A 72,089-nucleotide genomic window follows, 5' to 3' on the forward strand; every position below is an offset into this window, starting at 1 on the left:
GATATCATAAGTGCCCAGCCGTCTATTTATAGACGGGGTGATATTCAACTACTTGGTGTACGGCACAAGAAACAAAATATATTCTTGACATCTTATGGATTAAATTTATGAAATGGATACATTCTTTTAGTTTTTTAAATACAAATAATTTGGGCTTTAATAGGTTAATTAAATACAAAATTCTATAGAAGAGGTCCCTTGAGACTCCAAAATAACTTTTGAATTTTGTTTCACTATCAATCAGATGGCGGTTTACAAGAATATTTTAAGCACCCTCGCTTTTCCTATTCTTGAAGATATCACTGGCTTCACCAAAAAGAATGCAGGATCATTTCCTCTTCATCATTATCTTCATCTTTCAGCATTAGCAAACAGGTGACGAGATCCGCCATGCGCTCAGCGAATGATCCACGCGATATAGCAGCCTGAGAAACCACAGGCCTCGCAGCGTCATTGCGAAGATGGTTCGCAGCGGCGGCCTCGCATCTCGCACGTCGCATGCGTCGGTTCAGAGAAACCAAGGCTTTACAGTCTGCCGGGATAGCGCAGTCGGTATAGCGCTGGCCTTCTGTGTGGGTTTGATCCCGGCTCAGGTGGATGGCATTTAAATGTGCTTAAATGTGACAGGCTCATGTCAGTAGATTTAGTGGCATGTAAAAGAACTCCTGCGGGACAAAATTCCGATATGCTGTCGACGTTGATGTAACCTCGGCAGTTTCGAGCGTCGTTAGATAAACTACAATTTTAATTTTTTAGTTACACTCTATTATTTACTTTACATCTCTCTATATTACCTCTTTGTCCCTACTGATACTTATCTAGGCTAATCCTACTTTTAACTCATCCACTCTTACCAACTTTATAGTATGTACTACTGTTTTCTCACTATTTAAATAAATTCATCGTGGCCTACTCTTAATATTTAATCACTATTCATCCATATTTCACTGCACACTTCTTAACTAATCCTTCAATCCACTAACACACCATTTTCTTAGATTATGAGATGGTTTATCATTGCTACTCCCCGCCCGATTTTCACTATGTGCTCTATTTACCTTATCTGTACTTCCTCTTCTTACCCCTAAACCTCCTTTTTTCTCCTATCGTCTTTCTTGTGCTCCTTAACCTTTACCAACAGTCACTTGACACACTTTACTACTACCGTGACCTTGTGGTGACGTCACTACAGACTTCCTCCATACGTCCATATCACTTCTACCCTCTCGACTACTCACGGCCTTCTCTCTTTTTTGTCCTGTCGTCAGCAAAAAGTCCGGGGTCTTCGCACTGCTGCCTGCTGCTCGATCGGAATTTGGTGTATTCAACAAAACTCCACTCTCTTGCATTTCTGACTTCTTGCTTTTGACGACTTCGTTCTCAATACTAATTGAGTTTTTTTACTATTTGCCTTACTTTATCATTGTTCACTTTTTTTTCCTTCATCTATATTCTCTCCTATCTCAGATTTATTTAGACCAGTAGTGTCAGAGTTGTAAGCTCCGAAACCGGTTGTGGTGCTAGAGACATCCAATCGGAGCGTGAACTTGCTTATGTCTGTGGAAGGATCGGAGCACGCAACGAGTTATAGTGGAGCGCTCCGCTCCGTTTAGGCTGTGTCTGACAACACTGATTTAGACTATCCAAACATAATTCTACGTCGAATATCAAATAATTTATTTTTAATTTCTCCTTCACTAGTCTCGCGTAGTGACCATTGGACCTTACTGCTTTCAAAAAAGGCACTATCACTTTCCTTCTGTACCTCACATCGTAATCAAAGGCATTATCAATGCTAATATTTGAATCTTTCAACTCTTTCCTTTTCTCACAATCTCTTCTCCTTTATCATTGCGTTCGCCAATTTGACTACTATAGGCCGGTTGGCCCCACAAGTGAAGTAAGTAATTAATAAGTAATTACGTTAACTTATTGTGCATAAGGGTGATATTTACAATTTATATTCTTTTCTGTAACTGATCCCTCTTGTGTTTGATTCAGTAGCATTTCTCCTATTGAATGAAGAGAGTCTGACGATTTTGGTTTAGATGATTCTAAGTACAGAACTAAATTTCTCCAAATATATAAAAGATTTTCTAAATGCTGTGGTTAAACTAAATCTTTTACTATATTTATAGAAGAATTATGCTTCTCCTCAAAGGCGTTTATTGAATGAACAATTACGTTACAATTTTGAGCATCCACCGACTTAAAATTGGTCATAGAGGCAAAGGAATTCCAGGTGCCATTTCTACAAATTTCTTGATTTTGGAAGGCACTTCAGAAAAATCTCTTTTACACTGGCAATAAAATTATCGACGCCACTAAAGCAGACTCTAATTTCTTCCGCAATTCGTGGAGACCACGTGCTAGGCAGGTTAGATATATTAACGTCGGATAAGGTCTCTGTATTTATTTTTAATTTTCCATTACACGAAAAGTGTTCATTACCGAATTTCTTTATAAATGATACCAATTTTGACTGCTGACTCTTCTTTACCTTAGGCATGATGATACAGTTTAACCACCGACTTAATGTAGACTAATACTTAGCGAACTATACGGAATTGTGTAAAATGTGAAGCGACGTGTCCTGCTCAGGCTTGCACAACATGTGATAGCTTCAATCTGACTACTTTCCTTACGTAGGCCTACTAAACTCTCTCTCCCTAATTATCAGACAGTAGGCTACATTTCACTTGACGATATAATGTCAGAGGATGAACAATTTATTGTTTATATACATCTGAAGTCTGATTAGTGTAATATGTTACTAATCAGCGATGTATGCAGCGGAGGGGGAAAAGAACCCCATTATCTCTTGGCTTAGTTTCCTAATGAGTGATGCCTTATTGCTGTCATTTATGATTTTTCAATTAGCCTGCGGATTGCTGAGTGAACATAATACGCACACAGTGCACATTATTATGGTGTGAAGTAAATAATTATAATATTGATTGTTTTATCGCTTCTTTTTAACCATGGTATCCGAAGAGTAACCGATATGACACTGCAATAATGGAACAGTGATGGAAAGAAAATGCGAAGAGAAATCAAAGTTACTCTCTATTCTACATATTATTGCCTCGTAGCTATTTTTCGCTATAATGCCCACAGACATGATGTAATAAGTAAGGCTAACCAAAAACAGGAAATATATTTATATTTCTTACAAAATTCTTGTTTCAAATTGAAACAATCCGTTTCCAATATGGAATATGAACTCTAACCCATCGAACTCCAACCTAAAATCCCACGCTTTCACGGCCAAACTTATCACGGTCGGCATTGTTAAACTGATGGAAAATTTCACCTGAAGCCGTAGTGAATGTTACGCAAACTTACTGGGTGTAGAACTCCACACCCTTATTTAGCCTCCTATTTGCCATGAATTTTCGTGAGTGGACGCTAAATTAGCGACTTATTGTAATGTTAGTCATCCTTCGGGTTCGTCTGCTGTTACGGTTAGGTCAGAGGGCGGTGTTGCGGTTGCTGTTGTACTTTTGCTGAGTCACTGCTTCGGAGAATGTTGTCCAGACATTCCCATCGGTCCTGCAGCAGTCGAATACTTTTTTCTCGTTTTGTATGTTCAGAAACTGATGTTACAAAACTAATTTAAGTTCTCCTGCAACAATGGGTAATAGTGATTATTACACTTAGTCCTTAGATAACTTTCCGTGTAGTTACAGTATGCGAAAATATTACATTGCATTTTTAGGCTGTAAAAAACTTTATTTGAGGCACCTAAAATAGGTCACAAAAACATTAAAATAGGTACAATTACTATTTTTGTTACTAAAATACATATACTCACTTACCTATGGCTTTTAAGAAAACCGAAGGTTCATTACCGCCCTCACATAGGCCCGCCATCGGCCCCTATCCTGAGCAAGATTAATCCAGTCTTTATCATCACATCCCACCTCCCTCAAATACATTTTAATATTATCCTCCAATCTACGTCTCGGCTTCCCCAAAGGTCTTTTTCCCTCCGGTCTCCCACCTAACACACACACACACACACACACACATATATATATATATATATATATATATATATATATATATATATATACACACACAAACAGTAGTGCTCAGGTTTCCTACAGTATTCGATTAAATGGAACTCATCTCAAAGAATCTATAAGCACAAAGTTTCTTGGTTTAGAATTGGATAATCACTTGAACTGGAAAACGCATATAGAATGTATTACTCGTAAATTGAGCTCTGCCTGTTATGCATTAAGATCCTTATCTACTATTGGTGATATAAACTTATTTAAAATGTCATACTTTGCATATTTTCACTCTGTAATGAAATATGGATTAATATTCTGGGGTAACTCGTCTGAAGCTAAACACGTTTTTGTTTTACAAAAGAAAGCTTTAAGAATAATGGCCGGTGTGCATAAAAGGACCTCATGTAAAAATATTTTCCGAAACTTAGAAATCTTGACTTTACCTTGTGAATACATTCTTTCCCTAATGATGCTGTATATTAAGAACCAAGATAAATTCAGTACTAATCAAGACATTCATCATTTTAATACAAGACATAAATCAGATCTTCATCTACCCTCTGTTAGTCTGAGGTGTTTTAAAAAAGGAGTTCGCTATTCATGCATAACAGTCTTCAATGCACTGTCTAATTATCTTAAAGATTTGAAGAACCACGAGAAAAGGTTCAGAAAAGAATTAACCAAATCTCTACATACTCATACCTTCTACACAATTGATGAATTGTTTATGCTTGTGAATTGAATTATTCTACTTAAATGACATGTACAATTTTATATAGCTCAACTAAAATTGTTTTTATATTGACTTATCTGTTTACAATGTATTGTATTTTTTTTATTTAGCATAACTGATGAATTGTATGTACTGTAAATTGAATAGTATACTGTATAGGTCAACTGATGAATTGTTTAAGCTTATAAATTGAATTAATCTACTTCATATGAATTGTATAGCTTAACGAAAATAAGTTTGTAAATTGAACTAATTTGATTGTATATGTTTGTATAGTTTGGCTGATGAATTGTATATGTTCTTAAAATGATTACTAGTCTGTGTAGCTCTACTGATGAATTGTATATAGACCTACTGTAAATTGAATGGTAATATGTATAGCTCAACTGATGAATTGTTTATGATTATAAATTGAATGCATCTACTTGATATGAATTGCACAAATTTGTATAGCTTAATGAAAGTATGCTACTTTGTATTGTATATATTTGTATAGTTTTGGCCGATGAATTGTATATGCTTTAAATTGAATAGTAATCTATATAGCTCTACTGATAAATTGTTTGTGTTTGTAATTTGAAGTAGTTTGCATGATATGTATTATCAATTTCTGTATATCACAACTGGTTGAATTGTTTATGCCTTAAATTTTTTGTATTATACATATAGCTCAACTTATGAATGATCGTTTGCATTTGTAAATTTAATAATCTGATTGGCTATGTATTGTATACTTTTAGTAGAGCCATCGATGTAGCTCAGTCGGCAGACTCGCTGGGCTGCTGATCCGGAGCTGCGTTCGGGCTTGTGTTGGATCCCCCTTTGGTCATTGGTTTCTTCTGAGGTTTTCCAGCCGTGGGACTGAAGCCGGATGGTCTATGGCGAGTCCTTGGCATCAACCCCTTTGATTTGATTACCCCCCTTTGATTTGATTACCTGGTTGGGTTTTTCCGAGGTTTCCCCCACCAAAAGGCAAATGCCGGGTAATATTTTGGCGAATCCTCGGACCTCATCGCATCTCACTACATCTCGCCAAAATGTAAAAAAAAAAATAAAATAAATGTAAAAAATTGCACAAAATTGTAAAAAATTGTAGAAAATTGCTAAATTGTAAAACTATAAAAATTTGTAAAAATTGTAATTGTAATATTGTAAAATGTTGACTTGTTCCACATCTTAAAGCTTCATTGCTCATGTAAGATCTATGGAATAAAATGAATGAATGAATATATATATATATATATATATATATATATATATATGCATTTCTGGATTCTCCCATACGTGCTACATGCCTTGCCAATAATAATAATAATAATAATTTATTTATTCATTTATTCATTTATTCATTCATTCATTCATTCTGGCAGAGTTAAGGCCATAGGACCTTCTCTTACACTGTAGACCTACCAAGTCACAAAGTATACAAGCAGTGAAAATTAAACAGAAAGTTAAAGAACAGAATAGTACTAACATATTACGAAAAAAAAATTATAATAGCATAACAAAATCGATACTAAACAACATGAAAATAATACTATAATAGAAAAAATAAAGTAAAATACATTGGTAGCCTATACCTATAATAAAAAGCGACTCATTTAGCACAAGTAGTTAATATGGAAAACGTAAGGAAAAATATAACAAAATGGAATGTAATAAAATAACAATAAAAAGAAGAAAAGAAATACGAAAATTAAATAAAATCCACAATAAAAAAGGTATGATAATAAATTCATCTGGTGATCAAGAGAACAAAAAGAGAAAGGAAGGAAAAGAAATATATATATTTTTACAAAACCATCAAAGAGAAAAGGGCATATAATTGAATGAAATCTGAATTGAAAAAGTGCACTTTTAGTTTATTTTTGAAACTAGACAATGTCCGGCAGCCTCTGAGATGTGGTAGAGAGTTCCAGAGATGAGCTGCAGAGACGGTGAAAGATAAAAAGTGGAAGGATATTCTGTGTTTAAGAATGGAGAGTGTGATATGGTGTTGTGAGCGAGTATCTTTTTCGTGATATTAGGACAAGTGAAAACGAGAAGCTAAGTAGCTAGGGTTAGAGTTCTGAAGAATATTGAAGAGTAAAGTGAGAGAATGATTAGTTCTTCGCTCTTTGAGACGGATCCAGGACAGCATATTTAGCGAAGGTGTAATACGATCAGATCTACGGACGTTGCAAATAAATCGAACACATGCATTATGAATACGCTATAGTCTGTCAGTCTCATGTTAAGATCAGTGTAGAGAGTGTCACAGTAATCAAAATAAGGCCCATCTCAAACGTCTGGATTTAATGTTCCTAATTTTATTATGTCAGGTGAAGAATATAATGCGTCCAGTTCTGTGTTGTGTAACTCTCCATTCTCCTGTGACTTAATCCCTCTTAGTCTCAAATATTTTCTTAAACACCTTACTCTCAAACACCCTTAACCTTTGTTCCTCTCTCAAAGTGAGAGTCCAAGTTTCACAACCATATAGAACAACCGGTAATATAACTGTTTTATAAATTCTAATTTTCAGCTTTTTTGAGAGCATACTGGATGACAAAAGCTTCTCAGCCAATAATAACAGGCATTTCCCATATTTACTCTGTGTTTAATATCCTCCCAAGTGTCATTTATATTTGTTACTCTTGCTCCAAGATATTTGAATTTTTCCATCTCTTGAAAGGATAAATTTCCAATTTTTATATTTCCATTTCGTACAGTATTCTGGTTACGATACATAATCATATACTTCGTCTTTTAGAGATGTACTTCCAAACGTATCTATCCACTTCAGTGGTCCTTAACTCAGAGCACTGTGTCATCAAGCCTTGCCCGCTCGGCAAGAGAAGGTCGTAACAGGGCAGGTAAGACGTTCAGCGACGGGGCCACAATGAGCGTATTCCGAATCTCACCGGTGAGCAATCCGATGGCATCGCGGTGTTCCGAATTTCACCGATGACGTCATTGATGCTCCACCGGTGTCGCACCGGTGCCATCAACTTGCAGAGGTGGTGGCAGTCTCCATCAGCCGCCATCAATGAATCTGATTGGTTCTTGTATAGGGCGGGAATTAGCAGACGAATAACATCGTGCACTGTTGTGTCATGGCGGTGTGTTCTGCTTTAGTTCTGCTGTATTGTTTGTAATGAGCACAACGTAAAAACAATATGTTAATGGCTTATGAGCGAACATGTCAACGGACCAGTTATTACTACTGGTTCAAGAAATAAATTGTTTATGCTATCTTTTCTTTGAACGAGATGGGAGTACGAAAATTTCGCAAAATGTTGCTAGCGTAGCACAGAAAACAACTTGTACAGTCGCCATGACAGTATCGATCCTTCCAGCAGTTTTGTTCCTTATTTCGCTGAAACGTGACGTCATTGATGCCACCGGACCGGTGGGATTCGGAATACGCTGAATATGAATTTACTGCATAGGTTAATGATTGTTTTCTGATGCAAAAAGATACATGCTAAATAGGAATAACTAATAAACTATCCTAAGCAATTTTAAAAACATTGTAGTCTATATTCAACAAATTTATAATTACTTTCAGAAATGTAATACACATTTTATGTTAATTAATCGGATAATGCAGGACAATTACTGCAAATGTGTAAACTGCTTCTGTTAGGGATAAAGTTGAACAAAACACATAAAAACCCTAGGAACAGTAATGCAGAAATTATCTACATTCAGTTCACTCAATACTGGCATTAGCACTGATTTTTCTGGATTTGTTTAATTCACTTTTCCCTCAGCAATTTCTCAACGTTTGGATCTATTCTTTGTATAGTGCATAATCTGAGAGCACTTGGCTTCCATGACATGACTTGTTTATCTTCATCATAGGAAAAAAAAAATAGGCTACTGTTCGCACAGATATGGGGATCCGAACATGGGGGAAATCTAACATATAGAAAGTTCGTATAAAAGTCAGATAACTTCTTTTGTTTTGATATTTGTCCTTCAGTTCATTATAGTAAAGTAAATCAATAAGTTCCAATTACAAATAATAATCGAAAATCAAATTGAAAATTTTCCTAGTCTTTAAATCTCGAATCACATTCCTGGCGCAGATCACAAGATGTGTGAATATATTCTTCGAAATCCAAAATCTTAAGAAACTAGTAGGCCTATATCGTTGTTAATTTTGAAAAATGTGCTGTAAGATATCCTTGTAGTTAAAATATCACTTATGATACAGACTTTTCTTTTTTTCTCCGCGAACGATGATGATTCCTCCCTCAGTTCAAAGAACCTATCCAATAATTTGGCACGACTTAGTCACCGCTCTTTACTATAATATGACAGATCTCCATACTCACTATTGCATTCGTCAAGATATACTTAAATTAACAATGAGTGAAACCTTTCGATCTAATTCTGTTGGTGGTTTTTCCAACTAGGCTACTTCCATAACATCATTTTTTTTATCTGTTTCGCACATGAATTCTGTTAGTGTACAATGCAGTGAATAGAAATAACTTCATGTATAAATGAACGCTTTTCATTTTGTCCCTTATACTCCTTATTACACCCGTTTTACTTCCAACTATGGAAGGAGCAGCATTAATTGCCAAAGATATAAGTTCATTCCAAGGAAGTCCAAAATAATTTCTACAGCCTCTACATGAAAATATCAGAACCAGTAGTAGCATTCTTTATGAGAATAATATATAAGAGCTCTCCTTAATCTGAAGGTTTTCAATAACGTCTCTTACGAAAGTCACCAATTGAGGAGTATCGCTAGCATTATATACTGTCAAAGAATAACAAATGAAAGACTGACAGATAATTACTAGTTGCACCTGAACTTCCTCGGCTAGACCTCGGATCGGACGCATCACGGTGGAAGGAGACAAACTGATAGATTCTAACTCCTACACTTGTTGTAAGGAAAGTTCTTCAGTTGTAATGAAACATCCTTCGAAAAATTCTCTATCTTGGAAAGGTCTCAAATATCTTACTATTAAAAGTGAAAGCCGATTCACTAGCATTGTGATCTTAAACAACTTCTAGCTCATTTTCCTTCAATTGTTGAATTAATGCTGAACGCTCTTCATCTTCGTATCTGCCATATTCGTTACTGAGTTGTATAATGTATCAGTAAGTTGTATTTCTTCAGTATGGCCCACGTTTTGAAGTGTTTTCTGCGCCTCGCATCTCTTGTTTGAATGGATGGTAAGCGCCGCCTCTGTTTATTACAATGCAACGTCACAAACCGTCTGCCCGGTACAGTAGGCTAAGCATGCATCAGCCAAGCACTGCCCTTACCCGTTCATACGCGAGGTGATGATCACTGCTCTACTTGCTTCAAGTAAAATTCCCGTGTTTTTCCCTAATCGTTTATAGATTTTCTCCTAATATATTCACGACATCCGCATCGACAAAAAGGTGATGTAACTCGTTCAATTCCAAACCCTGTCTGTTATCCTGGACTTTCCTAATGACATATTCTAGAGTAGAGTTAAAAAGTAAAGGTGATAGTGAATCTCCTTGCTTTAGCCCACAGTGAATTGGAAAAGCATCAGGCAGAAACTGGTTGCTAAATCCCCCCCCCAAAAAAAGCTTTTGTCAAATGTCATTGAGGTTGCAAATAAATTTCCATCACATATTTTTAATTTCAGCAGAGATGCTCTCAAATTTTACACCTCTAGTTGGTTAATTTTAAATCTGTTTTATAATCTTGACGATTTTTTTATTGTACAATTTCTTTGTAATTGTTCCATTTTAAGTAACCTTATCTACACTTATTGTTTTTAGACCTGTAATTTAAACTATTAAACCTTCTCTCTTATTTGACCCAAAATACAATGCAAAATCTGGGTAACTAAATTCTTCGCGTTATGGACCGAGATTACACAATACGTTTATTTGAATTAATCCAGAGTTATTAATCTTAATGAACAAAATTTCAGTAAGAAAATTAAATACAGTATTTCTTTACATTGAAAGTGTCCACTATGAAGCAGTAATTAGGAGAGGGAGAGACCGATTTATTAGCGAAATGATATCTCCATAATTTTGTTACATGTATTCGCGGGGATGTTCTGGCGACTTGATTAGAATTAGCTTCCCACACAGGTGTTTCGTCACTTGTCAGCATCGGACAGATTTAGGGCCACCTTGGGCAGGGTTCTGCATTGACACTCGTCGAGGCGTAAAATCAGAGAGTTAGACTGGACCCGTGGGAAAGCAACTGCAAGCTTGGGATTTTCCAAAGAACGGGGTTCTCCAAAATCGAAAAACTAATTAGATGTTATGGGAAATCCAAAGTTTAAATTTAGAGATGACGTATTTCGCGCCCAATAAGGAGAGATCTTGGTTTAGCTTATGAGGTCACTTTGGACCAATAGAGAATAGATTTTAGGCCGGTTAAGTGACGTAGTTTTTAACAAATAGGATAGTTAGTTTTAGCGTAGGATAGGTTTTTATAAATAAGGGTGGCGGGGAGCGGAGATGATGACAACATCTCATCGTGTCGGCGGCCCTACATACAGGGCACAATCACTACTCCTTTTCGTGTCGGCGGCCCTACATACAGGGCAGAATAACTACTTCGTTTCGTGTCGACAGGATAACTACTTTTCTTCGTGTAGACATCGCGACATCTTTTTTTCGTGTCGGCGGCCCAACTTAATAGTCTTTCTTCCGGCGAAGACTCGATAGATAGAACTTTGTCATCGGCGAGACCACTCGTCAACGTTTAGGAGCTTCGATCATAGTGTACTGGACAGAGTATTGAATTTGTAGTATCGGATAGAGCTTATTCAGAGCCGCCATAGAATCGATACAGAAGTGCGACCAACGATTGAAATTTTGCCAGCCGGAAATACATACTCTAGGGTTTAGCAAGTAAATACGACAATAAACTTATAGTTTTGGAGTTCACACTGCCTTTTATATAAGTAGCCGGCTTGGTATTATTCCCGACATCATCCTACACCACAACCGTACCTCGGCTACCCTGAGTGAATCTCACGCAACACCGAGACGCAACCCACCCTCAACTATTTAACTTCTGGCGTACATATATTTTTTTCTTTTGTTATTTTTTAAACTGGTGTCATTTTTCGGTTTCTACTTAAAATTTTATTTAACTTCTAACATTATGTTATATAACTGAAACTACCCCAGACACGAGCATTAGCTCTTTTAATTGCAAATATATTTTAAATATGTCGTATATAAATTGTAATTTAAATAATTTCAATTTCAATATGTTGCTGTGCGGTGGACGATACAACTGTTTAGCTTTCTACTAGATTAAACAGCAATATTGTTTTAGGCGCCTTGGAAACTTGAATGTTGTAAGTGTAACAATAGAGAATAATTAAGTTCTTTCAAGTTTTAAACTAAGAATCATAATATGAGTTCAGTAAAAAAAAAAAATGTTTCTTACATCTTTATGCGTGTTTCTGGCTTAAGGGGAAAGTAGGGAAAGGGACACCATTGGTCTCTAAAAATTTAACGAAATTCATTTTTTCTATATCTCAGCTCAGTACTATAGAAGCTAAATGGACTAATCTTTTCATACTTAATGTGCATACATTGCACTTTATAAAACACTATTCAGAATATTAAAATAACTAATATTACCTGTTAAAATAATATCAAATTTGCATATTTTTTTTACAATCGTACAGCATTTACATAATAAAATGTACAATCAATTTAATATCTGTATAATTCTTTTACTGGAATGTTTTAGAGACCTACATCAACAACGTAGTCCAGGATCTTTTTTCTATTCCTTCAAGAAATATTTTTTTTCTTAATCGTTACCTTCAATATTTAATTTTCTAAAAAAATTTATTAAGAAAATATTTTCTGAAGGAAAGGAATAGACTATGTTGTTGATATAGGTCTTTGAAACATTCCAGTAAAGGAATCATGCAGATATTTAATTAATTGTATATTTTATTATGTAAATGCTTCACGGTTCTAAAAAAATATGCAAATTTGATATTAATTTTTACGGGCAATTATTATATATTATAATATTCTGAATAGTGTTTTATAAAGTGTAATGTATGTACTCGTATATTAAGCATGAAAAGTTTTGTTCGTTTAGTTTTTATAGTAGCTTAGATATGAAAAAAGTAATTTCACTAAATTTTTGCTGGTCATTGGTGTACCTCACCCCTTAAGTCCACTACACGAAATCTGTGGTGTCGAGAGACAAACAAAACGGTGAAATCACACAATCTGCGATACTACTTACAGTATCGCGTGAATTCTCACTTTTTCTATCCATTTCCTACCAGATATCGTTGTCGTACTCGGTTAGATATGACATATCTAGACTTATGTTACGTACTGTAGGCTATGTGGGCAATTAGAAGGCCGCCATAGTGATTTTGTTGTCACATTCGATTAATGTGTTGATATCTTTTATATACTGCAAATTAAGCGACAAGGAAGCCACAGCTTTATTTTCTCCCAGAAGTAATTGCACAATCTATAGATTTTTCTTGGCCGAAAAATTCATCTCCCTACACCGGATTGAAATAGAGAACCATGGATTTAAAAGCCAGTACGATAATCTTAAGGGACCTGGCGTCGTGCTGATCATATGACCAGGGACTGTGTACCATACCACTCCCACTGTTAAATGACCCAACAAACGACAGACAGTGAATATGTTCATGAAGGCAATGAGAATGTTGGTGGTGGTGATAGTGAATTTGGTAAAGATAGTGATGATGATAATGATGATGATTGTTATTATTATTAATGTTATTATTTTCACGGAAAACTACTTCCCGGAAATTTAATTATCTTAATAATGTGATAATTACCAGGAAAGATTGTATTAGAGATCTTGGTATCTTACTAGATTCTAAATTCTATTTTCATGATCATGTGCAATATATTTATATCCATTCATTAATTATATCTATAACTTATTCTTTTTCTACTCCTATGTGTCTATTAATTTTATGCTCTACGTTGGCTAGATCCAAGCTTGAATATGTATTTGTTGTATGGAACTTCATTACTTCCACTGACTTGGCTAAATTGGAGAATATTCAAAGAAAATTTATTTCCTTGTGTTGTTATAGATTTTTACCTAATTACGATGATTATAATTATGAGATTAACTGAAAAAGTTTTGATTGCTGTAGTTTATTTGCCAGATGTCAAGATCTTGATTATTTATTTTTTGTGCTGTCATTAAGGGTGATATTGATTGTGAATCCTTTTTAAGTGATATCAGTCATCGTATTCCTGATAAAGGTTTAAGATTTCATACAATTTTTTACAATAGAAATTCTGAATCTCTCTCTCCGGTTTGCAGGTATATAAAATATGCTTATTTATATGGATTGAACTTGTATCCATTTAATGTGTAGTATATACTTTTTGGAGCTTTATGTTAGTTGTTATTAATTTATGTCTTTTGTTTAAATACGTATTATAATATTATTCTCATTATCATTTATATCATATTCATTTATAAGATTCCATCCTTTCATTTTCAATTCTCATTATTTTTAATTGTCTTTATTTTAATAATGATTCTTATGTACATTTATTGTAATTTATATCATTGTTAATGTTTTGCAATTAAATTGTCATGTGCTGAACTGTTACTGTCTGTTGTATAGCACATTAAATATTAGTGAATAAATAAAATAAATTGTTATTATTTGTTATGGCAACTATTATTATTATTATTATTATTATTATTATTATTATTATTATTAATGTTATTATTATTATTATTATTATTATTATTATTATTATTATTATTATTATTATTATTGTAATAGTGTGGTGAATTTGAAAATGGTAATAATGGTAGGAGATACAAGTTATTAGTGAAGATGAAGATGATGAAGTTCTGATGATAGTGATGACCACAAAGTAAAGAAAGATGTTTGTGGTGGTAGTGAAGATAAATGTGATGGGTGTAGAGAAGTAGAAAATGATGGCTTTGAAGTTCAGGATGATGCTCGTGAAGACACTAAAGTTAAACCCCCTAATAGATGGATCATTGACTGTTAGGATATGTTGTGGGAATAACAAATTTCTAGTGAATAAAAACATTTGTTTTTCGTTCAATAAAAAATTGAGCTTTATTATAAAACAAATTATTTTATACATTGTTTTACTATAATTGGCTTAGCATGTACAAAAATAAATAGATCTCTATTAGAGGATAGATTAGAAATATCTTGTGTGTTACATATGTACATAAAAGCTTTGCTTGGTCGTCATCATATTGAGATAATACACTATTCTAAATGAGCGATATAATAGGTGCATTAAATCGAGTTAGAAAATAAACTCATAAACATATGCACCAATATTATGATATTGTAGGCCGTTAAGTTACTGTATTCAGAAACGTCCATCCTTCGATATGATTTCTTCAAGTTACACAAAATAATTCACACTTACATTAAAAACTATAAAACAACGTGCTGCATAAGTACAGCGGATGTGGATAAAACTTGTACATTACCTAGAGATTAACGAAAGAAATGCCCTTATCTAGGAAAAATAGCTTGTGACTAGCCAAATTAAATATTTAAATGAAACAGTTTTTCCTAAGACATGACTCAAGTAACATTAAAATCGACTGCATCTTAAAGCCCCTTTCTAAAATTTAGTTTCCTTTGCAGTCAAATTTTATCATATAAAACGAAAGAAAAGTGAAGAATGTTGGTAATTCGTTGTTACCATAGCAACTAACACTAATTTATAGAGATCTGATTTCCTCTCTTTAAAGCCATATAGTGTGTCAAATAAATGAAGATTCCTGTCGAAAGATGGTCCAATTTCTGAGAGTCTGTATCCGTAAGATCTATTTTCCGGGTCTTGGATATGAATATCCTCCTTGTGGTGAGAAGCTCGGGGTACCAGGTCGTCTGCCTCCAGATCCACCGCCGAAACCACCAGGACGACCGCCAGCACCGGCGCCAGCAGAAGGTCCGAAGCCACCGCTAGGACCTGTAAATTGATAATAACATGTGATTTATTTATTAATTATTTTGTTTAAATATACTTCCGAAATAAATCTCTATAAATGTACATATTTAGACGTTCTTTGTATTTTGTGTCATGGAGTCAATAGAATGAGAAGCATCTATTCATTTGTTACGCGCAGTAGAGTCTGGAAAGATATTTGATCATGTTCGTGCCACTTTATCCCTAAAGAAAGAAAGAAAGAAAGAAAGAAAGAAAGAGAAATATTCTTTTGATAGTATACATTATATCATTTTCTCGTCTGTAGCATTTAGCTCACTGAGATAACTTTGCTTCCGCAATTTATTTATATCTGTTGTTGGTTTAGGTGTATTAATTTAAGTAAAGTTAATAGAAGATTTTAACTTCTTTCTTATGCTTTCAAAACATATGCTTTTCTCTAAACCTTTAATTTATAACTTTAATTTTTTTTTTTTTGTTGATTGATAGTGTCGATCTTTTGACAATAAACTCATTGATTGTTATCGACTAACTGTACTCCCATTTTGAAATTGTGTATCTCGCATTAGTACTTTTGTGTGTGCATTAACGAGATTTTGATTCAACACGTTCTCGCTCACTTTTATGAGAGTCCTCCGAAAACTTTATCGTGCTGAGGTACAATCATGTCTTTATTCTTTATTCATGAACAAAGGGATGTCCTACAAGAAGTAAGCCTATTACTTTCACATTCGAAGAGAGTTGTATAAAAATTACCTCCATCGTTTGGGATCAAAGTCTCTTTTCTTGAATCCGAAGATTAGTGCGGTAACCATTAGTTCACAGCGACCAGCTTTTCGGTTCTCTTATCCTGTGAATTGGTATAGCCTGCACGTCTCATTTTTTAGCTTAGAATTATTTTTGTCCCTAACTTTTAAACACTTGTCCCCCCCCCCCAAATCCCACTTCTACCATGACGTTTGTAATTTAGCGATGATATCTAGCGACAATAGCTCATGATAGTATGATACTGAGAATAAACTTATAATACTAAAGCAGTACTAAATTGAGGTTTTATAGGAAATCCAAATTCACTATGGAAATTTACTTCAGACTTAGAATCAAACGAAGTTCCCGGGGATCAGATTCTAGTCATATAATTCAAATATTCTCAAACCGAACACTTTGACAACAATTCGAGTATATCTCTCGAACAAATAATATGTTAGTTTGTGTACTTACCTCCGAATCCACCACCTGGACGGCTTCCGGCACCACCGCTAGGAAAACCACCAGCGCCTCCGAATCCACCGCCACCACCGCTAGGGAATCCACCGGCACCGCCGCCGCCACCGCTGGGGTAGCCACCGGCACCGCCGCCGCCTCCGCTGGGATAGCCACCTGCACCGCCTCCTGCTCCGAAACCTCCAGCAGCGGCTGCTGCCTCCTCAGCGGCGTTCTGTTCCAGGGACTTGAGAATGGCCTCGGGGATGGGTGGGGGTGTGGGCAGGTGATCTCCCTGAGGTACGAATCCGTTCTCGTCGGCGGTGTAGGTCAAGCTAATTGTAACACCATCAGGACCAGTGTACGAGTAGGATCCCTGAACAGTCTCGGCTTCTGCGTCGGGTCCTGCTCCGGCATTCTTCAAATAGCCTTGTTCCTGGGCGCTGATTCCATTACCGGTCTCGTAGCTGAAATTCAAGAAATCCTATAATACTGACGTCTGAATTATTAAAGACATTTAAAATTCTTGGAGTACAATTTTCCCTCTCAGCTAAGTTTGTGAAGTGATATCGCTCACATTGACATGTTACCACATAACTGGAATATTACTTTGACAACTCTGCTCGAAGTCCACCGCTGCGAAGTAACGGTTACCATGCCTGACCGTGAAACGAGCAGATCTGTGTTCAAATCCTGGTTGGGACAGGTTACCTGGTTGAGGTTTTTCCTAGGTTTTCCCTCAACCCATTAACAGGAAATGCTGGTAACTTTCGGCGCTGGAACGTAGACTATTTCGTCGGCATTAACACCTTCATATCATTCAGACGCTAGATAACAACAGCAGTTGATAAAGCGTCATAATATAACCCACAAAAACTCTGCTTGAAGCACTTTTACAGTATAGACATTCTTTGCTCAGAGTAGCAGTACGATCGCGTAGCTGTAACAATTTAGAAGAAATGTGTTTATGTCTTGTTTAAATTACGGTACTTCAGAATTAATGTTTAGTAAATAGTTATGGTTTCCTATTTAGCGTTCCTCTCTAACTAGAATCCATTACTCACATGGAAAAGTATAAGTTGTTTTATTTCTATGATGTTATGGAATTAGGAGAGATTGATATTTGTTTTTCGACTATTACCAATATCGACCATTACTTGTAATTTTTAATTTTATGTAATGTTCTTCCTCTTCTAAATACAGCTTGCTTTATAAAAGAGGCAAGGCTGAGGACTCTGTGAGACGTAGACGGAAGATTAAAATTACATGAAATAATTTTATAAATAACTGAGAGGAATCTAGGTAAAAAAAACTGACAAACTATTTCTCTCCCTATCAAATTCTCTACTCCATCTAAGAAGAGAAATGTTTCGATTGCAAATGCAGAACAACGTCTCTTTAGATAAAAGAAGCCTTTGTAGGAAAAACGTGGAAAATATCATGGCTGATACAATAGGCTATTCGAAAAACTCTAAATAAAATGTCTCTTGTTAATTACAAATACTATTCACAGACGATATAGTGGTAACACAATGGAGGAATGGAAATAATATTGGAACCGAAGTACACAAAGAAAACTTGCCTCACAGTTTCTGATCATTATAAATCCTAAAGAAGCTATTTGGTGTATAATCTTGGTGCCTTCAATGAGAATTTGTCAACTGATTGAGTAGCGGCTTGTACCTGATTCCTTTACGAATATCAACAAAGCTGATTGTGACACACGCAAGCTACATTTTCTTTCTGAAGTTTCCAGAATGAAGCCAAATGCAATGACTTTCCTGGCACTTGCTCGCAATTTCAGCACTTCCTCAGGAAATAAATCGATCTTCTAATATTTCATGTAAGCGTTGGTCTTTTAAATGATTCTTTTTCTCTATGAAACATTAAGATACATTTTCTTTTTTAAATTTCTCAGTGTCAAAATTATCTCGGCACTAGTTTCGTCGGATGAATTTATCTAGGCCTAACTAGAGACCCGAATTTTGCATTGGAACTATTTTAGAGATATTTCATTAACGTTTCTTTTTTAAGAGTTACATTTAAGATATTGAAGATTGTAATAATTATTATAATCTAAAAGCTATCGTCTCCATCTGTTTAGATTGAGATCTTTTGCCTGTACGTCTTCGTTACTGTGAAGATTATTAATTTACATTGACTAACATTAGACATTCACAAGAAGCTAGACTCCTTGGTCAGTTGGACAGTTTAAAACCACGGAGGGTGATACAAGTCAGCAAACACACTCGGTTATCATGATGGCGAGATAATTTCTACATCTCTGATGGGAATCGAATCCTAAAGGTCGAATTTGTTGCCACGGAAGCTATCGCTGCAGCTACAGCAAAGAATAGAATAAAGAATTGGTATTATTTTAATATTATTTAAATAATTGTAATTATGAGTTGTTTTTGCGAATAGTTTGTTTAGCTACAGAAGAATAAACAATTAAAGAATTTTAAGCAGTTTTATGTATACAAATTAAACTTACAACACCGATGATATGCATAATCGAGATTTTTTAATTCTACGCCTATGTATTCTGGGCGCATTTTCTCGATATTCATATTATTAGAAAGGCTTACTATGCTTTCCTCCTAAGACAATACAGAACGTCACATTGAGAACGGACAGTCTTTCCTAGGTGGGATTCAAACTCACGACAGTGACGTTCACGCGTCGTCAGAATTACACACATACTTCGTGTTCATCACGATGGCTGACAATAAATTATGAAAATTTCTTTCTGTCCGATGCCGAGATGAATGGTATATGGTTTTGTGCCTAATAAGAATTGAACTTCTTGAGCTCAGTTTCATGCAAGTTCGCCATCAGTTCTTATCTTGCTATATAACAATCTTAGTCTGAGACAACTTTAATATCTGCCTCCCAGTCTTCTAGAGTGATTTATTTACCTCTTCATAAGAAGGCTAAATAAGTGTCATTAGTGGAAGTAGTGCAGACGTAAAACAAACATCGCTGCTGGCAAGAACTTGAAACGCACTCGTAGAACTTGTTCTCCAAGTAGCATTGCTTGTTATACGAGCACTTCATACTCTTTAATTGCTCCGCAAATTAAGGATTTTACACCTTCTCTGGGAGGTTTGCTTTGTTGGTACACAGATTACTCTTCGTTCGTAATGAACTGTTGAACTATAAATTGCATACAAGCTTAACAACGTACACTCAGATAAATTGTACGTTATAAATTGTGCTATTTATTGTAAAATATACTTTCCACGTTAAAGTCAGCTATTAATTCTTTAAGCTGAATTTGAATTCCTTATCTTACCGGGTAGGAAGAGAAGATACATATCTGCCAAAATATTTGGAATAATTTAGGAATCAATTCATGTGAAAGTAGCCATAGAAAAATAATAAATTTTACTAAAACTTAACAAGTGATTGTTTTGAAAAATTCACAAGATTTATTTCCTTTGGCAATAAAATAATGAAGTGTTGCGATTTCAAAATAACAATGACTTGTCTTGTTTTATGTTTATGACACTCGATTAATGATGAACTGTTTCACGAGATTCATTTAAAAATAATAGATTTGAAAAATAGTTATAAATAACGGTATATTTATTTCAACTTGTGTGAATTCAAAATTTTGCTCTCAATTTTGGTAAAGTTCTTCGATATTTAAACTATGTAGAAGTAGAAATTCTATCTTCAATTTTTGAATTTCCATCTTCATCTTTAAACCAATAAGGATTCCCAAAATTGTCGGAAAGAGTCCGTTCTTTTATACGCTTTAAATACTCAAAGTTAAACGCAAAATAATTAATGCATGTACTGTAGATATTTGTGGGTCGATTTCAATTTAAGTTATTGGCAAATCTTATGATGGACTACAGAAGTAATACTTTATCAGGATATTTCTGATTATTGTCTTTATCATCGCCACTTTCTGGGGAAGTTTCAAGATACTAAATAATATTTCTGACTCATGGTTGTACTTGCAGTTTCATACCTGTCATCTTTCAGGTAATTAGAGATTACGAGAAATTAAAGAAGACAAAGAGATTGGACCCAAATTAATAAATATGTAGGATATTTTCATTTACTGCGTAATAAACAATATTTTAAATATGGGAAAACAATTAGTGAAAAGTCATCATAAAATAAAAATTTGGGAATATAGTTTTATCATTTCAATTTAGTAATAAGAAGATTCATTTTAAAGTAGACAATTCAGTGATGTATTCAGGTTTTTTAAGAAGAGAAATTAATGTTATATCGTTTAATTACTGTTAGCGAGAAATTGTCTTAATGCGGCTGTGAAGTCTCTTTGCATAATCGTTTTGTTAAATGTTCGTTACCACGGTAACTATTGTAATTTATTAAGACGCGCACAAACGGGTAACAAGGGAGCAACCGTATAATTAAACAAAGGAATTTGTTATGTACTTTATGAACTGGAGCTCCCTTTGTCTGCCGCTATAACTTGAAAGCTTAATGTACTATACTTCTCACACGAGATCTTTGTGTGAGGAAACGGAAATTAAATTGTGTGAATCTATTTTGCTGGGAGAGACCCATGTAGCTGATTTGGGTGGGAAGAAAAGAAACAAAAGAAGAGATTTGCATGCTTGCCTGATCGGATGGAATGCAGTTATGAAATGGTTAGCTCAGAACTGAACTTTCATGCAGTGTATGGTAATGACTATGCTAACATTTTTTTGCAGATTCTGCAAGATATTCTGCACGCAGTAGCTGGTCCAGTACGTAGATAATTGTTGGTGACATCACGCACAAGAACCTGCTCTTTTCTGATTGCGTTGTGTAAAGAATATGAAATACAACTCACTAAAAGAACTCTGATGAGATTATTAGTAGTTATGTACAGAGACTCGTGAGATTTTGTACCACTTGCTCTTGTATATGCAATACGTGATTGAGCTAATTCTTACTGCGATTCTTAGTGGTGTCGGACGGAATTGAAAAAATGCACATGTGGAATTTTTCGAGATCTGGCATATTTTTAAGTATGGTAATGTTATGTGATGTGAAATAAACACAAGCCGAGTCTCTGTCGACACAGACAGCGGATTAACTCACGCAACTTCTTCCTATCTGCAATGCTTACGAGCGTGGATCGATAAATGATGTTAAGTTAAGGTTGGTCTTTCAATCTGGTGAGTGATAGGAAGTATCTGGCCCTACATCTATGGTACTTTTCAGGATTAAAATTGGCACATAGAAGTTAAATTATCGCATCCATTTTTTTCCTTTTCCCCTCCCAAAAGGTTCAGTAGAAGTCTATATACCTCAAGTTCTGAATACAAACGTTATTGTGGGTCGAAATTTTTTATAAGTTGGGGCATTCCTGTAAGCCGTTATTATATAAACCATGAGGTTAGCCTAAGATATTTACATATCTAACTTGTCTTCGTCTTCAGTACAAAAAGTTATGACTGCCGAAGAATAACTTTGGGATTGAATTATTGGTCCGGGGGGGAAACGCCAAAGCGGTTCATTGAACGCCAAAATTATTTGTACTAAAGGCAAATTCTACCTATATCTGAATATTTCAATAAACGAATACATATAAGCTTTTGTATTTTAATGAATCCTAGTCTTCATTTATAGCGAAAAATAAAATGCACAAAATATTACATAAAATCCCCTTTCTTAGACTTTACAAACGTAAGTTGGGAGCCGAAACTAGCATATTCCTATTAATGGAATGATCACTATAACTATGATTATAATTATCAAACCCCGTCTGTAGGGGATACCTGTACTTCGTTTTATTTTCTTAACAATCATGTTATTTCAAAATACTGTTATTAATTTACTGTGAGACTGGATAAATACGTATTGTAGATTCTTAGAGAAAGAGAATTAAGGAGATGATAATGGATAATAATTAGTGGATTAATACGTAAACATGAACAAAAGCACTATGGAAATGAAGATAATAGAAACAGGAATACCTCTACATAATATTTTACATACGACAAAGAAGTGGGAATATCACAGAAAGTCTAAGATGAATTAATGTAAGAGCAGAGGAAATCGATGGCTAAAATATAATGTAAAATGGGATTACTGAATCACGTCATGAAATGATCGTTATTGCATCGCACTCACCTATAACGGTAGCTGCCGTCTCCGTTGTTTTCGTTCTCGTAGCTCAAGATGGGAATGACTGGTCCAGATGGGCCACCTCCGAAACCACCAGCTCCGGCGCCACCTCCAAAACCACCACCGGCACCTCCTCTATAGCCACCTCCGGCACCACCTCCAAATCCTCCAGCTCCACCGCCGGCACCGCCTCCAAATCCTCCAGCACCACCGCCGGCACCGCCTCCAAATCCTCCAGCACCACCGCCGGCACCGCCTCCAAATCCTCCAGCACCACCGCCGGCACCGCCTCCAAATCCACCACCACGGCCGCCGGCGCCGCCACCAAATCCGCCGCCACCACGTCCACCGGCACCGCCTCCAAATCCACCGCGGCCGCCGGCACCACCTCCAAATCCTCCTGCGCCACCGCCTCCGAATCTACCACCACCGCCGCCACCGCCAAATCTGCCGCCAGCACCACCGGCGTTGGGTCCGAATGGGGCTTGGATAGCTCCAGGTGAACCTCCTGATCCTGCGGCTCCAGAAGGAGGGAGGTACGTGTTGTCAAGGCTGGCGGCCGCGGCCATGCCCACCAGGGCGGCTACAAGGAACTGCAGAGACAAGAATTCACAGTCTTTACTGAATATGAACTCCACAAACATGCTGCCATATAAAAAAGGCTCACGTCTAGCTGAATTAAATTTCAAAGTTTTCGTAGGCCTGCTGGGAAGATGGAAAGAACAGTGGCTTATAATTTGCTTTAATTTACGAAGAATTGTCCATTGTTATACATAATATAAGTTGAGTCCGATACAAATTACATCACATATTGAATTTATCAATATTTTCCTTCCCATTGTATGCAGGTTCAGGACTGTCATAAGGCAAGGGTGGGCACATTCTTGACTCGAGGCAGCAAAATAGCTCTCATATACAAATGGATAATTATAATCGAATCATCTATTCACTCTTATCTAGGTCTAAAGCGTTGCAATAATCACCTCATAAAAATTGCCTAGACATGGTTTAAAATTTTGAGTATCATATTTTTGGTACTGCTATAAGTCATTTAGTAATTAATACAGACAGTCAAGATGAACTGTGAGTTTTATGTTTTTGAAAAAACTTATTGTAGCATAGTGCTATTATGTATTATATTCCAGTCTGCTTATTGACTTTGAGACTTTATCAGCTATTTGCTCTCCTATAAATTCGTTTTTTCTTTAATTGTGTCGGTCTTTTGGTACTAGGATTCTCGCTCATTTTTATGTAGGTCTATGTATCAATTTGAATTCTTCCTCAACACTTCTGTGAATTTATAAAGATGAGGGTGAGCGATATAGATGTAACACTTCATAAGCAGTTCACCACTAAGGTTAGAGAAGTAGCGCATCCGGTTGCATCTCCTCCTAACCACGAATTCGACTCCCGGCAGTGGAAATGACCACGATCAATACTGGGAAGAGAAGATTTGACGTACATTACAACCAAGCAATGTTTATTTGCGGCAAATAATTACAAAAGTTATGTAACGAGGCTAATGGAATTAGTTCCGTGCAAGTCATCTTCAGTCGGACCTGCTTGTAATACGGTCGTTAGAGAGAACGAATCTGCGAATGAGACGAAGTAATTTATTCATGCAGTACGAGCAGGACACACACGAGCACACTATATAATCCGTTACGTAACGTTAAGTACAAGGCATGAATGGTTTCTTAGCCACAGAAGCGCCGCTACAAAGCTGTAAAACAGGTTGTGTTGAATTAGTAAAAAGGATCGATTCAGACGTTCCCCAGTGAATGTAACACTGGAAACACGATACGATAATTATTTGCGGGAAATGTCAGATATGATGTAATTGCTCGACAATTACAGGTGAATTTTTCGATATGGCTTTGAAGATACTTTATACTGTTGTATTTCACAGAAAATATTGGTATGTTCGAGTTCCATTTAACATGGAAATAATGAGTCTAGCAACGTTGTTGAATACTCTGAAGAGAGGGAGGGACGGGAATGTGGGGCTCAAAACAGAGATGTTTGTTTACAATGCCAGTTAGTGGGAAACGAAGCCACTGACTCTTGTAAACTAGTTTCTGATTATTTGACAGTTATTTGAATTGTTGCACCTTCTATTATCGTTTCCAGTAAAATTTTGAATCGATAATCTATTACACTTTTCTACAAAAGGTCTGAACAGCTAATATCATGATCACATCTGTTACTAAGATATATAGTAAGCCTACTAAAAGACTTCAGTGACTTCACTTCATCCTAAAAATTCTATAATTTTGGTTTCTATCCATCTAAAATTTCATTTCCCGGATTATACTCGCTTACTTTCGTTAATTACGATAAACGCTACACCACGGAAGTTGACTATTGGAGGGAATGCAATTTATATCAGTTTAAGAATCTCTTTATTATTTCATAGTAATGAAGAACGTCTGTAACTTTATTTTCCATGCTGAAGATTCAGGTTCAAATTCGAAGAATGTAAGTGGCATTCGTGACAGCGGTAGAACAGATAGTCTCAGGATACTCTTTCTCCTCCTACCACAACTCCTATCTTCATTATCACCACTTCATGTGAAAATATCCGGCATTACTAGACAGTAATTTTTTATGCTTTCTGTCATACGAATATTTTTACTCGGTCATTTAATGACGCTGTGCCAACATACTAGGTTATTCGATGGAATTTGTGAAAACGAGATGGCGAGATGAGACAGAGGAGTTTTCATAAATTACCTCACATTCGCCTTACGATTCAAGTAAACGTGAGAAAACCCAACCAGGTACTCAGTCCAAGTGGGAATTGAACCCACGCCTGAGCGCAGCTCCGGATTGGCAGGCAAACATGCCTGGATAATTATTAGGAATTAAATTATATTGATTGAAATGAAATTATAGGAATATATATTTTTTCTCTTCTTTCTTACTGCAAAAGCTGGAAGTGGCCGATACACGGTTGAACTGTTAATAATTCAGTTTGATACCAGATCTAGGATAATAAAGAAAATCAACGTGACAACGGACAAACATTCATGTCTGATACAGGAACGGGAGTCGAACCCAATATCATGGTCTCTGAGATGATAAACAATTATTTTACCCCGAGACTACTATGCATTTCTAATAAGGTTTATCCTAATGATTTCAGTCTACAAAAGACGAGCACATGTTGAACTCCTCAGGCATTGAGTCGGCAGCATTTTGAATCTCATCCCAATATACTGTAGCACAGACCATCACATGGAAAAAGTAAATGTACATGTAACAAAGAGAGATTTGAAACCGCATTCGTTGCTCTCTTGCAGCGTTGGAATTGGGTCCCTCAGCCATTGTGTAAGATTATTATTTTGCCGTATTAAATATATGATTCTAGAAAATTATCAGCGGTACGTACATCGCATCCGATTTTAAAAATATCTCCTCTGTAAATAACGAAAGTATGACCTTTTGGGAGCCTGAAAGCGGTTTTAAATTCCTCGCATAAACACGAGACAAGACTCCTGTCTCTCTCTGTAGGTACTGATGGTACGTTGCCCGGTGAGAGGACTCTCAGGTGACCAACAGACTAATTGCGAGGTCATCCTGAAGGGAGAGGAAGATATACTAGATCGAATCTCTGCTGGAGTTGGGTAACAGCTACGCAAAGATTGCAGTCGTTACAATAATTGCGCAATTTGTACGCTTCAATCTCTTCCGTGATCTTGGCCATGACAAAATATTAATACAGCCTCAAGTGTTTTACCAAGATATATCAATTAACTATTTTTCCGAAAACAGCTGTTATTTTAAGAGAAAGGTGCAAAGAAATGTAATGTGCGAAGTAGAAAATATTGGTTATTACTTAACTACACTAACGGGTCCACAGTATGGAAGTGATTCTTCATTTAATACCCGTTTTTAACTACAGGGATTGTACAAAGATAATGGTAATTTTCGACCTGACATTAGAGGGGAAAACAAGATTCCGATAAGGCAAGAAAAAAATTACTTGGGTTTCCATCCAACAGAAGACGCGACCATCCATACCAGGCAAGTTCAGTGCGGACATTTCTAGGCTTTAAACGAGAATCTCTTTTAAGCGTGTGCATGCATGCGATTCTGAGATTCTACGTCACTGTTGCACATCGTTTAAAAATGAGAAAAGTCCACTCTGAACATGCGTGGTCCATATCCTAAGCGGGTTCGAACACACTGTTATCATTTCCACGAAGTATTAAAATTGCGTCTTCATCTCTGCGTACACCACGGCAGCCAATATAAGAAGCGAATGTTACTGAAATGGTAGGATAAGAGTGACAATAGACTTCGAGAAAGCATTTTATATAGCCTTTACAACGAAACTGTGCAAAATACTGAACTGAATTGAAGGGTTCAGAGCCATAGTGGGCCAAGCGCCATTTATTAAAAACGGAGAAAGCAAGAGTTGAAGTTAAGTGAATACCATAGGTCAATGAAGATTGACATATCATTTAGTTTGAATGTGTATATTTTATATTACTTGCTATATGTTTCCATTGAATTATGGTGATAACTTCATTTTAACCCTTGTTTTCTACGGTTTTAGCAAATGGCGCTTGGCCCATTATGGTTCTGAACCCTTCAATTATACCTTCAGAATCTGAATAATGCTTACTGTATAATTATTACAAACTAATTTTGTTTATTCAGGAAACTATTCAGGAAAGATGAGAAATATTATAATAAACAATTCAAACATCGTTTGGAACTTCAAAACGCTGATTAGCTGGTATTATTGCAGAATACGGTTTCATTAATTTCTTTAGTATTATAGTTACAATGAAACTTTGAAACTCTACATATTAAGTACGTGTGTTTATTAAAATAGACCTATATTGATCAATTTTCGCATTATGTAATGTACATGTTTATAGTATGAATATAGACCATACCTCTTAAATGTTACATGAAACTTAATACTGATCGCTTGTACGGCCAATACAAGTGTTACAAAAAGTTCATACAATGATTTACATTAATCATAACCGAATAAAAACAACGTAGAAACGTGTTGTGGTTAGACATATGAAGATGTATAGCGGATGCTTCCAATAAGTATGAGGTAGATGTTTTGTTTCTCCAGTTATTACGCAATGTAATTGCGGCGGCATTATGCTTTTGTTTTTCTTCACTATAGTAACCCTAACCCAGCTCTTTGTTCTGCCTCGGAGAACAACTTGTGTGGTGTTGGAGTGACCTCTTGACACGAGATTTCTTGATAGTTCGCTTCACACTTGACTGTGTATTTCCAATAAAGGCTCGACTTTATTGCTATTAGAATAAGAACATCTTTATGTAATCCTGTTATACGAGCGAGTACAACCGTAATTTTTTTTCACGACTTTTTCCTCTCTTACTTAAGAAGTATTACTGTTTGTATAATATTTTATTACATAGAAGAAAACGCCCTACTGTGGGAGAATTGGCTACATGCTCGAGAATTCTGGGTTTTGTTGCGTAATAATGGTGATAGAAACTTATTTTCACTAGCATCAGGACCAATTCTTATTAGGAGATTAGAAAGATGTCACGTTCGTCTCTTTAATATGTCTTCGTTACTGGCATATGTCAGGTCAACCTTGTTAAACTACTGTAGTTAATTTGGTTTCGTACAATACGCTTACATTGCGGAAGACAGTTACTCTCAGGACGTTGAAATTTGGTTTATCTCATCATCACCCGTACGAAGATTTTGAATAAACACAACGCAGTCAGGAGAGATTGAAATTTATTTGTTTATGGTCAACATGACAACAAGACAAGAAGACAACTCAGAACGAAACAAACAAAGAGATAAATCTCTCATTTCCTTGCCAGGATTCGAACCCAGCTCTAACCTGTAACTGGATTAATTCATATTTATTACAACTGGGGATGATGCTAAAGTACAGTATGTAGGCTATTTTATCAAATTGCAATTGACCAAAAGTTATAAAATTGTAGATAAAATTGTCACAAACATAAACAAAATTGTCATGAGAATGAAACCAAAAGTACTTGAGCGCAGTTCAGCCCAATCTGCTAATTGCTTCTTACCAAACCAACCGTGATTCGGCCTGCAAAAGATTCTGTGAGATTTATTATAAAAGTGACTCTAAGGCAGGTATTTTGTTATTGCTTCACATTCACTGAATACTTTTCGCTATTTAAAATTGTGGCCATTCCAAGAAATATATGAGTTCTTACAAAGATGACCCTCTAGCTGACTGCTATCTTTACATTAAGAAGGTCCTAGTTCGACTTAGGGCCTTTCATTCTAGCTAAAGTCATTACGCGAACTTTCTTCTTTTCATTTATATTAATTCCGAATATAACGTCAACAAACATGATTTATGTTTTATAAATTAATTAATTATGTTTATTTCAGAAATGTTCTCCTACTACCGTTAACGTTATCGCTTAACTTCTGCACTTCATAGAGTTATTAAAGCAGTAAGTTGTGAACACTTTAGTTTGATTGATAATCTTCGATTGAATGTTGGTAAACAGAGAAATATATCGGTGGGATGATCTGGAACTCGCATGGTTTCCAAGGCAATGATGTTCGTGACGTATGTCGAGCCATTTACAAGTAATTAATTCTGATCTTTGAAGGATTGTATGTCGTAATGCCGTAACCTTTCCGTGCGATTAAAGAAGAAAATTTGTTAGACGACCTCGCTTCCAAATTGGAGTACCTAATCACCAAATACGGTAATCCATTTAGGCATGGCTGCTTCAAAATAGACATATTTTCACCCAGAAGAGTTACAGAGAACAATATGAATCTTTCTGACGTGATATAGAGCATGGGTCTTTCTTTACTTACTAACAACTCTTTACATGCTGCAAATAATATTTAGCTTCGTCAGGAAGCTATCATAGTTACGGAGTATTTCTTAGACCATGATGATGATAATGGTCATGATTAGCATTATAGTATTTATTTTTCTTCAAATATTGAATTCTTTAACCCGTCTCATTCTCACTCTTGTAAATATTACGAACCAGCATTAGATATTAGATATCGATGCTCCTTTGTTATGTGGTTAGCATGCATTAACGTCATTTCTTCAAACAACATAGGGTAGGAGATAGACATCTAATTACTACAGGAGAGAGAAATCTTCACTTTCCTGCCGGGAATTCACCTGCGTTCTTTGGAACTTATGCATAGAAGTACATACCGGTACATTTTATCTTGCCATATTTCATTTTAGTTTAAGGGAAGAAAAATAATAATTGATTTACGCTCGAAAGTGATCAAATACTGGATTTTGTAGCTAAGAAAGAAAATCCTTAGCACACAGTAAGATATCTTATTATTAATATAATTTTTTTTCCCAGGTTCTGCTACATACCTAATTAAAATATGAGGTATAAGATTTGTGACTGTAAATCTGCATTTTGAATTTAGAAATTACGGTTTACTTTTTATTATGGCTTAAAGAATTACTTACAGATAACAATTCGGCAGGAGACTGAGCATACGTCAGAAAATTTGTCATAGTTTGCATAAAAAAGCGTGATCGGATTGACGGAGCAACTGGCTACGGACTGGGAAGTCCACGGTTCAATCTCGATTGGTGGCAAGATTATATCTCTTTGTCAAACTACCAGAACGACCCCCGGGGTTCACTCAGCCTCGTGACGAGTTGAATACTGGGACTTTTCCATTGGTAAAAGGCAGTCGGAGCGTGATACCGACTACAATACCTTATTCTAGTGCCAAGGTCACCACTTCCGTGCGCTCATGCGCCTTCATGGTGTGTATCCATACTTTCTGTCAGAAATGATATCGGAAACTTTAGCAGATTGTTAATTTTGTAGATACAAGAAAAGCTTATAATTTTTTTTTAATTTTCTTTAATTGCACAAAGTGTTCAGAGATAGAGAAATAATAGAATTAAATTGAACAGTTGCCCTATTTACTACAAATCTGTTAGGATACACTGGCAATCAAATTCTTGTCCGTTATTGAGAAACAAGTTATTGTAAATTCAATATTCCCTGTGACTTAAAAGGTAATTGAATTATAGAAACAGTTACCTATGATGTGACTGAAAACTTGTAGATGGAGTTAACATGCCTCTGTAGAGTGTGACTATGATCCCAACAAAGAAACGGTATTTGTGAAAGCAATTTAAACGTTCGCTTGAATTGCGTCTCATTTCAAGCATGCTCTTCCATGAGATGAGTGTAAAGGATTTCGACTCTCTGTCTATGAAGTGTTATACGTCTGTTATCGCGTGTTATACAAATGAAAATTTCGAAGACTTATTTTTGTGCTAGAAAATAATGTAGAGCTATGGTTTTTGTTGTGGGGTTTGTAAAAATAACAAACTAGCGAAAATATTGGATATTATGGTGTAGGAATGAACACTTAATTATACCAACAGAGAAACACGAAGTAAAATTTTAGTATCCTTAACGTTACTTATAACTCCCAAGAAAATATTAAAAACCATTGCAATTATTTAATAAAATTTAAGGCAGAATATAGACACAATTGTATGTTTCCTTCTCACTTTTAAAGATTTATAATTTTTTTTTTTTGCTGCAGTATTGCTATCCGGTTTCCAGTTTTTTTTTTTTTTTTCTGGATACCGAAGAAAGCCACAATTTAGAATGAAGAGGATTCTAATTCACCGTATATTGACTTACTGAGATGAGAAATAGATTGAGTGAAATTGCATTCGAACTGTTCAGCGCGTGTGCTACAAAAACACGAAAACTGATGCTTGTCTTGTCAATTAGTGCTGATTTAGGAAATAGCTGTCCGATGTGAGAAAGAACAAATAGCGATGGAATCGTGTTCACCTGTCGACATTGTTGAATTAACGAACCCAGCATGTGTAACTTAACGACATGCATGAACTCTGCCCGGAGTACGTTACGTAACAGAACAGAGTAACCTACCTCCATGCAAATGATCCTGATTTCATATACTTGCAAGTAATTTGATCTAGCTTTCACCTAAAACAAATATGATCTTGGAAGAGTGCTGACTGTACTTATTTAATAGCAGACCGCATGTAGGTAGCTAGATATTGGTAAGTTTAAAACAAATTCAATATGATTTTAGACCAGTGGCGTTTGCAGTAGTTTAATGCAGATCGCTTGTAGGTCGGTACTATAAATTTTAAAACAAATATCTTAGAAAGGTGGTGAATGCCCTAGTTCAATAACGATCGCTTGTAGGTAGGTATAACTTTTGAAACAAGTGTGATCTTAGAAAAGTGGCAATTGCATAGTTTATAGGCCTGCAGATCGCGTATAGGCAGGAATATGCAATGTCTATTATTTAGCAAGAACACGCCTTCAATATTCAATGTTGAGTCAATATTTTTGATTTCGCTGTTTCTTTCAGAACGTCTTCACAATCCGCTCAATCTCTCATAAAATTAGTACCGGTATCGTATCTTTCTCGGGTGCTTTACAACTTCTTTCTAGTGTCGAGATCCAATGAGTGTGGTAGTACTACTTCCCTGCTCTCTGGTAGGAGTAATAGCGTGTACACGAATATTTTGCCTTTTACATATATTACAGGTATAAAATTTAATAAACAATTAATTTTATGAATGTTGTAACACTTATAACTTAGTCTACGTAACTTCTGCAGCTTGAAATGCCTACTATATTCTCCAAACACTGAATTATTCATTGAAAGGTAATTCCAGTAGCCTACGCTAGAAATGATTTTATTGGTTGTTGATGAAATTAAATGAAGAGATATAATTATAATTCGTGTGTTCAATTTCGAATTGTCAATGAACTTATTGGCTGAGAAAATATATATACATGTAAAAGAATACTCGTATACACTTATATTTTTGGCATTATTTCCATTTTGCATAGTCAAATAAAATATGGATTTAAAAACGGATTGTATTTAAAAGGATAATAGCAAAATAATTAAGTTTATAGTTCGTAGTAATTTAAGGCCCAGATCACTCACTTTCTGGTACAAACTTCAAAGTCCATTAAATTAAAGGTCATTTTATCGAAATGTTTTGATTGAAAGTACACAAGTATAAGTGCAACTTCATTTGAGTTTAATAATACACTCTTTTACTTGTAATAGTTGTCTTTCAACTTACGTAGGCCTATTTAATTTTTAGCAGATACTGTATAAATCTCTGATTCTAAAATTTGGATGAGTGTGTTTGTAGAGGAAAATACAGTTAAAACTCTCGAGTGCATTTTGTATAATGCCAAAAATTATTTCAAATTAAATATGGAACAGATCAACTTCTTTGGGTTTCTTTTAAAGGCAGTATAATTTTATCTGTGTAATAGAGAGTAAAAAGATTTTGTTTCAAATTGAAAATAAATATATAAAGTACCAAATGGTTTTAAATGTGTGCAACATACTTTTAACGATAACATGTTACGTAAATATAGTATTATTAAAATTTGGAAAGTATTATTATTTGTTAGTTACGTTTAACGAAGATTTCTGAATTATTTTAAATTTTAGAGCTCTTCTAAAATCAGCTTCGATTTTCTAGCTGTAAAATGCGTATTTTTATATAATACATACAATATATAGGAGTTCTCATAGACTGTATGAACAAAAAATGGTTGTAATAAAATATTTATGTTTAGTTATTTGATTTTATGGTACTCAAAGGAACTCTAATATTTGCAAAGCCATGACTGACATCTTCAGATGGAGATTGGGTTTCTGTACATTCTGAACTTCCAGAGACCCTTTATAAGTACATAGTAAAGGTACCGGCACTGTGATATTTCCCTGCTTGAAAATTCTGCTACACGTAACTCAGGGAGACTCAGAAAAATCACAGAAGTTGTCAGAATTACCTGACTCGCGGTTCGAAATCCTGCCTTTGAAATTGCTATTGCAAATAATAATTTCTGTTGAAGGGGCTCGAGGTCTAGAATCGAACATGAACTCGTCCCACGGTTTATCTTTGATCGCGGAGTGCGAATTTTCTTCTGAATAACGTTTTAGAATAGACGCTCCGAGCTGTGAACCCAGACCCTGACGTGAAAGAAGCTGAGATACTCACAAACTTCATGTCCAGTGGTCTTGTGTTCCACAGGTGCTGGAATGTTGTGATGTACCAGCCTTAGTGACGGTCAGTATTTATAGCAAAAGCAGTGCCCCCCACCATGACGCGGGCGGGTGAGATGATGAAACGAGAGCATCCCTGTGCACCACATTGCTCGCGGGTGCAGGGGAGCGCGGCACGCACCATTCATGACGCACCATCCGCCGTACTTTCTAACAGATGCTCTTGCTGCTGCTTCTTGAAGGACTTGCAGTATTGATTTTAATGAATAATCACTTAGGATGCTCTGTCTTGGCTGTGATAGATCCGTTTAACAGTCACATGTAGATCGTTCTTTGTTTCGTATTCCGGATCTAATATACTATAACTTCATTAGCATGCTGAATTCAGTTACCGATCATTCAACAGTACGTGGAGTTCGATTGTTTTCATTGCTCTTTATTTCTTTTCACAACTAAATTTAGCCTTTATTAACCTGTAAAAAGAATGGAGATACTGATCAATTGATATTTCAACAGTCTAAAAAGATCTATTTATTTTTGTCGTCTTTTCATTCCTTTATTTCAACTTCATATTTCTATATTTGTTTCATTAGCTTTCAACACGAATCCTGTTTTTGAACATTTATCGTCCACCACCTTGGACTAATGGTTAGCATCCTTGATCGTGAAACGAGCGTCAAGTCCTACTGGGATAAGTTACCAGATTGAGGTTTTTTCCGGGGTTTTCCCTCAACCCATTAAGAGAAAATGCTGGGTAGCTTTCGACGCTGGATCCTGGATTCATTTTCGCCGGCATTATCACCATAGCAGTTGATAAAGCGTCGTGAAATAACCAATTGGAAAAAAAGTAAATGATCATTGTCTTTTACTCTATCTCTCATTTGTTCTTTACAACGTATCGTGATTTGTATTCTAAATCATTAACCAATTTCTAAAAATCTATTTTTGTTGCCCATTTAATATATATATATATATATATATATATATATATATATATATGCTATAGTCGACCTGGGTGGCGCAGTCAGTAGAGTGTTGGTCTTTTGTGCCCGAGGTTACGGGTTCAATCCCGGCCCAGGTCGATGGCATTTAGAATAAGTGTGCTTAAATGCGACAGGCATATGTCAGTAGATTTACTGGCATGTGAAATAACCCCTGTGGGACAAAATTTCGGCACCGGCGACGCTGATATAACCTCGGCAGTTGCAAGCGTCGTTAAATAAAACATAATTTAATTTATATATATCAACTAATATTTGTTATTCGTTTAATGCAGTGTTCTTCCCCCCCCCGTTCTAAACATTGGGTTCGTTCCTTTCATTTGCTTTTTAAACTACTTCATCAATCTGTTTAAAAATAGACTCGTTTCATTTCTCATTTATTTCTTACTCCTACTCAGTACTTTGATATTTAACATTTTTCATACCGATACCCTTTGGCAATTTTAGAACAAAAGCAACAACTATATTCTCTCTTAAATTCCACATGCATGCACATCCGCTATCGTAGACATTTGAAGAGATCTTATTCTGCTATAGTAATTCGTTTTCGTTTTTTCGTAATTCATCTAAGGGAAATGAATTAATACTTACGCCAGTAAACCACTAGCTACTGCTATCGAGTTTCTCATTGTTTTCTACATAATTCATGTAGAAATTATGCAGGATTTTTAATCTACTTATGACCAACCACAGGCTTTTATTTGGATGGCACTGTCTTATCTCAGTAACAGAAGTCCTGGACTTTATGAAGAGTAATGAGATGAATGTAGTGATTATTCCTTCAGCTTTGATTTTTTTTTCTTTCTTTTATGTTAGCACATCTTTAAATGCTTACCTATATTGCATTTATTATTGAGGATATTCTTTATAGCGTATTTTTCCCAGGATTTATACTCTAAATTTCATTCCTATTTTGGAAATAGGGCACACAATTAACAACGACTGAGTTTCTGGTCCTTGCTGTGGCTTCAACAGTTTTGTACATATCCACAAAAGGAAAAGTATTCTAGAAGTGCTGTCGTTAAATCATTATTTTTATTAGTAAAGTAAATCCATGACGCTACAGCCCATGAAGGGCCAAGACCGACCAACCGGCTGCTGGCCTCACGTTCACATGCCGAAGCAGAGGTGGACGATCATCCAACCAGAATGGAGGTATCGTGTGGTTAGCACGATGATCCTCCCAGCCGTTATAGCTGGTTTGGGAAACCGGATTTTCGCTACCTATCGTAGCTCCCCAAGTGTATCACGATGCTGAGTGGGCACCGGTCCCATACACTGGCCGAAATTTCCGTACCGCGAGTCCTAGGCAGGACGCCACGGCGCGGGGCTCATTTTCATTATTGTTCCATAATGTTATGCAAATCCAAGTACTTGTCTACGTATGCGTGTTGATTGTAGTACATATCTATAGCTTCGAATATCTACCAGTTCTTGCTGTTTTGCTGTTCTGGTACCTGGTATTCTTATGTAATTTTTTAGTCCTTTGGATTCCAAGAACGCTGGTTACTAATGGTAACCAATGACTGTAGCCGTCACATTCAAATTTGATTGCATTTATATTCTTAAATCCTTTATATTAGTATTTTTTTTCATTGTACAATTTCTCTGGTTAGGACATCAATAGCGATAAGTATATATTTTTTTATATCATTTAGTCAAGTTAGTCCACACCTGTGGAGTAACGGTCAGAGCGTCTGGCCGAGAAATCAGGTGGCCCGGGTTCGAATCCCGGTCGGGGCAAGTTACCTGGTTGAGGTTTTTTCCGGGGGTGTCCCTCAACCCAATACGAGCAAATGCTGGGTAACTTTCGGTGCTGGACCCCGGAATCATTTCACCGGCATTATCACCTTCATTTCATTCAGACGCTAAATAATCTAGATGTTGATACAGCGTCGTAAAATAACCCAATAAAAAAATAGTCAAGTTAGTTTCCTGTTATTCTTCAGCCAGTATTATTTATTTATTTCATTTTAAATTATTTACCTATAATTTCTGAGAGAATAGTATTTAAATAGTCTATTGGTAAGATATATTATAAGGAAATATTAATATACATCCTCAAGAAAGTGCCGTGAAATTGTCATATATGCTTTAGAGCAGCGGTTCCCAAACTTTTTGAAGTAGCAACCCCATTTGGGCGAGACTTCCTAGCGAACTAGTAGGGTGCTTAAACCCATTAGAAAAATACAAATCCCTATAAAATTGAATACAACGACAATGACACTCAAAATTAGTGAAAACTACCCAAAGAACAACCAAAATAGAAAAATTTAGTGCAAAAATGACATGAAATATTATGTGAAGATCATTTCTAGTAGCCTACTTTGCTGATATTTTCGAACACTTGAACACTTTGAAGAGTAGGAGTTTGCAAGACTATGATGTTAACATAATAATAGCCAGGGATAAAATCAAAGGCTTTATAAAGAAACTTGATTTCTGGTCTACATCACTTGACAAAAATAAATGTGATGCATTCCAGTGCGGCAAATACTTAGTTTGTTAAATGAAATTTGCACAAATCTAAACAACAGCTCTTCGAGTATTTTCTGGAAGACACTCAACACAATATGACAGTCGCAGATGTATACTAAATACATTTTTAGACTATTGCGTTCAACTAAAATTTTCCCCCACCTCCCCAAATGATTTACACATATATGTACCTACTGATGGAATGTTGAATCTAGGCTTCCTCGCAGAATGTAGGTCAGCTGCGGATCGGAAGAATGCATGAATATCTAAAGAAGCTTTTAAATTTTTTATAATATTTGCAACCTGGTATTTATGCAAAATAGCTTCTCGTGTATGCTTGACATCAAAACAAAGACGGGAAATCTCATTGAACTTGACAGTGATATCGCTGTGTGTGTATCGAATAGGAGTCCAAATTTGAGAGATACTTTATGAAAAACAGGCACTTTTTCGCACTAATAAAATTATCTTTTACTTTGTTGTATAACTGCTGAAACTTGTTTTTATTATGTCGACTGTTTATGTTTCTGAATACACAATATGTATGAGAGATAAACAACGATCGAGAAAACAAGAATAGCAGCGCCCGCAAAGCCGAAAATCTGCACGAAAGTGTTATATTACGTAGCGTCCTTGAGGGTAAAGACTGGTTGTGAGTCTTCCGAGACTCGATATTGATAATCTCCCGAAGTCTCGAAGTCAGCAGTTGTTTATATCTGACTGAACTTTTATCTACTTTGGCAACTGTTATATATGTATAAACAATCAAGTAGCCTATTTGAAACATCTCTGCCTTTCAGTGTATAATAATCCCTTCCCCAGTCTTTATTTAATTACTAGGCCTTTATTAAAAGGCTAGGAATTTTCTTTTCATATGTTTAAAATCACGCGTCCAATCTCCAAATAAAAATATATTAATGTCATGTTACATGTTTCTTACAAATGCAGATTTATTTGAATTTTTTTTTTCTATTTATATAATCATAGGTAATATCATAACATTTTGATAACTAAGATACTGTTCTGTTTTGTCTTTTTGTCTCATTTAAACTTTTATAATGTTATTTATTTCAGTTATGTATGTTATTCAAAGTTACGAAATTTTTCCACGCCGACCAAATGCTATTTCGAGAATGACGAGCAAGACTCGAAGCGCAGCGAAAATGTCGAGCCGAGACTCGAAAGACAAATGCAGCGAACACAGCGAGCGAGAGCGACAGTTAGTTTTGTTCATCTCTAGTATGTATGTTAATAATGCGTTTTTTTTTGTTTTATTTTGTAAATAACCTCGCGATCCCTCAGCTCTTATCACAACCTCCAGTTTGGGAACAACTGCAGTAGAGAATCAAATTTATAGAATTCTTCAAGTTAAGATTCGAATGCTCCCAAGTATTACAAATAATAAGTTCTGTTACCAAGAAGACACATTCAGCAATATAAAAAATCTTGTATTACAGTTTTCTGTGACCTTAGAATATTAAGGGTTCATCGTTTATTATTCGGATGATTACTTTGTATCATGTTACAAGGCTTGTATCACTACTAAATGTTCTCTTATTGCCATAGTTTGATTCTCGTTTCTATAGTTAATGAGCATACAAGAATGAATGCCTTGAAGCGGTTGTACACCTTCTTTTTACTTCGTATGAGCTGCTGAGAGTATTATTTCTTAGGCTATAACATTCGTGTTAGTTGTATGTTATCTTTTGCAAACATAATGCAGCAATAAAATTAAATAATACAATGTAACGATTATACAGTATCTTATCATCATTACACGAACTGTTTTCTATTCTCATATAGCTACATTATCAGGTCATGATATCTCGAATAAAATACTTTTCTTTCGATTTGTAAATACAGTCTACTTGCTGTAAATTAACAACCTGAGAATGTTATCTAGACATATAAGATTAGTTAAACCGCTCTGATTATTATAAACAGACTATCTTTGTAACAAATATTGCAAAAAGTTTTCTAATTTTAATTATGGACAGAAAGAAGTCGCGCTATACATGGAAAGCTCAGACAGTTAAAAAGCTTAGATTATGAAACCAGCAAATAATTACTGAAACTCACATTACAGGAAAGAGGAAAAATCGTTAAAGACAAAAAGAGAAGAAATTATCGATCGATCAGAAACCAGAAATATGATTACGAAAGAGGCTAAAAATATTTAGATGTAAGAGTCAGTGTAATACAAAATAAATGGTACGGAATTTAAGAACTACACGGTATGTATACTATACGATGCTCTGGGAAACATATCCAACAGGAAACACCGGGATATCAGTACTTATGGAAACAACGCTTATAATGGGGCGGAGACATTTCACTTCGACAAATTTGCTTCTAACGAAATGGTTTTATTTTACGCTGAGGTGCTATCTACGAGTAAACTAATTACATTTTAATGTAACTAGTAGCAATAATAATAATAATAATAATAATAATAATAATAGCTATTATTATTACTATTATTATATAATAATTATATATATTATATAATAATAATAATAGCTATTATTATTACTATTATTATTATAGCTATTATTATTACTATTATTATTATTGTTATTGTTATTGTTGTTATTATTATTATTATTATTATTATTATTATTATTATTATTATTATTATTACGTTTCATTTAACATTGCAGACTTAAGACCGTAAGGCCATCTCTCGCACTCAACCATGAGTAAAACTTGCTTACATAGTCAAACATACAAATGTATTAGATTTAAAAGTAATTGCATGTTAATGTTAAGTTAGAAGCGAATACGATTTATATTATAAAATCAGAGAGTGACAATTGAATATGTACGTTATAAAAATTAAGTGTTCAGAACGTGTTAAGTCTGGCAACTCGTCATAAGATATTTTTCTAATTTAAATCAAAGTTAGGCAGTCCTTGACTTCTGGCAGCAGAGAATTCCAGTGACGAGAAGTAGCAACAGTGGAAGATGAGAGATGCAGAGATGTTGTGCAATGTAGAATTTTTAGCGTGTTAACCGTATTGTGACAGAGTATTAAGTTATGATAGCAGGAAAGGTTGTGGAATCGAAGAAATAAGTAATAGAGGTTTGTGGTACCAATATGCAAAATTCGGTATAAGACAGAAAGACTTAACTTATAAATATCATATATTATAGAAAAAATGCAGCGAAGATTAAAGTATAAATGAGATAATTTTAAGATAATTTTGAACAAAAAAAAAAAAAAACAAAACAAAATATACGGGGCCAATAAAAGAACACAAAAATAATTCACAAATATATCTAAAATAATGTGCATTCTCTCAATAAGGAGTAATAATAATCATCGACACCAGTCTAATAAAATAATATATTTCATGGACGTGAATGAAGAAACTGTGTAATTGTGACAGGGGAAATTGGAGTACTCAGCGAAAACCGAGACTTCAATTCGAATCTTCGGAATGAAAAACCTACTCTATAGACGTCCAACTTATGGTACGTCAAAGAAAGAACATTCATGGCGATAGTAGCCTAAGAGAGAGACAGAAAGAAATCTCTGAGAGAGAATGCCAGGAGATAGCTGAGAAAGGAAAATAAAGGAGAGATGATGAATATGGAGGAACAATGTGAGAACAAAAGTAAGGAAACTTAAAATATAGGGAACGTAATTAGGCTAAAATCGTTAGATATACAAAGGAAAAATGAAGAGTAATGGAAATGTGAAAGGAACAAGAGGACAGAGAAAGGAAGTTTAGAAAATAAGAACAGGCCTTAACTCATATTTCCTGAACAGTTTTCAGAAAGGTAGTGAACAGCAAAAACATACAGTATTATATTAGTAGTATGATTGCAGCAGATTCTCTGTGAGCTAAATATGATTTACCGTAAAAGAATCACTTTCAATTCTTAACAAGTCCGGTTAATATGAGAGGTTTTTTGAATAATGATTAAGCCAGATACTATTTCAGACTCTCAGCGATTGAATTTTGAATAGTATTAATCAGCCACGTGTTTTTAAATACAATGTCCCTTATATCATTTGAGAAGGAATATAGCCTACTCTAGTTATTTAGATATATAGGCTAGATTCAGCTGGCGAGTTCCACATTCAAGGCGAAAGACTTAAGTTGCTTGGAGCCAGCAATCGTGGCTTCGAATTTCGCCATCGACACGTTGGTCTATTGGTATATGATTCCTATCTTATCTTAATTGAGAATCCGGCATCGTTCTCACACCAATTTACTCGTTTTATGTATGATCGAAAAAGCTGCACTTCCCAAAAATTATTTAAATACACACTCCAATAGCGATATGAAAACTCAAGTCAGCCCTAAAACATTAATCTTTTATTACGATTTTGTCAATACATATTGAATATTTGCCTATAATTTAATAAATAACCTATACTAATTTTATAACATATTACCATACCATTATCGAATACCTAAAAAGATTCCTTATATTGTAAAATAACGAACGCATACTTCTAAAAAAAGTCACTAGTTTGGGATAGCAAATTGTAACGGATCCAATAGACCCCTTCATATAAGCATTACATTGATATTTCAGAGAATTAAATCTCACAGACTGTTGAAGTTCAAAACCTTCACTACCCAATGACCGCAAGTTTTGAATGTATTTCTCAGTGTACTTTAATGTTCTTTGTTGCTCTAATTAATTCAACCATTGCTCCTACATTGCATATCGTACCTCGTTACTTTTAAATAAGCCTCCTGTATACTGTTATTGCGCTATTATTGTTACATCTGTTATCATTTCCATCGTAATTACTATTATATCATCGTGCAGCGGGCAAAATTATTATTCACATCAAGAGTAGAACTCAACTAGGACGATCAACTGGCAACTCATCATTAAATGAGCTCAAGGCAGGCCCACTGACTTCATAAGACGAAGTAATAATCCAACATAGGAGTATTTAATACCAGAACACGGATTATTGTTGTTGTTATTATTATTATTATTATTATTATTATTATTATTATTATTATTATTCTATATGCACTTTTAACACATATACAATCGCCGATTAAGTTAGATTATTATTATTATTATTATTATTATTATTATTATTATTATTATTATTATTATTATTATTCATTGTCCTATATACACTTTTAACACTTATATAATCACTGATTAACTTTGTATCTTCTTTACTGTGTTAATATTGACACAGTGAAGAAGAAATAAAGTTAATCAGTGATATTATTATTATTTCGTCAAAGAAATCATAAATTAACCGGTTGATACCCAAACCTGTAGACTCTGGTTTTATGTGTTGCTGATCTGAGCGGATTTTGTCGCAGAAAAAAAAGTGGTATTAGACAGGATTCATCAGCTTACTCCACATTTGTCTACAATCATTCCACTAACTGTGTATTATCCTATCCTCCGCAATCTTTCGAATGTGATTGTAGTTACTCACCTCTTCCTATTACATCGAAATGTTTTTTTTTTCCGTTTAAGCTTCCCTGTTACAGATCTAGCTCACTAATGCCTGTAGGAGAGGGAACGATTGTGAGCCTCTCCTAGCCTGGAGTCAAAAGAGTGTAGGGACCTTCACTGACACATACACAGGACAGAACATTAACAAGGAATATCCATCCATGCAAGAGGCATGATTTGAACTCAACAACCTTCGGACCTCGCCGACAAAAGTAGTTAATAATAATAATAATAATAATAATAATAATAATAATAATATTGTTATTATTATTATTATTATTATTATTATTATTATTAATAGGCCTAATGTTGGTGCTGGTGGTGGTTTTGCTATTGTGGAAGAAGTCCCGTCTTAATCTGACATTCCTATTTTAACGTGAATGGTTAACATTGTTTAATTTAACCTCATTAACAGCAAGACGGTTTTATGATTAACCTGATTTTTATACGTACAAATCGAACTGTAAACAGAGTTCATCTGTCTGAATACAAATCATATGAAAGTAAATCAATTGCTAAAAAAAAAAAAACAACTTAAATTCCTTCTGACAAGAAGTCAATTGTTGAATTAAACTTGGAAAATAAATAAAAAGACAGTGGCGAAATTAAATCAGTCTAAGTAATCATTATTTTCAGATATTGAAAATTTCGACAATTTGCCCACACGAGTATTACGTACCATTTCTTATACATTAAACATATAAACAATAGATAGGCCTATCTGGTCACGTAGTAGTCAGGCCGCAAGTAATCATATTACTATTTTGAGAGAGGTAAATCCCCATTTTATTGCAGAGCTAATGAACACACTGGACTGCCCGTGTGTAAGAGACATGAATCTCCAATCAGTTGCATTTGCAGCACACGCCTTTATCTACGGGAGAGTGACGTAAACATGATGAAAGAAAGAATGATAGAAGGAAGGAAAGAAAGTAAGAAAGAAAGGTGGAAATACAAGAAGGAGAGAGGGGGAAATGTCACCTCTTTTTGAGGCTAAGGAAAGATGAAGTAAAAGAGAGGAGAATGTTCAAGAAACGAAGAAGAAGGAAGAAGAAGAAGAAGAAGAAGAAGAAAAGAGAGAGCAGAGGGAGAACACGCGAAGAAAAGCGGAAGGAGAACTAATAAAGGAGAGACAGAGAAGATGGAATGGGAACTGGAGGAGAAGAGGAGAGATGGATAAAAGAAGAGAAGGGACGAGAAAGTACGAGAGGAAGAATGAAAAAAGGAGAAAAGAGGAAAGAACAAGTACTTTTCATTTCATAAGTTATCCTTGAATTTACTTAGGAACAATAGGGTATTTTTGATTGATGGAAATACAAATGTTCCACATTTTGCTCTCAGGTGGCGTGAGCACACAGATACAGAACTCTGTGGAATGTTTGCAGGAATATGTGCAAAACATTCGCGCGTGCAGGTTAAAAGCCACGAGTTCTGTTCTCATGCTTGAATGTGAAGGGAGGGATGATGCAGACGAGTTTACTGGAATCCGCTCACCGAAATGCGTAGAGCACCCATTGTCTTGTCAGTGCTTCCGCCAAACCGCGCGAAACAACCGCTTTCCCACTGATACTACGACTGCAAAGAATTTCATTGCATAAATTCAATTTGCAACTGATCTGTATCCTTAAGATAATTTTAACAGTACATTTGCAGGGTACCAAATTCAGAATTTCAGATATGTTTTGGACGCCCCTTCTCACTATTCACACTTCTACATCAACGATAGAGTTTCCATGATTAATACCGAAAATAGAATGTTTGTCATACCACGGAGTTGATCCTGAGGTGAAGGTCTTATTTATCTTAATTATACAATTTATCTTCTTAATGCTGAAGTACTGCACTGTTATATTTAGGCTACTTTTTTAACTTAACGATGCTTCATGTACCATGTACTTTAATGCAAATAAAGAATATGAAGGTGATATTCCGGTGTGATGATGATTGAAAGCCATGCCTAAGATATGGAGTGACAGTAGAAAAATACAATAGGCTACTTCAAGTAAAATCTTATTAGTCTATAAAATTTTCACTTGTACATTCTTGATTTGAACTGTTGTCTCCAACTTGGGAAACTGACGCTGTAGCTCTGTCGCAATAGAGAATGTCAAGGAGAGGTTTGGAATATATTCAGGCAGCAAGTATGAAAGGGGAAAGACAATGCATTACTTGGATACAAGGAGTACAGATTTCAGTGAATGAGAGGGGCGTGGAAGGAAAGTGACTAGATAGAGTAATCACAAAGAGTGGCTTTGTTGTAAATATAGTGAGCACCGAGTCCTATATATTAGAATTTACGTTCCAGAATAAATTTTAAATCTCTTAATTTACAAACATTTATGGTGCTATTCATAGACATTTCACTAGCCCGCGCTACGAGCGTGCTAAACTAGCCCCGGCTATCGACTGGTTACTTGTACAGGATTCATATCATATATCATATCATATCATATATATCGTATCATATATCATATCATATCATATATATCGTATCATATATCATATCATATCATATATCATATCATATCATATCATATCATATCATATCATATCATATCATATCATATCATATCATATCATATCGCTAACACTGGTTTATGAATACGAAAAACGTTAGTTCGCTGATCATCCACCGGAAGCCCGCGCTAAGAATGTCTATGAATAAGGTTCCCAAAGTCCAATATTTACCGAATTTTACTTGTTACCTGACACATGTTATGTTTTGCTTAACCTAAATCCTGTAAAAAATAATGCCCGAAATCCGAATCTAAACGTGTTTTTTTAATCATACAAATCTTTATTTCAGTAGGCCTACACTTATATGGCAAGCTAATATAGGTTTTATGCTTTCCTGAAAATTTACTTCAATGGACTTGATATGTTTATCAATCCAGGTATTAATTTCAAACTAAAACAATAATGTTTTCCAATTTATAAATTCGTTCAACATAATTTTTAACATGGATCAATTTAGTTGCGCTTCTCTTGAAATAAAAAACGAGAGTTACGGCTCACAGACGTGCAATTTAATAAGTAGTAAGAAAGGAATAATGATTGAATGTAATCAAAGAAAGGAAGCTTACAAATTGAAATCTTCTATTGAAAACAAGGGTTTCAAAATATTTCTAAAAAAATTAATAAATAAAAATAAAAAGCCAAAAACATTTGAGAGCTCAAAATTAGGATTTTGTTAGCCCTTTACATACTCGTAGTAAACATGTTCTGAAAATTTGGTTGAAAAATGATTTGGAAAAAAGTTGTCATTTTTAGTGCTATTTTAATGCTATTTTACCTGGGTATGTACAAGAGGAACGTAATGATAAGATAACTCGTAGACGAAATACAAAACTTTAGCTAGTATGAGAGCAGTTCCTACCTTCTAATTATCTATAGTAATCTGAGTAGAAGTTTTGATTTATCTAGAGAAAATCAAAACTCTAGTGGAATTTAATTGACTGTTACACGATTAGGAGATTGGAAGAAATAAAGTACTCCAATATAATAAAATATTAATTGACTTACTAAATTCTGAACTGTCTTGGAAATGTATTATTGTACCATCTTAAATTACAAATATTCCGCTAGCTGGTAATAGTGTTCAGGTGTTCTCTTGTTACCAGTTGTGCCAACTATAGCCCTACAATCTTCATTGAACTCTATGGACGATTACTAGTCAAGAAGGCTTTGTTCTTTCAGTTTCATTTTTATTAAAACAGTTGCATTCCACTTCAGTTATCAATATATTTATTAAACAATCTCTGATACGTGACTATTCATAATTTCATACAACGGATGCTATAACATAACCTAAATAATATAAACAAGAAAAATCATAGAAACGTTTTAATTAAGGATGATTAAATAAACATGAATCATTTTAAAAGGTATACTTTTTTTATTGAAAGTACAATGTTGGCAAAGAAAGAAAAATTAAAAAAATTATGGTTTATTTAACGACGCTCGCAACTGCAGAGGTTATATCAGCATCGCCGGAGTTCTTTTATATGCCAGTAAATCTACTGACATGAGCTTGTAACATTTAAGCGCACTTAAATGCCATCGATCTGGGTCGGGACCGAACCCGCAACCTTGAGCATAGAAGGTCAGCGCCATACCAAGTACGCTACCGACCAAACAAAGAAACGAATGCTAGGGAGATGATAAAAATATGACCCTATGACCCTACAATTGAAAACTTTAGGTATTATTATCATATACAAGGACAGATTGAAGTATTTGGATTATTGCTCGGAGCAAGGGGAACAATTCCAAAATTCTCTTTTGGAATATCTTTAAAAATTTTGAAAATTATTGCTGTAGACATAATGAAATATTATGTTCAGATTTTACGTAATCACCTGTACTCCTAAATTTCTTTATATTCTATCTGATTACTAAAAATTATTGAATAAACGTACTTTCCCAAGGGTAGCTTCCATTTGAAAATAACAATCATTACACAAATGTTTATTTTTATTTGTTTAGTATGCTGTGCCTTTTGGCAACCCTTAGTGAAGGGCAGCTACCCTTGTGGGATTTATATATAGGGAGGTAATAAAATTGTAAGCTAAGCAACCATGATTGGTTGAAACATGTTGTTCTGTACTGTTTTATTGGTCAAAAATAGTGTGACATAGTAAAATTGTAATAGTCTCCATAACAAACTTCATTCAGTCTCTCCTTATCGTGGATTGTGTGGCTGCAGGAAATAAAACTCCTCAACGTGTCCGTATTGTGTGAAGTAAGTCTGACGTCCTATTTTCTTCCTTTTAATCAAAATTTTCTCAAACTCCTTCAGTCGTGCCTGAGCAACAGAATGAGACAGGTGGTCTTTAGGTTGGAGCTCACTTATTTGTTTCTCTCAACCTCGATAGTCTTTATAAGAACTCAGATTCTTAGCCTTTCATGTTGTCTACCTTCCATTGTCTCCTTTCGATTATTGAGTAATTCATTCCATCAGATAGCTTGTGCAGTCAGAGAAGAGTTGTCAACTATGTTAATCATCTTTTTTTTCATGAACTAGAAATACCATGACTTTCAACTGTCACACTACATTGACATACCCCTGAATGAGATTCTGGCTGATATGTACCGTACATCTATTATCAGGCAGTACATCTCACTTGACGATACGTGTCGGAGGAAGAACAATTTGTTTTTGTGCATCTGAAGTCTGATTAGTGTAATATGTAGCTAATCTGCGATGTATGCAATGGAGGGGGAAAGGAACTGGCCACCCTACCCCACTATCTCCTGGCCTAGTTGCCTCATAAGTTGTGCCTACTTGGTATACTTGTGGAGTCCAGACCTGTCTTCGGACAGTTGACTGAACAACTACTACATTGACAGATATGTTCTTTCCTTGTTTTCTTTCAGAAAGGCGAGGAGAATTTTGAACATAGACTACCCTACTACAGTTGCTTTTTTAAATTGAAATGATCGTTCTCGTATAGCTATAAAGATATTATAGCAACATTAGGAAGGTTGAGAATTTATTTAATTGGAAAACGATTTATCAGACGGTGGTTGAGCACAATTCATTTGACGTAAAATTGTGTGATATGTGAATACTTAGAAAATGTATGTCAGTAAAATGTGTAGTCCATTATTTTTGTCCCTTTATTAACCTGACTGAAACGTTCCATTGTCTGCTTCACCTTCGGTGACTATTGACTAGTAAAAATATTCTGTATTTCATTTGCCCATACAATTTGTTTGCTTTTGTATTCTCCTATGATTTATTCTTAGATCTTAAGTTGTAAATGTATTGTTCATCTGTAGAAGCCCGTCGTGTCGCATGTTCTGTCCACTTCCATTTGAGTCCTTTAATATTGAACAAATTAGCTTGCATTCCCGTGCTTTTTGACTTCTTAATTCATAATGGAAGCCATAAAGAAAGACTGGGAAGATGAAAATTGTCATTTGACCTCTCTTTAGTTTAATATTATACGTTCTATCTAACGTAATGCATTTGTGCTAAGTATTTTGACAGTCAGATGAACTGTAATAATTTAATTTTGACCGTGCCTTTTGAAACATATGTTGTAACTTCACACACGATTACAATGTTTTTAGTTAGCATAGAAATGAACAGTCGCAGAATATATGCAGAATAATAATTTATATTTTTTTTCTGAACTTATGTTTTTGTACAGCGAGAGCTCTGCATTTATGCTGTAATCGAGTGCAGCGCTCGCTACTTTGTGCGGGTATCCTAGAGTGAATACAATTGAAGAGTACAGGGGAAAAACAATCAAAGTCACAATATTGTCATAAGGGTAATGACATATAGGGTAAAGGTTGGTAAATTGGGATAATAATAATATTATGATAGTTCTTTTTGAGAATTTCTTACAATTTTACTGAGCAAGAGGAAGGTCGGTTTTTTGCATCAACGTATTACGGGGTTAGGTACAGCTTACAGCAGTAAAATGTTTGGAAATATTCTATTTTTTTCCTCCATTACTGTATATTGTACAATAATGAAAATTAGTATGTAGTGTACAAAAAAAATAGTCCTTCTGCTAGATATATGAAAAAAAAATTTACGATAAAAATATTTAATTTTTTTTTCTTTCAAAATTCAAAATGTTGGCAGTTCACTGTGCAGTGATGATGTAGCATAAGGACAGTGTTTTACACATACTAATTTTCATTATTGTACGCGATAGAGTAATGGAGGAAAAAATGTTGAATATTTTCAAAATTTTACTCCTGTAAGCTGTATCTAACCCCTTAAGGGAATGTTCATAGATAAGTTTCTGCACAAAACCGGTCCTTCTTTCGCTCAGTAAAATTGTAGAAAAATTCTCGAAAATAACTATCATAATATTATTAATAGGCTATCACATTATTACCAATTTTTACCCTATATGCGATTTTTCTTAACATTTTTTTTGAATAAAAGCAGTTAAAGTCACCTATTATGAAAGGATGTGCTGTCCACACATTTCTCGCCCCTCTTTAAGAAAATATCCATCACTCGTTGTAATTGACGTTAAGTAGTGGTACTCTCTTGACGGTTATTAAATTTAATTTCTTCCAGGGTTTATACGACACGTTTTAATTTACTCTATTGTTGGTTAAAAATTACAGGAGTTCAGATCGGGGGACCAACGGTACCACAAATCTCTACTAATAACTATGTCCTGGTTGAACACTCTTAATTTATGTTATTGAAATATTCGATGTAAGAGCTATGACAAAGTCCTATTCGAAAAGAAAAAAAAAAACTTACAATGACGCTCCCTGTCAATTCTCTAAAAAGTATTTAAAAATCATATTCATATATGTATGGATATCAACTTCTCATAAAAAATGTACCCTATAATTCTTTCATCGTTTATGGGGCACCATACATTTTTCTCATTATAAAGGGTCAATTCATGAAGGATATTAAAATTTTTAGAGCACTAATAACGATTCTTTTTTGAGCTCGCATATTCATGTCGGTGAAAGGAAGCCTTGTTGGGGGGGGGGGGGAATTTCGGCCTGCTTATCCGTTATGTACTGTACATTAATCAAATTCCAGTCACAAAATGTGGGTCTGCATGCAGGATCGCTGAGTGGAAGTTCATTTGTCACAGTCATTTCATGCGGCTTTGATTTTAACATGTTTGTAGCTCTTCACACAAAGCCGTAAGAAAGTCCCTTTTCTTCAGAAAGACGCCGAATGGATTTTTATAGAATTTTCCAAGCGATAACCAATATCATCTAATGTTGCTACATTGAAAACCTAAAGCTGTCTGGTTTTTCGGTTTTAACGCTACCCGTAGTCTGAAATGTACCATAAAGAGCATTGTTCGTTGTACAGAAATCTTCCTTCAAGTGGACTTTGATTTTGACATGTCGATTGTGTTAACACATATGAATCAAATACGCGTTGTTAGTGGAAAAAATATGCTGAGCCATAATACACTCTGCGATTACGTACACAACAAACAAACACTCAACTCCTAATAAATGAATCGTCTCATAAGGCAACCATTAGCTTACTGACGCGACAGTGATTGCATGCCCACAGGCGGGAACCATATATGTTCTCTCTACGGTATCACAAACGCCGCCGTACATCAATAGATTACTTTGTGAATGGTAAATGTGCTGAAATGGTTTTTGCTGTGCAAATCTTAAAATGTTGTCCAAATCATCTTACTTAAAGTTTTTCACTATGTGTAAAGGAGCAGGAATAACCATTTCCTTGTCACTTCAGTTCTGAAGACTGACTTTACCTATTCGTATGTCCTCTTAGTGTGCACAGTCACAAGAAATTGTTTAATTAAATAATGTCATTGTCATCTAAGTTTCATATTTATCAGTCATTTAACCATACCATAGCATTAGAATAAAGTATACAATCCTATTCGTAATTAATCTTCTAACTCCATATGTTCAGTAGTATGAATAATAGTATGTAACAAGATTAATTGGTTAATACTAATGTACACAAATATTGTCACGTTCACAATTAGGAACCAGTACAAACTTATCGTTACGATGAATTCATTAAGTGTAATTCTTGACCTTTGGTGTGGATAATTTGATTAAAAGCCTCGCTGCACATAGTCCTTCAATTATAACTTACTATTCTACCATCCTTAATATCATACTTGTTATTCTTCAGAGATTGGAGTCTTCAGCTCATCACGTCCCTTTTTTTCTTAATCAATTATGTAAGGGGACTACCTGGTTACAGGATTAGCATGGCAAAAATAACCATTTAATACATATTATGGCAATAGACAAGAGATAAAAAATACAGTTCTTATGGGAGAATGATAAATTCTCATCCTCCTGTCGGAAAACTGAATCGATATCTGCACAAAAATACAATAATTATAGTTACTGAATATAGTGCTCCCAACGGCTAAGATCCATGGAAACCAGTCTTGTGTTCGAATGACGTTTAGAGCAGCGATTTTCAATCTTTTTCAACATGTGGCGCACTAAATTTGTAATTTAAAATCCCGCGGCGAACTCATATAATCTAAACAAGCTATTCCTAACTGGGGGAGATTTTTTTCTTGAAAATACATATAAAATACGACATTTTTTAAGGTTGATCCATAGCAGTGTCGGGCAAAATTTCATTAAATTAACAATTAAATTTCATTTCACTTTTTTAATTACAATTAACAATTAAAATACCAAATGTCAATTAATTGCTTGCATATAATTGAAGTGTTAATTATTAACTGTAATGGCATTTAACTTTTGCATTCAATAAATGACAAAATACAAGATTTGAAAACTAGAAAACAAGAACTTTTATTCCGTACGTCACAGAACTGGATTCACAAGTTTGATTAGATTAATTTTTTTGCAGCTTGTTTGTTAAATTTGTCTTCAATATAATACGTTGTTCAAAATTTTGTCAGAAAGTTTGTGATTCAGGAAGATTGAGTTTCTTTGTTTCTGGGTGTTTGGTTCTCGCCAGTTTTGGTTTGGGTGTGCTCATAATTTCTTTTGCTAGAAACTGATAATAAATGCATCAAATACATTCATCTATTGCACTGCACTTGCTGTGGCTCTACTAAACAGTGTTGAAGAAAGATTTCAAAATTTCTTTGAACCATCCACTAATGCAGCAGAAAATGCTACCGTTGGAGCTTTGTGTTATCCTAGATTTATGCTAAAAGCAGATGGTTGTCGTGTATCACCACTTCATATCAAATTAAATCCAGAGGTTTGTTTATATGAGTTTCTTACTTACTTAAATATATAAAAAAAAACTCTGCATTTAATTTGATATGAAGTGGTGATACACGACAACCATCTGCTTTTAGCATAAATCTAGGATAACACAATGCTGCAACAGCAGCATTTTCTGCTATATTAGTGGATGGTTCAAAGAAATCTTTAAATATTTCTTCAACATTGTTTAGTGGAGCCACAACAAATGCAGTGCAATAGATGAATATCTTTGATGCATCGATTTTGTAATTGTCGCCGTATTGCTAGAAGGCATGGGGGAAGAACTCTATAGTAGGTGTTGTTTTGGCCTTATAAAATAACTAATGTTTCTGCTACAGGATGTGTACAAAGTAAAAATTCCTCAATGTACAGAAAATCGGATTCCCTCAGCGCATTTTTGAAACCCAGATTTTTATATAAGGCAGGACTACGTTCTTTGATTCCTGATATTTGTTTTAAAGAATCAAATACGCTGTTCCATCTCGTAGCTCCTGGACGCCAAAGAATGTGTCCTAAGACCACAAGTATTTTCTCGGTCGATTTGGGATAATTTGCTATGTTCCATATAACATTGCACTTATTTATAACAGTAGTCTATATTTCTGACAACTTTGCATTATCCGGACTTTTCAATGCTTTATTGATATCAGTAGCACCACAAAAATTCAGTTTCGCATTGCTTCTTTAAAGAGAAGGTAGATGAATATTTGGATTATTAATATCTGCGGAAGCTACTTCAAGCATTGAATGAATATCACTTGTTTCAGAAGTTTCGTAATATTGAGTAGCAGAACATTCTTCGTCATCATCTGTCAACTTTATACATTCTGTCTTTATCCCAAATTCACGGAATACTTTTATGAAATTGCTCCCGCCATCTGCAAGACCAAACTCGTCATGAATTTCAGTAACTAATGCTGCTATGCGTTCATAACTATGAGTTCCTTGAAATCGAACACAGGATAAAGGGAATGACATTCTCTGTAAATGATTGTTTATCCAGTGAGCAGTAAGCCCCAAAAACCTCCTCTTGCGTCCGGACCAAATATCGGTGGTTGTGCAAATATAGTTAACCTTTTCCAATTCTTCTTTGGCGGTAAACATTTGGTTAACATAGATGTCATTTATTTTACGACTAAGTGTCCGACTGCTCATGAGTTTCACTGCAAACTTGTCAATGTTGAAATTTTCAAAGACAGTAACTAAAGAAGGGTCTTCAATCGCTCGCAATGGTATCATGGCTGCAACTTCATTAAAATTTTCTTGACAAAATATACTTTTATTTCTGTGTGATTTTAATAATGAACTGTTTTGACGTGTCTTTATTGTTTTACTTCTCTTATTATTATTATTCAAATATGACATGTACTCATTAACAGAAATGTCACCATGCTTTCTTTTCAAATGATTATAAAATTTGAAGTACAATTGTTATAACCTTTTATTTCCACAGTTTTAAGGTGGCGTTTCATACAAATTGCAACAAGTTTAATAGAAGTAGATAATTCAGGAACATACTTAAAAAAAGTACCGTCCAGTGAAGTCATTGGAACTTCAGTACTTACGTGGAAGTTAGATGAACTAGTACTTGCCATCGAAGTAATATTTATATCAACCGAAACAGTTTCTCTTATGAAGACACTTTCAATAGCTTCAGACACCGTTGAATTGGCAGTGACAATAATAACACAGTAAAGTAGTACAATTTGTAAATACACAATGGGATTTGGAAACACAGCAGCAAATACAGTAATACACAACGTACGCCTACTGTGTCCACCATTATGTTTCTACAGGTACCAACTATAACATAGTGAACAGCTGAAAACTGCACACAGTACACACTACAGCACTGTCGACGTACAAAACACAATGCTTTCGGCGTATATAAATCTCTTCCATGAATGTATTAATAGTTCGTAAAAATAGATTCCTGTACCTGCTATGGACAGCATTTTTAGTCATTGATAACAATTAACAACTAACAATAATTGTTAACAATTACATAAATAAGTGATTCAATTGCAATTAACAATTGAATTTAATTATGATTAAATTTAATTGCAATAAACGTAGGAAATGATTACTTTTAATTGACTGATTAATTGCAATTTAATTTAATCCATTAATGCCCAACACTGGTCCATAGTGACACTTTGTTGGAAACGGTCGCAGTTAGAGTTTTTCTCAGGTTCTCCCATTTCTCCATACACTGTATTAGGTATCTTGTATTTGTCAACATTTCTCCCTTACGTAATCATTTTGTAGTTCTACATATCTGTAGATCTAATAAGGTCGCTGTGATGGGTCGTAGTGCCCTCTCTCTTGAATTCTAATTCAATTCATGGTTGATACGATATTCTTATGTCCTACGCTGTTGTTTTAATGTCCATCGATTCTAGTTGTCGATATACTACTGTGCGTCTTCGCCATCATGCACGGGATGATTGATTGGCCTTGTGCGCGAAGAGAGGCCGCGCTTCTGCCGCTAAGACGACATGTATGCTGGCGCAGCTAGTCAAGGCTTTCCATTCGTATCACCACTACGACGTCTATAAATAAAACAGTTTATCTGTAGCTTGATCTCTGGCAATATTCGTTTAGCTGAGATCGAGAACAGATCGTTTCGTCATTGTAAACAGATATTCATTAAGGGAACGCATTTACATATGCAAACGTAGGTTACATAAAGAATAGAAAATCATGTGCTTCAACGAGACAAAAATTCAGTCTAAATTTCCTGACAGGCCAATACCCTCCATAAAATCAATATTAAAGTCATTTAATAGATCCAATGAAACAGGTTTTGTAAGTGACAGAAAAGACGACAAAAGCGCCGTGTTCTTGCGGAGGAAAAACTGGATGAAATTGATGCAGCATTAGAGCGTAGTTCTGAGACGTTTAGCATAGCAGACGGGGATTTCTAAAGCATCTGCGAGAGTGGCAACAAAATTATTGAAATTAAAACCATACAGAATTCCATCATGTCATGAATTACAGCTCCAAGATTTCAATCGCAGGCTTAATTTTTATAATTTGGTGTTAGAAAAATTAAATAATGGAGAACCTGATCCCCATTCAACTTTTTTATGATGAGGCTTGATTTCACCTACATGGCCAAACCTCTGCGGTGACTGAATGGTGTCAGACTTTCAGACTGTCACGCAGGCGGCCCGGGTTCGATTCCCGTTCAGATTTAGGATATTCTCATTAAAAAATCCATAGTGACACTTGTGGCGAACAAGGTCGCAGTTGGATTTTTTTTCCTGGGTTCTCCCGTTTTTCCCCAAATTAGGCATTTACATCATTCGGTGACCATTTCTTCAATTCGTTATCATTCCGTAGCATTCCCTGAACGCCGGCTGGCGACGCTTGGAGAGTGCTGGCCTAGGAACAAGTGGGGTTGCCTGCTCGAAACCTGGGTACACAGAGAACCTTAGTGTGGTCAGCCTGTGTGGGTTTGGGAATGCGTCACTAGAGGGTCAGTGCAATAGATCTTAACAGGTCGCAGTGTTGGACCATAGTGCCCCCTCCATTAAATTTAATTCAAATCTACATGGCTACGCGGCATCGCGGAATGACTGATATTGATCATCAGAGAACCAGATATTGTGCATGAAGCTCCATTGTACTGACCAGTTGGGAATCTAGCTACTGTTAAACTGGCTAACCAGTAACTGGGACCATGTAAATGAACCTTAAGGGCATATAAAGTTTGTTGATAATTCATTTCGCTTTCACAGTATCCAGTAAAATATTTCATATAATAGTCCGGGTTACTGCCCTTATGTGAGGTGACAGAAACTCGCAGTTATGTCATGATAATTACCGCAAAGTACACGTCGAATCAACTTATGAGACTCTTTTCTTTGTGCCATGTGTGTTTCTTGAAGAGAACAATGATTATTGTTTTAAAATCTATTAACATGTTTCTCGTCCTCAGTTACTAACACAACAGTATGGGGCTATTGTGTGATATAATGATTTATTTACGGGTTTTCCTTCGGTAGGTTGTATTCCTTGTGCTTTGTAACCTTCCGTCGAGACTGGTTGCCACGGAATGCACTGCTAGAGACACATCTCAGCGCTCAATATGGAGTGGGCAGGGATGACCCGCCTATCTTATGTCCGTAAATTATTAGGTTCGAAGCCCGACTTGTCTGAATTAAGTTTCTCATTGCTTCATTCATACCGACTTTGTTCTCGCGATTTGAGTACAAACCAACTGACCCTACCGCACTGGAATCTTTTCTGGAATTTGGGAAGATCCGGAAAAAGGTTCTGTCCACGTGGTAAAGAGCTACATTTTAATTTTCGATAGTTGATGTCCTGACTGATATTGTTCATGATATTTTGTAATTTGTCATTAATATCATCCAGATCAAGCCCTTCGATCTGTTTCGATTCCTTAAGCCTGTACATGTCTTCTTTCTCAACGTTCTTTAAGTTTATATAAATTTGACATTTTTGGATTGCAGATTCTTAAATGCGTAAGAAATGGTCCTTCGAAAATTTCCTATATCGATTACGGGAACTTGATTGTTTGCAAGGATCGTCACATTGATTGTATATAAACCAAATATTTATGTAATATTACGTATTTGAAATTAGCAGAGAGTCGGGTAGTTGTATTATATCGAGGTATATAGTCCGTAATTTTAGAGTATGTATGGAGAAAAATTGGTACAACTAAAAATTAAAGTTCATAGTGTGTAAATTAATTGTTAATATCCTCTGAAATAATTGAAAAATAATTCTTCAAATTTCAGCAATATTTTCTGATACATAACTGATTAAAAAAAAAAGAAACGACTATAGTACCATTGCTTCTAAGTTAGTTTTTAATACTGACATCGCCAGTTACATAATAAAACAGAGGGTTGAAATTAATTAGACGAGCATATCAAGCCCAAACTATGCACAATACTACAAGTAATAACAAGATACCGCCAGAATGTTAAAAGGAGAAAAGGAGGATGGCAATAGTAAAGGAAGTTTTTAATAGGAAAAGTAATATCTTCTGCTGGCCCTTGGAACAAGAACTAACGAAGAGACTAGTGAAGTGTTTTGTATGGAGTGTGGCATTGTATGGGGTAGAAATATGGTCATTGCGACGAAGTGAAGAGAAACTACTGGAAGCATTTGAAATTTGGATGTGAACAAAGTAAATGAAGCTGTTCTATAAGCAGAGAGTGAAGAAAGAACAATGCTAAAACTGAGCAGGAAGGAAAAAGAAATTGACACTGGGTCACTGGCTAAGAAGATAAGAAACTGCGTACTGAAAGTTGCATTGAAATTAATGGTGAAAGAGTTCACTGCAAAAGAAGGTATCAGATGGTAGACAACATTAAGATATGAGCCGTTGAGAGCAGAAGTGGTGTATTGAGGGTTAAAGTAAACATTCTGTAACATATAGCGCAAAGTATCAATTAATATTCAATTTATTTAAACTATTAGTAGTCAGTGGATAGCACAAAGGACATATTAATGGCTACTTTGCGCTGTATTTTACAGAATTTTTACTTTAAACCTCATTATCCAATTTTGACTTCTGTTCTGAACGGCTCATATATGGATCATATGCGAAGACAAAGAGGAAGGCGGAAAATAGAAAAGATTGAAATATGCTGAGTTTGCAGTGAAAAACTTTCCCTTGAGCAGGAAACTATGGCTGGATGGATGGATGGATGGGTGCATGCATGGATATATGAATGAATTAAATAATTGGTTGATTTATTAATGGACAGATGGACGAACGAAGCCTCTCATAGTAAATCTTTCTTCAGTACTGATTTCAAGGTGCTAAGTAACTGCATTGATACTTTCAAAGCTTCCATATGTTCAATAATAGTATTATCACTATTATCCTTCTATATTTTGTCACAGGATAATTCGATGGTGTTAAAGTAAAAGGGGTTAGGTCATTTTTTTTTTTTTTGCAAATGGAATTTTGTTTCTCAGGTAAATACACAAGTTAAATTCTACAAGTGGATGTGCAAAAAACAAAGTAATGCTAATATTTGTTGTGTTTTATTTGTGTAGAAAGTTATTTGCAATAAGAATCTAAAGTTTAATTTCAATTAATTTCAAAACTCATTTTTATGACTTATCTCTCTTTACCCAAGCACCATAATTATTGTTATTCCTAGAATTCTCTTCTTGAACCACTGCTGTACCATATAATTCGGGTTTCACGTTTCAAACTGAATCTATTTGCTTATTAGCTACTACTACTATTACTACTACTTATTACTTACTACTTACTACTTACACGTCCTGAGACATTTTTAAAGTTCAATATAATTCTACACTTAAATAAAAGTCACTGACATGAAGAAAATGCTGAAAAAATCTGCAGGTTACAATTAGGGTACACATGCTGGTATAGTATGCTACACTTCTGGTCTCTGCACATATATTTTATATCGTGATCATGTATGAAGTATGGAATAGTACACTGTACTCTTAGGACTCAGGAGATTACAACTCTCATCTTCAGTAACTTCATACATATAATTGTCAAAAAAAAAAAAAAAAAAAAAGGCCGCACTCGTGTACAGCGAATATTTTCTAACTCCGCTTCGGATTACGATGATGTTACTCGATGCATCCGCTTATAGAAGCAGTTTCGTAACTATGATGTTTAAGCAGGAGACATTCAACATTTGCGTCTCGTAGAGCAGCGGTAGTGTGTTCGCTTAATGATTCGAAAAATGTGAGTCTGAACCTTGTTCAAGTTTTTTTTTATTTTATTATCATTCGTTAACGACATAAATAATATTCAACTTATCATTTGTATTCTGTTATCTTTCGTTAGCGATATATGTAGATAATATTCAAGTTATCATTTGTATTCTGTTATTGTTTTTAACGATATAGCCTACATAATATTCAACTTATCATTTGTATTCTGTTATTGTTTTTAACGATATAGCCTACATAATATTCAACTTATCATTTGTATTCTGTTATTGTTTTTAACGATATAGCCTACATAATATTCAACTTATCATTTGTATTCGGTTATTGTTCTTCAGCGATATAAATAATAGAAATTTAATGTTAGGCTTTGAACAATAGACCTGCAGCTGCATAATGCAATTGTTAGTTTTTTCTTCTTGTATTAATACACTATCCTACTATCAAAAGGAATTACGAGGATTTGAACCTGAGACGTTCACATCTAAATTCCGACGTTCTTTCGACTGAGCTACGAGGACACAAGTAAAGAAGCATAGGTTTGCGGAAAAATTGGCCCAATCCCCCCTCTAAGATTTCCTGATGGTTTGTGGAAGCTCGTCAAGGATACTTGGGATGCGTGACTGGGAACAGTTGCTATTTGAAAAGGCTAGTCAATTCCATGCCCACTAGACTGCATGATGTGATCGAGATGGGAGGAAGATGGACTAAATATTGAATCGTGGCTTTTTGTTCTATTTTTTTAACTTTTAACTGTTTAAATTTTCTAAGGCAGACGCCAGGAAGTTTGTTTTGTTTATGCCACGAAATATATTTTTGCTGAGAATAAAATCTTTCTTTCTTTCCATTTGCAACCATAATGTCATAATAAATAATGCTAAAGTCATGGTATAAGACATTCATGAACCTGATGTTAATTACTAAAAGAGTCATAAAAGATACTGCAATTATATTTTCTCTCTCTTAAAAAAAATATAAAAAGCACTAGCTTGCGTTCAAACGCACGACCTCATCAATACCAGCCCAGAACGCTACCACTACGCTAGAATAGTAACATGCAGAAAACTTGAATTATAACTGTAGATATCAGGCCACGTGATCCAACAACATGTAACATCGCCTGTCTCCGATTTGTAGCTGAGATACCGGAAGGGAACTTAGTTTCTCGAGAACGGTCACTTTTTCTTTTGACAACTGTATAGGAAATTAGTGTTCTAATATCATAATAATCGATATATTTACGATCTCAGTATTATAATAAATCGAACCAGAAAAACTATCAGTTTAAATAGGCCTAAAGAAATATAAGTGGCATGAACTGTCTTGTTACTATGCAAACTTTTGGCAGACACATTATAGATGTTACAAAAGAGAGGATAATAGGCAGGACCTTTCACATTGATCCCTCACTACTGTCAAAAGGACTCACGACGGCAAGATTTCGTGGTTAGCGTTTCTTTTTGCATAGACACGGAAGTTATCGTGCTTCAGGCTTCTTACCCGGACATAGAAATGGCACCTACTACACTAACATTGCAACGACAACCCATCACGTGTTTCTACATTTAGCTGTAAGACACTTTTGTTCTGGAGGAAATATTTTTTGTAATTTTGGTCTTTTTTTTTTTTTTTTTGGTTATAATGTTACACATTTAATGCTTTTTCTTTCCAATTAAATAGAGATTATCGATCATGTTGATGGTTACTCGCCTCTTATTTCACCTTAAGCTAACTTATTTATCTCTGATCAATTATTCTAATACGTTTTTATACAGTTGGGCTTATGCTCATTGTATCACTGTCTTTATGTTGTAGTGCCAAAACACTTACTAACTGAATGTGTGTGTCCGTTTCCTTGTTTCATCTACTTTAGCTGTGCCAACAAATTTACGTATTTAAAACCTTAATTTTGGTTGTTTCTCTTATTTATGTTGCTTTTGCCGTTTAACTGGTTAATTTAATAACACACCAGACTGGCTTCTCCATTGCCGAAACCGTGACGGATACACGCGGTTAGACTCACATTTGCCCATTGCGTGCTTCATTTGGGATAATTTATTGTTTCCGACCGACAGCCCGTCAGGGTGAAGTCCTTGAATCTGATGGTGACTAAGGGTTACCTTACTTCAGCCCTGACAGAACCAGGTTTAATTCTCAAGCAACTACTTGATAAACTTCAGGGACCGGAGCCCCATCGAATATTTAAGAAAAATCGTACTAATCCCAAGACTTAATTACAGCTAGTTTTCAATATTAAATGAAAGAGGAGGTGCAGAATATTGGTGCAATTAAAGAGGAAAAATGGAGTACAGCGAGAAAAACACTCTGCAACGTCTGCTTTATTCACTACAAATTCCACGACAGCCAAGCCAGAATTCGAACCCGAGCCATTTGAACAGAAGACAAGTTCACTAACGTGAACCATAGACAAGGTGTTTTAATAACATACTGATAACTGAATATTGGGCTTAAGGCGAAGTTGTATGATCGGCATATTAGCGTTTATAACAAAGTACTTCTTTTTTCAGATAACTTTGTCTAAGCATCCAGAAATCTTGTTAACTTTTGCTGCCCTGTTTGGCATTTAAATCTGTATTTTTGAAACAGTAATATGAATGTCTAAGTAATTAAGCCTACAAATATGTTCTGTAACTAAAAGTTTAATTAGTAATTTGAAACTAGTTATTGTAATAGCTTACTGGTTACTTTGTGTTAGTCATTGTACATGTAATTAAAAATTAAAAAAATGAAATATGTGAAATTCGTTGCAATTGTTTTATGTTCCTTGAGGGCCTGAAGATTGATTGGTTGGCTGATTGCTTCATAACATTTCCAGGTAGCTAGTTGCCAAAGACGTTTGTAGACTCTTCTAGACTAGTAATGTGAAGAATTCCGTTTACGATAAGGGTGCGCCAACGAGGATGAATTTATTAGTCCTGATGGAATGACAGGCAAGGTAGACGACTAACAAAAATTCAATTTCAAAAAGGCAAAAAATGCTATTAATTTTGCCCTGAGTTCTCGTTTTCCAGGGTAAATTTCGTAAATATGCGGTAAATCTACTAAATAGACTTGTCAACCTTACTTATTTCCGAAAGGAACCCTGCTAAATATGTCATCGCCCTCGGCAGGATTTGAACCGGTGTACTGTGCATCTATGCTAAGATTGGTAACCACTAGACTGCCAAGAACGGTTCGGAGCTCAAATGAAATATTAAAATAAATAATAGATGTTGAAAATAAGTCAGCCGCCGTGGCTTAATGGATAGAAAGTGAGCTTCCTAACAGGTGGTATGTGGTTCGATTACCAGTGTGGTCTGAGATTCATCTCCATTCCACGGGCTGAATGTTTGTCTAATGTCTTGTACTTGTCCTGTGGCGTCTCCGCAGTGGCCCTGTATCGTGCTGACTACAAGGTCAAGAAGGCTCGCAATACGAGAGAGGCTAGTGTTGGTCCAAAGATACCTTCCCGTACTTGGATTATAAGTCGATACAAAGGAGGATGTTAAATAATAAAGCGAAGAATATTGAATGCATATTGGCTATATAAAATCAGTAGTTGTTCCATGTATGAGAATTGACTGTACAGAAAGAGACAAATAGAGTGAAGAGCAACGGCAAACCATCAAGCAATTTCCTGGAAGCAGAATTACTAAAAAAGCTGTTCATCATATTTCCAAAATCTAATTTCGTGAAATAACACCAAACTTAAAGTAGCCCAAAATGGTATTTTTATATATGCTTTTAGGTATAAGGAGAATGGGGGGGGGGGGGAAAGAAGACAAATAAAGACATTCGGGAGAAATGTTATTAAATGTTGAAAATATAGTAAAATATATCATGGTATAGAATGGAATCAATCCGTTTACAGAAGAATATCAACATAGAGGACATTGAGATAGAAGACGACCTGAACAAAAACGGCCAAATCAAGAGCATTTTGAATTATAAGAACAGGCTCGATTGAAATTAAACCTTTACACGAGAAGATGATGATGACGATGACTATGACTACGACGATGGCCACGACGACGTCGATGATGATGGTGACGATGATGATGGTAAATTTAATTTTATGTGAGTGTAAAACAATAAATTTAATAAACGTGTAAGTTCGTCTGTTGTAGGCCAAGTTGTTGTCTAATGATTTAAGGATGGAGGCCTAATTTACTGACTGCTTATGTGATATCTTTCAGTGGTAGAATCGAACTTGATAGGTTTCTTAACAAACACTTGTCTTCTGTTCCGTCTCCATTTTTATTCACATTATTCTACTAATTCTCTCTTAATGCCACATCAATTCCTTAGAGCACAAATGTTCTATGTTCAATTTTTGCAACTTTCGGAAAACGAAAAAACGTTTCCTGTTGCATAGGCCTACATCTTATAGCCCCTAGTAAAAACGCAGAAAAATATAATACATTGTTATATTAATAAAGTCCCGTACAATGCAATAAATGCAATGAAGATTCAGCATCATACTAGTATATCAATATATCACATATCCCAGTTGTGAATATAAATGGGCATACAATATCTGTGCAATAAGCCATCTATATTTGTATGTTCTTTTTTAAATACTGGAAGGTCCGGTGTTCGATCCCAGGTGGTGACAGGATTTTTTCTCGTTGCCAAACTTTCAGTACGGCCCCGAGGTTCACTCAGCCTCCTATAAAATTGAGTACCGGATCTTTCCTGGGGGGAAAAGGCGGTCAGAGCGTGGTGCCGACCACACCACCTCATTCTAGTGCCGAGGTCATGGGGCTCTACCTCCATGGCCCCCAAATGCCTTCATGGCATGTTACGGGGATACCTTTACCTTACATAATCTACGCAGATACTTACTCTCAAAGTGATATAAATTAAGAACTACTATTATTAATTTGTCTGCAACTCTCAGCGTTCACGAGAATTGATTTGATAAACAAGGCTTACCACCATTAGCCTAAATATTCTAATGACCAATTCCACACAAGCAAGCAGTAATACAGTAATTTGCAACTTACAATTAAAAGTTCATGTGAAATATGAATTTATAATTGAGGCGTTTAGTTGCAAAATCAGATACAGCACTAAAACATAATTTTTCAGTATGAAGGAAAAACGTTTGCAGAGAAACCAAGGATTTGCAACCAATACTATTTTTTCATCATACAATTACATGCGATGTATCTGGCTTTGGAGCATAACAGTGCTATAGCAGTTGTGAAATCATATGAAGATATGAAATATAACATTAATTCATTTTCGAAAAAAAAAAAAAGTGATGTATCTGATTTTGCAACTACACGCCTCAATTATTTGTTCCACAAAATAATGTTGAAATATTCTATGTTTTGTGAAATAGGCTACAATGTTTGGTATTAATAATTAATGATAAAAATTGCATGATAATTAATCAATTTGAAAGAATGAATCCATTTGTCATTAAGCAATTCCTTTGATGAGGCGGCACTTCACAATTAGTATACAGTCCCGTCTCTCCATTTTACAACGCCTTTCGCACAACTCCTTAGGTCATTAATTGTTTTAATTTGTTATTATATTTCTTCTATTCTGTCTATTCTTGTCAGTCATCATTTATTCCACTAAGCTTAATCCTCTCTCATTACTGCACCAAAATATTATACTTACAACTCCGTATCCCTCTCCTCTATGGCACATTTCCCCTCACTTCACATTTCTATTTGCACTTTTAGACCTCATTGCCAAATTTTTTAGATTTCTACTTTATTTTAGGTCTTCATTTTCTTTTCTAAGATTTATTTTCCCTCCACACCATTTTCTTAAGTCACACCGATTTTTTCTTTTGTTTCTCCACTTCCTTCATCACTGCTTCCTGCTCTATCTCCTACCTCCATTACTCTACTTTTCGACAGCCTCGATTTGGTTCTTCACTATCATCGGAATGGCCCCCAGCTACTGTCCACTATTTTCATTCGACTGCACTGAGGTCTTGTTCTGCTGTGTCTGCTGAATTTCAATTCTTGTCACTCCTACTTCAGATGACGTCACTGCCTGTTTCCCTGGTACGTTTGCTGAACTCATCACTTCCACACATGCCTCACTGTTCTCGTGTACACTGACCTCACTTGTGGCACTAACCTCGCCTTTCGACACGATATTCTTTATTCTTTCCTTCAACATTTTCCTATTTCTTTCCCTTACGTGTGAGCCTACATCCGAATCCTTTAAGTTTACTAGGCACACCTCTACACTTACAAAAAAAAGAAAACAAATTTTTATCTTAATTTTATCCTTGATACGACTTGCGAAATGTCCATTCCTTCATGCTGACTTAAGGAAAGGGATTAAAACTCTTCTGCTTCTCACTTCGTAGCTCAAGTTGTTATCTATTCTAATCGTTGTGTTCCCTAGCAGTATCCTTCTATTCTTCAAAATCGTCTACTTCGTAATCACGCTCTTAAATTTTACTAATATTGGCCTAACTTGTTCTGAGTTTTAGATTTCTTTCTTTCCCATTTTAATGCTTCCTGTGCTTGTCCATCGCTCACGGCCATACCAAAACAGTCACAACACACTCCTATTATCTTCTCGTATGTATCTGTATTCTGTTCTCTCTGTTTTCTTTCTATCCCGAAAAATAACAAGTTTCTTCTCCTCTTCTCCTACTCAAAGTGCTCCCATTTGCCTCTCAGAATTTCGTTTTCCAGTTGAATTTCTTTCACCTTCTTTCTTAGCTCTGCCATGCTCTCCTTCTTTGTCATTAGGTCTTGTTTCACTGTACTGTCCTCCATTTCAATATTACGCACACTTATTTACCGGTTTATTCAAATATCAACGCCTCCGCTACACGTTACTGTCTTCTGACTTGCAAAAAACGAACCGACTTCCTCTGCAACTTGCTTAAGACTGATAATTCATCTATTTATTTATATTACAAAATAATTATTCAAGTAAGCGTTTTGTGAAATTTTACTCCATGATAAAGAATCAAACAATATTCTTGACAGGGTTAGTAGGCTAAAGGCTGGTTCACAATAATCCGGAAACGGAAACGACGAGAACGGGAACGGAAATATTGTTAAGATAAATGTATTTAAATGTGAGCATTCACAATTAACTATTGTGGATACTCACATTGAATTACATTTATTTTAACATTATTTCCGTTCTCGTTCTCGTTATCGTTTCCGTTCCCGGTTTATTGTGAATCAGCCTTAATTGTCTAGGTGATAATTCTTTGCTTCTTGGATAGGCTGTTCTAACCAATATCCTATGTGACGTCTCCTGTAAAAAAGTTTCAATACTCCAATTACATAAACGACAAATTTAAAATAATTGGAGTAGATATACAGTATTTTAAGTCTCGCACTATGGCATCGTGGTCTGAGGTATGAAAATGCAGCCAATGTAAAGGTCCGATGCCCACCTAGTATCGTGATGAATTTGGGGAGCTATAATAGGTAGCGAAATCTTGTTGCTAGACTCAGCTATAACATCAGAGGGGATCATCGTGGTAACCACATGATACCCTTGTACTGGTTGAATGATCGGTCACCTCTTCTGAGTCATATGGACGTTGAATGGTCGATTTTGGCCTTCTGTGGGCGTCGAGCGTAAGATTATTACTATACCTTTTATGAACTAATAATTGTTAAAACTATCGTCTTATTTTCACTGATAAACTCTATTTAATACAGGTACCGGCATGTTACTAATATTATTGTTTTAGAAAAACAATGCAAACGTCCCTTGTATTAGTTACAACCAAATTTATTGAAGTATTACTCCATTGTTTGTAATAGACCCCAAAAATAATGGTGATCCTATGAATAACAGATGAATACACTTTCATAAATCACTATACAAATGAATGTATGCATGAAAATATCAAAATCACATTATTGTCCAAAATTTATTATTATTATTATTATTATTATTATTATTATTATTATTATTATTATTATTATCATTATTATTATTATTATTATTATTATTATTATTATTATTATTATTATTAAATATCCGTGCAAAAGAACCCTAATTTACCAAGCGGTATGCTAGGGTTTTAGTTTGGTTATACGGTATATTACGTATATATACTACTTATTTTATGTAAACAAATAATGATGAAAAATAGCTCTACAATCTTTTAAAGATGAAGTTTAACAGATCTAAAAATTTCTGTAGCAACAGGGTTTTTTGATCACTTCACATAGTGGAGTCCTGTACTCGGTGTTACAGTCCGGGAGATGTGTCTTTAGTTGAAATCTCTTTACCTCAATAATGGGGCAGTCAAACAGAAGGTATTTCACACTGTGAAGGTCTTCGTGGCAGGAAAAAGTAGAGTCGAATGTTGAATCTGTCGAAGTAAGTTCCAAATTTCCTATATCCAGAAAGAAACTGAGTTGTTACGAAAGTAGGTTTGAAATGATGGCTTTTGAGTCGCTCGTGGATTGTTGGGAAATAGGTGTCTCTTGTTAATGATCCGGTTGTGCTTGTCGTCCATCTAGTAGCTATTCCAGTTTTGATGAGTTTCGATGAATGCAAGTTTATGTTTAATGCAGCACGTTACAGGAATGTTTTAATAACAAGTTACTTCTACAGATGTAGGATACTACCGGCAAAGAAATGTAGATAACTAAAAGATCTCCGAAACATATGACAGGCGATATTATACATTAATTTAATCGCCGAAATAAAACACATATGACTTTGTAGTAGTGAACCATTAACAAACCACTGCGCATTCGAGTGGTTCCGAAGTTGCACTACAGCTTGTTCGAATCCCTATTTGACTGACCTTACATTCGTGAAGGATGGAGATGATTGTGATTTTTTTTTTTCTTAAAAGTCCACCTGGTTGGCGAGTTGGTATAGCGCTGGCCTTCTACGCCCAATGTTGCGGGTTCGATCCCGGGCCAGGTCGATGGCATTTAAGTGTGCTTAAATGCGACAGGCTCATGTCAGTAGATTTACTGGCATGTAAATTACTCCTGCGGGACAAAATTCCGGCACATCCGGCGACGCTGATATAACCTCTGCAGTTGCGAGCGTCGTTAAATAAAACATAACATTTATTTTTTCTTAAATATTGTGTTAATCCCATTTATGAGCCATTGGCGTGGTCCACTGGTTAGCGAGTGGAATTCATGTTCCGATCCTTTTCTGGAGTGTGGGTTCTAATCCTGCATTCGTTTCACTGAACAGAATTGAGATACTAGCTTTCACTTGTCTGTTAATTATTAAATACTACTAAAATATTACAAGGATTCCGCAATTAAACTTTAAGTTGAAAGGTGTTTCGCGGTGGAAAAAGTTTGAGAAACACTGCCATAGACAAAGAGTTTACGGATGTGTAGGCCTACACACGACAACCGTGATCGCTATTAGGTCGGTAATCTCGAGTAGAGATGTAGCCTACCACTAGTATTAATATTTACTTACAGGAATTGATGAGAAGGGCATAATTTGTTTTGTGAGGGGACAGTCTATACATTCGCTTGTCGATAGCTGATCTTGCTCAACAGCTGACGAAAGCAATCCTGAAAAGGACGATGTGTTGAACGTAGGATAGTAGGCTACTAACTGCATAGGACATCTCACTCTCTCACTCTCTCTCTCTCTCTCTCTGCGTCTCGCTCAGGAAGCGAGACACGGGCAGTACATACCCTGCCCATTATTGCCTGGTTGAGCTTTTACCGAGAGTTTCCTCAACTATAAGGCGAATGTCAGTTAACTCAATGGTGAATCTTAGGCTTCATGCCGCATAAAACACTCTATCACCACTTTCTTTGTAATCGAAGCTAGGTATCCGTGAAGTTGATTCATAGTATTTAAATAAACTCTTTAAAACATTATGTACATTTATTTGCTTGTTACACAGGATACTTAAATTATTGTAATTTTAGATCTTTAGCAAAAGTAGCTTGGAAACTAGAGAATTCTGAATAATCTAATCTGTCCCTTATTTCTTTACACAATATCCTTATGACCTGAACCCGAGGAGAAGAAGTCAACTTGGTAAACTCTTCCCATTGTCTGAAACCCAGTGCATAAGTTGTGCCAACTCGTAACAATTGTTACATTCCCATTCATTTTCTAATTGGCTGCAATCAACTCGTAATGACCGCCCAGTGCCTCCTGTTTCGGATTATTCTGCAGGCGGCTGTCAGTCTTCTGGAAATCGTTACCACTTTACCTTCATTTCCTGCGAGTCGCTCCGAGACTAATTTGGAAGCAGAGAAACCTACGACGTAATAGGTTTGATAAGACGTTTTCCATACCACATTGGATGTTCACACGTCTTGAATGTAACCCTCAATATATATATATTTTTTTAATTTTCCATCATGAAACAAACTAAAGAAAGGAAAATCCGATCATTCCTGAAGGGCTAATTCCTTCAGCAAATGTAGATACAACTCATTTTTTTCTGCTTCGTGATCTAGTCCAAGTGAAGGTCGACTGTGTCTTAAAACTTGATAATGAATCAGTATTATTGATTAAATATGTATTGAATTAAATCACTTAAACATTAAAGAGTATCATATGCTGTAAATGCTAAAAATTATCCTATTTGGTCAATCTTGCTAGCCAATAGTTCATGATAGTTTAGTTATTTTACCTTCTAGTACGAATCGAGTAATACAGAGTGAATCAAAAGTCTGGAACCATATAAATATCTTCCATAGGCTTGATTTTCGATTACTATAGGTCTTACCATATTTGTAAGACCAAATGCTCTACCAGTGACACATTCGATTCTAGCCCTCGGCTAACTCAAAAGCCGCTATTTTGAGTACAACTTTGAAATTTTAATTGGAAAGGAGGTCATGTAGGTCCTCAAAATCATGTGAAATTTTCTGAGAAAAACAATGGTGCAATCCGTTTTGACATATTCTAATCGTTTTCAAGTTATTTGAAGATAACTATCGTAATGACACAAACATTAGTTACTGCAACTACAGATATACAGTTAATTTGGCTCTTGAAGAAATGAACGCATTTTCAACTTCTTACCTTAATGCTATCGACTGTAATTATTGCTCTGAATCCATGGTTTAGTTTTAATGTTGAGTATTTTCCATAAAAAACGCAAAAATTCGCATATTTTTTGGGTAGGCCTGGGCCCACCTGGCCCACCCGCTGGCTATGCCACTGATTTTTGTATTGTAAGCATAGCCTACTAGGTCTTCTAACGGAGTAGCATCGCGTGTTGCAATCCAGGTTAAAATAGGTCTCAGTGTAAACTTCACAAGGAAAATAAATAATTCTCGATAGGTAGAACAATTACAACAGAAACTTCACGAGTCTGATGGACGGCAAAAATGAATCTTAGAGACCGACTCTTTGACAAGATTAGCCTTTCGGAAGCAGTTGGTAGTACACATCTTGACAACATAAGAATTGTCATAAACTACATCAGTCTTCTTTTTTCATCTGAAAAGCATGGACACACTTCAACCAAAAAACACATCGAAGCATAATTTTTCTTATTAAATTGAATCATTTTAACGAAGTGTGCAGATATTTAACGTTAAGTAGGCATTGCCATATGAAATTACAGTAATCGTGTCCATATTAAATCTATGTCTATTATGCATTTAATTTCGCTTTCTTAAGCTTTGTTGAAACCACCTCGACTTTAAATAGAAATGTGTAATTTGTTGTGTCAAGCTACAAAGAGGTTTTATTAATTTCAGGCTTTCGGATATGCTATGTCCTTTTAAATATATCTACTCTTTTACTAGGAGTAGTACAGGGACATCATTTTATTTTACTTGCATTTATATTGTACCTGCATTTCTGAATGTACTTCACTCTCATCCCTTCACTAATGTCCTTGCTCCCGTCAGACACACAAACTTACGGTCGCTATTGGGTTCGAAGTCTTCAAGCAGTGAAGTAGTAAACACTGCAGTGTATAGTGTGTTTCAGAAATATGGTTGCGTTTTCTGTAGAAGAAAGAACCTATATTAATAGTATCGTACTAAAAAATTATATTGAAGAAACGATAAATTAAATTTTAGAGGATATGATTCAAAATGTTTTTAATAATATGCGTAAAGAATTGAAGCCTGCATTGTAATGAACCGCAACCATTTTCAGCAACTTGTTTAAAAATTCATATTAGCTTATTTTGAATTGAGGTGGCTAGAAGTAAAGGAATGCTAGTGACATTTGTAATAACATGAGCTAAGTGCATCCAGTGTAAGCTAAAGTATCTAAAATTTTAGTGGCAAAGGGATATTTTAATCGCATCAAACATTAAAATTTAAATAAAAATTTCACCGGTTTTACGAAAGCTTAAATATTTAATCCCCATTTTCTCAAAAGTAACTTAAGTGCACTTACAGCCCTTTACTTATGACCCCCTCAATTTAAATGCACTCTCTATATTGTATGTTAACATCAATAATTAATATGCTAAATAAAGTAGACATTACATAACGAACATAGCCGCCTGAAAAGTTGAGTTTTTAGAAAAAAATGTTACTACTCTACTGTATTTTGATAAATTCCTAAAAGTGATAAACTGAAAATCGTAATATCGCATTTCCCTACAACATAAATGGATACACTACTTTTCTCTCCTCCTATAGCTAGTAAATTAATTTGTTTACATATTGCACTAGTAACATCAAACTCCTGTAATGGAAGGGGGCAACAGTGTTTCCGAGTATAGCCAGGTTAATGTTAAAAATGTTGGTAAAAATAAAGTGATGTCCCTGTACAAAGAAAATACACTTACGATTTCCAAATACTAAGATCGTCGTTAGTATGTCATC

General features: G+C 35.2%; 1 protein-coding gene across 1 annotated transcript; it reads right to left on the bottom strand.

Annotated features, from left to right (window-relative positions):
- Window positions 1–14,801: 14,801 nt before the first annotated feature.
- Window positions 14,802–34,131, bottom strand: LOC138694426 (pupal cuticle protein 36-like). Its single transcript, XM_069818124.1, has 4 exons — window positions 34,011–34,131; window positions 22,990–23,576; window positions 16,906–17,354; window positions 14,802–15,708 (listed from the first exon to the last, which is right to left on the bottom strand). The coding sequence occupies exons 1-4, from the start codon at window positions 34,017–34,019 to the stop codon at window positions 15,563–15,565; spliced, it is 1,191 nt and encodes a 396-aa protein (XP_069674225.1). The 5' UTR covers window positions 34,020–34,131; the 3' UTR covers window positions 14,802–15,562.
- Window positions 34,132–72,089: the final 37,958 nt, after the last annotated feature.

The sequence above is a fragment of the Periplaneta americana genome, chromosome 2 (genome assembly GCF_040183065.1).
Source record: "Periplaneta americana isolate PAMFEO1 chromosome 2, P.americana_PAMFEO1_priV1, whole genome shotgun sequence".
Classification (NCBI taxonomy): Eukaryota; Metazoa; Arthropoda; class Insecta; order Blattodea; family Blattidae; genus Periplaneta; species Periplaneta americana.

Coding starts and splice junctions, on each gene's coding strand:
- LOC138694426 (XM_069818124.1), bottom strand. Junction 17,355..22,989: donor GACGGCAGCTACCGTTATAG/GTGAGTGCGATG, acceptor CTTGAATTTCAG/CTACGAGACCGGTAATGGAA. Junction 15,709..16,905: donor TCCAGGTGGTGGATTCGGAG/GTAAGTACACAA, acceptor ATCAATTTACAG/GTCCTAGCGGTGGCTTCGGA.